The sequence below is a fragment of the Sycon ciliatum genome, chromosome 1, assembly GCF_964019385.1.
Source record: "Sycon ciliatum chromosome 1, ocSycCili1.1, whole genome shotgun sequence".
In the NCBI taxonomy this organism is placed as follows: Eukaryota; Metazoa; Porifera; class Calcarea; order Leucosolenida; family Sycettidae; genus Sycon; species Sycon ciliatum.
The window spans coordinates 96,520,475-96,592,153 of NC_088643.1; the positions used below are offsets into that span (position 1 = coordinate 96,520,475).

At 49.9% G+C, this 71,679-nt stretch overlaps 4 protein-coding genes and 1 long non-coding RNA gene across 5 annotated transcripts; 2 read left to right on the top strand and 3 right to left on the bottom strand.

The window, feature by feature from the left end:
- The first annotated feature begins 1,448 nt into the window (after positions 1-1,448).
- Positions 1,449-7,691, top strand: LOC135809125 (uncharacterized). The gene has a single exon (XM_065322399.1). It carries the CDS (start codon positions 1,449-1,451, stop codon positions 7,689-7,691), a length of 6,243 nt encoding a protein of 2,080 aa, XP_065178471.1.
- Positions 7,692-14,428: 6,737 nt separating this feature from the next.
- LOC135809134 (uncharacterized) lies at positions 14,429-16,055 on the bottom strand. Its single transcript, XM_065322413.1, has 2 exons — positions 15,462-16,055; positions 14,429-15,370 (listed from the first exon to the last, which is right to left on the bottom strand). The coding sequence occupies exons 1-2, from the start codon at positions 16,053-16,055 to the stop codon at positions 14,429-14,431; spliced, it is 1,536 nt and encodes a 511-aa protein (XP_065178485.1).
- A 2,922-nt stretch (positions 16,056-18,977) lies between these two features.
- On the top strand, positions 18,978-20,489 carry LOC135809147 (uncharacterized). Its single transcript, XM_065322435.1, has one exon. The coding sequence runs from the start codon at positions 18,978-18,980 to the stop codon at positions 20,487-20,489; it is 1,512 nt and encodes a 503-aa protein (XP_065178507.1).
- Positions 20,490-24,430: 3,941 nt separating this feature from the next.
- LOC135809157 (uncharacterized) lies at positions 24,431-31,216 on the bottom strand. Its single transcript, XM_065322446.1, has one exon. It carries the CDS (start codon positions 31,214-31,216, stop codon positions 24,431-24,433), a length of 6,786 nt encoding a protein of 2,261 aa, XP_065178518.1.
- Positions 31,217-53,097: 21,881 nt separating this feature from the next.
- Positions 53,098-64,160, bottom strand: LOC135807188 (uncharacterized). Its single transcript, XR_010551505.1, has 4 exons — positions 63,826-64,160; positions 62,189-62,281; positions 56,265-56,336; positions 53,098-54,021 (listed from the first exon to the last, which is right to left on the bottom strand). It is a non-coding gene; the product is annotated as an uncharacterized LOC135807188 (long non-coding RNA).
- Positions 64,161-71,679: the final 7,519 nt, after the last annotated feature.

The window sequence follows — 71,679 nt, forward strand, 5'->3', positions numbered from 1 at the left end:
GGAACACGGTGGGGCACAAGTTATCTCCTTGTTTCCATATATTAATCCATTGTGGGTATTTTGCCAGCTTTTGACATTGTCTAGAAAAACGAAGAAAAAGAGTCATACAAATACCGGTAACCTACGAGGAGATACATGTACATGCTACTAGTATGAATAAAAGAATCTGCGCACTGAGTGTGTGTGTGTGTGTGACTCATACTTCAAACACAAAAGGCAAGGTAGGTAGGTCTCAAGGTTCCAAGAACATTTGCTTGTGACGATCATTGATATGTCTACAGTTAGCAAGAAGACATTTATTATAAAACAAATCTGAAGAGAAGGAAAACACAACTGAAGAGGCAAAACACATGAAGCACGGAAGTATCTCCCAAGCCAAGCAAGCATGCCGTTATGGTGCGAGGTCATACAACTGTGGTACAAATCTAGTACGGGAGTACATGAACTACAGGTCAAATATTTTTTGTTTACTGTAGACGGCAATCCCCTGCTATGGCTGACATCTTACCTTAGGGCGCGTTCAGACTGTCGTGAATAGCCGCCGGAATGCTGCAGCGTAATCCCGGGAATCGCAATCCCACTGCACGTGTATCCCGCTGGAATGGCCAGTACATGTGAAGCTTCGACATTTGAAAAAATTGAGTTGACTCAGTTTGAGTTGGATATCAAAATAAACCAATTCAGTCTGTTGAGATACTGGATCATTGTGCTTTTGCTTGTGCTTGTCGACGGAAAGAATACTATGTCCGGAGTGTTTGGTGCTTGGGTGGCATTCATCCGCTCCGCGATCAGAGTATGTTACGTTTTCTTACTCTTAGTACTCCCTTGTGCCATTGTTCCAGCAGATGCTGCAGGTGTCGCTGACCTGCACAGTTTGTACGAGTACTTGTAGATTTATGCAGTGCGTGTCTACAGCTGTATTTGAATGTGTGCGTAGTGCACAGTTGCAGTTGTCCCCTAGGCCCGCCCTGTGTCTGTGATACGTGATTTGTAGTGCGTGTTGGCTTACACGTGGGAATGCTACGCGCTTTCATGTGACCTGCGTTACTTTCTTCTCGCTGTACTTCCTTTTATGCATGTATCGCTGGCATATGCGACACTGGCCGGCCGGGCCGGAGTGTGTATTGGTTTTGGAAGCATGTGCCTTTTTGTCCTGTGAGAGTTGTTCGCATGCACATGTTGCTGGCCGTGTGGAATGTTTTGGTTCTTGTTGTGTTGGACCTGTGCTCTAGATTCTACAAGTTTGTAGCTGTTGTGATTTTACTATGTTCCATGGGTCTGAATAATTGTGTTCTCCGGAGTGGAGTAAAACTGAACTGTGATTCGATTGTGTGCGGAAACCCGGTGTTGACGAAAGTGTGTTGACCTGGGCGCTGAGGAAAAGTAACATAAACTGGCACCTCCGACGGGATCCTTTTGCCTTTCCGTGGTGGCTGAGAGTCGTCGCCATGAGTGAGGAGCGGCGTATCAGCCACAGATCGACGAAAGGAAAGGAACCCAGGCGATATGGATTTTCTGGAAGTGAGCGCTCGAGTACTCGTGCCAGTCCTGGGAGCACTGAACTCGTAGAATTGGAGAGAGCTCGAGTGGCCAGAAAAAGGGCAGAGGCCGAAGTGCGAGTGGCAGAAGAGATTGCTGCACTGCAGGAACAAGTTCTGCAGAGTAAGTTAGCTGTCCTGCAGAAACGGCAAGCCTTGGAGCAAGCTCGTTCCGAAGAAGAATCTGCGCACGAGTCGGCGGCAGGAGCTAGCCCGTCGCCTCGTAGAGAAATTGCTTCGGACGGGGACGTGGTCTTCCAACGAAGTCGTGACGGCGCAAGTGCGACTCTGCGATCTTGTATGCCACCACGAGCGGAGTCGGACAGTGCAGTTACCGGTAGTAGGTTTACGACTGATCCTCCGTTACCACTCGCGCGCCCCAGTGTTGAAAATGCGAATACACTGGTAGCAGGAACAGCAGCTGCTCAGCTATCGCAGAATGTCCCGGACGTCGTTGACGGTGTGTCTGAAGAGTCAGACCACTATGTGTCATCCAGTAGCGCCTCAAGTAGTGACACTGCTGGTGACTCTACAACTACTGGAACTACAACTAACGCCAGTAGTGGTGAAAGTGATAACAGCCACACTGATAGTAGTACTGTTAGTCACTATGGGCCTGCTTCCAGGCGTGTTGGTACACGTGCTCTGGCCAACGCAGGAGTTGCGTCCAGAGGCGGAGCTGCCTGCACTACCCAGCCAGTACATATGCAGCAGCAGCGGCAGCAGCCGCCGTCACAGCAGCAGCTGCAGCAAGTCCATGTGCTTGGTAGCGCCGTGCGTCCAATGCTGCTGGAAGCAAGTGGACAGGCCCAGCCAAGCCCCGCTGCACCGAGAAGACTGATGACTCCGAAGAAGAAAAAATTGGAAAAACGACAAAAGAACAAGGACAAAGCCGAGCAAGCAGCATCACTGTGCAGTGCCATGACGGAGACACTCTCACTCAACCCTGGAGCAGTGCCGTTCCAACCAGCGAAGCAAACACTGTTGCCTGGACCTCAGCTGGCACTGCCTGGACACCAGATGGCATCGCCTGGATTCATGCCATGGAACTCGCCTTATGCTGTTACCAGTCACCTGAAGGCGTTAGAGCTGCCCAAGTTTGATGGGAAGGTGAAAAGCTACCTGAAGTGGCGGCAGCGTTTCCTTCGGCTGATCGACGACAGTTACGCGATGTCGGAGAACCACAAGCTTGCGCATCTGAGGGAGGCCCTTGCTGATGGTTCTGCAGAGGAGCTGATTGCTGATGTCTTGGATGGACCTGGCGCATATAAAGCAATCATGGCCGAGTTGGAACGCTGGTACGGTGGCCAAGACCGAGAGCTGAACAACCAGGAAAGAGAGCTCATGGAGTGGCCAGTCTTGACCAATGAGCGTGACGTCAGCCAGCTGAAAAAGTTCGCCATTCGGCTCCGCAATACCCTGCTTAACATGGAAGCAGTCCAGGTGCAGCCAGGCAGAGAGTTATACCTGGCGCTAACCCGGAAGATTCCTCGACGGCTCCTGGCACGCTACTTCGATCGTTATGATGATTCCAGCTGTGACATACAGGCATTCTCGCAATTCCTAATAACACACGTCCAGAAGCAGATGCGTGTTGAGGAACGAATTGGCCTGGGAGACCGCCCACCAGTATCACTGCAGCCCAAGGAGCACCAAAACAAGAGTAATCGGCCGTTGCCCAGCAGGCAATATGGAGTCAGGGAGCGCGCGTTTATCTCCAGTCCTGGGACTCCACGATCAAGCGACTCGTCACAGCCTGGGCCGAAACGTAACTCGGTCGCTTCTAGCAGCCGCAGCAACTCCAGAAAAGAGCAAGCTGCCTCAGAGCAAAGACAGCATGCAGACAACAGCCATGCCTGTGGTAAGTGCGAGGGTGCACACCATATTGCAGATTGTGGCGAATTCAAGAGTCTGCCCGTGCAAAAGAGAAATGACACGATCCGGAACCTACGGCTATGCGTCAACTGCCTGGGAGATGGGCACTGGGCACGAGACTGCATGGCAGCGGTGTGCCGAGAGTGTCAAGGCAAGCATCATCATTTACTGCACCGTGAACGACAAGGCAGTTTTACACCATCACCACCAACGCGAAAAGAGGCTAGCCACCATGTGAACAGCGAATCCCAGCCAGCCAATGACGACGAGGCCGGCTTGACCTCATTCATGACGATACCGGTGAAGGTCGCTAATGGAACAGTGACTGCCACAGCCAACGTCCTTCTTGACTCTGGATCAACATGCAGCTTTGTCACAGAGAGGCTTGCACACCGACTACGGCTGCGAGGAGAGCGCAAGCCAGTGCATGTTGGTGTGCTAGGCGGTCAAGTTCTCTCAGGCGAGCGAGAGGTGATGTCTCTGTCCCTTCATCAATATGACAGCCAGGAGATATCAGAAGTTGAGGCATATGTGCTGCCAAAGATCACAAGCGACGTGCACGTTGCTGATTGGAGCCGTCTGCGTCACCAGTGGCCACATCTAGCAGACATTGATTTCCCTGCTGCAAGCAATCAACGCGCCATCGACATCCTAATCGGGCTAAATTCAGCAGCACTGCACAGTGCACAGGAAGAACGGAGTGGCAAGGCAGGTGAGCCCATTGCAAGGCGCACACCCTTGGGATGGGTCTGTTTCGGTTCAGCCATACAAGACAGCTCTGTCCAGCACACCCATCATGCCCTGGAACTAACACAGACAGGTCTCGACTCGCTTGTCCGTAACTTCTGGGACTTGGAAGCGGTCGGCATGCAACCGTCTGCTGAGAGCTACCTGTCACCTGACGAACGCCATGCTGAGGAAATGACTCGACAGCAGCTAGGGTACGCAGATGGTCGATTCGTTGTCGGTATTCCCTGGCAGAATGGAGCGCGTCCTCAGATCACGAGCAACCGAGTGCAGGCCGAGGATCGGCTGCGTTCGCTACTGAGGTCTCTAGAGAGAAGACCAACCGTTCAGATTCGCTATGCAAAGGTGCTGGAGGAGTACCTACAGAAGGCGTACATTCAGGAGCTGACATCTGATCAAGTCCAGCAATGTGGCCGTGAGCAATGGTTTCTGCCGCACTTCGCAGTAGTCCGCGAAGACAAGGCTACAACTAAGGTCCGTGTTGTGTTTGATGCTGCAGCTCGCTTCAACGGCACGTCCATCAATGAACACATGTACGCTGGGCCACGACTGCAGAATGACCTCGTCACAGTACTGATCCGGTTCTGCATGCACCCCGTGGCACTGATTGCTGATGTGTCGGAGATGTTCCTTCAGGTATCACTACAGCCTGAGGATCGCAGATATCACCGATTTCTTTGGAAGACCGGGGACGGAGTCAAGGCCTATGAGTTCACCAGGTTGGCGTTTGGCATCCGTGCATCGCCATATCTAGCAGGCAGAGCTTTGCTGGAGACGGCCGAGCGTTTCGGAGCGAACTACGACCCAGCAGTCAGTGACACAGTTCGCAAGGCATTCTACGTCGACGACATGTTGAAGTCCTTGCCTGACGACCAGAAAGCAATGCGTCTTCGGTCTCAGCTACAAGACCTCCTGAAGAAAGGCGGCTTCCATCTCCGGAAGTGGTTGAGCAACAGTGAAGCAGTGATGGAATCAATTCCACCGGAGCACCGCGCGCCGGCCACGTCTAAGTCCATAACGGCACAAGAGTCGTCTGGACAGCCCTCACAAAAGGCACTGGGCGTAACGTGGATGGTCAGCGAAGATTATTTCACGTTTCACTATCAGGAACCCACATCCGCTGCGTGCACGAAGCGCACCGTCCTCAGTCGCATGGCATCACTGTTTGACCCCAGAGGGCAACTAGCACCATTCACCATCAGGAGCAAGTTGTTGTTCCAGGAACTATGTCTTGCGGGGCTCGGCTGGGACGACCCACTGCCTAAAGAGACGGCGGTAGCTTGGCAAGAATGGTTTGCTGAGATGCCTAAGCTAACACAGCTACGCATTGATCGCTGTTTTCAAGATAGCACAACGTCGATGGGTCTGAGTGTGCACACGTTTACCGACGCATCAGAACGGGCCTACGCCGCTGCGTCATACGTCCGAGCAGAGCGACCAGATGGTACAGCGAAGGTTACCCTGGTGATGGCCAAGGCAAGACCAGCACCGATCAAGCGTCGATCCATTCCGATGCTAGAGCTGCAGGGAGCGGTCCTGGGTGTGCGTCTTGGGACGTACGTTAGCGAAGCTCTTGGTGTGAGAGCAGCCGACAGCCACTACTGGAGCGATTCCATGAATGTCCAGTATTGGATTCGATCACCCAGCCGAAAGTTCAAGCTGGAAGTCGGCAACCGGATATCGGAGATCCAACAGCAGTCTATGGCACGGAACTGGCGTCATGTTCCCGGAGTCAGAAATCCAGCTGATCTCCCCACCCGTGGGATGACAGTCACACAGCTGGCAGAGGAGAGCAGGTGGTGGCATGGACCAACGTTTCTGGCACAGCAACAGAGCGAATGGCCAGATCGCAGGATAGCTGTGCCGAAGGAGCTACCACAAATGCTCAAGACTCCTGAAATCACGATGACGGCAATGATGTCACCACCGTTGCGGCTAAGTCCAAACAACTATTCCTCGTGGAGCCGTCTTGTGCGGGTCACGGCTTGGTGCATGCGTGCCATACACAATCGCCGCAAGAGCCGACTGCCACAGCTAACGCTCAGCGACGCCCGTGTGAAGATTGCAATCAAGAACAGCAAGGAGGTTGCCGTGCCCGAGCTCTCACCAGCTGAGTTTGAAAGAGCGGAGCACTATTGGATCATGCGTGCGCAAGATGAGAGCTATGGTGAAGTGACGAGCACGCTGAGAAAAGGGAAGGAGTTGCCAAGCAGTGCCCCTCTTCTCAAGTTGCAACCGCGCATCGACGAACAGAGTGGATACCCCGTATTAAGAGTTAGTGGGAGACTGCGTACGGCTTACCACTTGGCATCTGAGTTTCGATCTCCAATTATTCTCCCACCTCGACACCGAGTGACAGAGCTGATCATTCGGAGAGAGGATGAGCGATGCCGACACAGCATTGGCACGAATCACCTCCTGTCCAATCTCGCCGATCACTACTGGCTTGTGAAAGGCAAGCAAATGGTGAAGTCACATCGGCACCACTGCGTGGGATGTCAGAAGGTGTGGCGCAAACCAGCCACTCCCAGGATGGGTCCGCTCCCAGACCTCCGCACGCAAGGACCACTTCTGGCATTCGCCCGCACCGCTGTGGACTTCGCCGGACCATTTCTAGTGAAGAGAGGTCGAGGACGTACACAAGAGAAGAGGTATGTAGCAGTGTTCACGTGTCTGCAATCTCGAGCGTGTCACTTGGAGCTGGTTACCTCTCTCGACACGACTGGCTTCAAGATGGCCCTGACGCGATTCTGCAAGCGTCGCGGCACACCCGAGATGTTGCTTACTGATAATGGAAGCAATTTTGTTGCGACAGAGCGAGAGCTGAGGGAGGCAGTCGCCCAGCTTGACCATGCCGACCTCACATCGGAGTATGCAGGCCAAGGGATTGAGTGGAAATTCAATCCGCCTCGTTCTCCTCATTTCGGCGGCGTGTTCGAACGGATCGTGCGCTCCATGAAGCAAGTTCTCCAGACTGTGCTGTACAAGGCTGATTTAACTGAAGAAGAGCTCCAGACAGTATTGGTGCAGGCCGAGGCTCTCATCAACTCGCGGCCATTGACAACGCTTTCGGAGGAAAGTGAAGACCTGGAGCCGCTAACGCCTTTGCATTTCTTGGTTGGCCATTCGAGAGTTGCAACAGCGTTGGAAGCAACCCCGGAGGGGGGTCTGCATCGTCGCTGGCAGTTGCTTCAGGATCTGATGAAGCGCATTTGGAAGAGGTGGCTCCGCGAGATTGTTGCTCGAGCCAATTTGGAGACGAAGTGGCACCGTGATAGTGCATCGGTTACAGTCGGCAAAATCCTGATGATGCTGGACGAATCGCTCCCAAGGACTCAGTGGCCGCTTGGTCGAGTGGTCGCTACGTATCCTGGAAAGGACGGGAAGGTGCGCGTAGTGGACGTGAAGGTCAAAGGGAAGGTGTACAAGCGCAGCGTCCACCGCTTGGTGCCCCTAGATGTGGAACCGTCAGCAGTCAAGGTGACTCTCCCAGCCTCTGCTGAAGTCCGGCTAAGTGATCTCAATGAGTGACATTAACTGGCATGCTCGCCGTTGTTAATGCCGTGTATCAAGTTACGGTTTTGCCCAATAGCGTATAGGCATTAGATTCGCTCAGTTTTCCCACGTTCGCTCATGAGGGAGGGAATGTTACGTTTTCTTACTCTTAGTACTCCCTTGTGCCATTGTTCCAGCAGATGCTGCAGGTGTCGCTGACCTGCACAGTTTGTACGAGTACTTGTAGATTTATGCAGTGCGTGTCTACAGCTGTATTTGAATGTGTGCGTAGTGCACAGTTGCAGTTGTCCCCTAGGCCCTGTGTCTGTGATACGTGATTTGTAGTGCGTGTTGGCTTACACGTGGGAATGCTACGCGCTTTCATGTGACCTGCGTTACTTTCTTCTCGCTGTACTTCCTTTTATGCATGTATCGCTGGCATATGCGACACTGGCCGGCCGGGCCGGAGTGTGTATTGGTTTTGGAAGCATGTGCCTTTTTGTCCTGTGAGAGTTGTTCGCATGCACATGTTGCTGGCCGTGTGGAATGTTTTGGTTCTTGTTGTGTTGGACCTGTGCTCTAGATTCTACAAGTTTGTAGCTGTTGTGATTTTACTATGTTCCATGGGTCTGAATAATTGTGTTCTCCGGAGTGGAGTAAAACTGAACTGTGATTCGATTGTGTGCGGAAACCCGGTGTTGACGAAAGTGTGTTGACCTGGGCGCTGAGGAAAAGTAACAGAGTATGCTTCTCGCTCGCAGTAAGCGTTTTGCCTGCAGAGCGGCCCGCAAAAATCACCACGTACAGCTCCATGAACTCCCTCTCTGAGTCGAACAAAGATTTCGGCATGATGGGAGAAGTTGGCAGTCGAGAAGTCAAAACTCCAAACTCAAAAGCATGCAGTCAGACTGCAAGAGTAGAGGCTAAAATAAACGAAAAGACGGAACTTGTGCTGCAAGGATATCAAAAGCGCTCCGCGTGCCGCCGGAATCTGCATTCCACTGGCCTGCGGAGTGGTGGGAAACCTTTTCCGTGTTTACGCTGGCGGGAACGTCACGTGAGCGATTCACCTTGACAACTTTCACATTCCGCTTGTTTTTTACGCCAGTCTGAACGCGCCCTAACTGGGCGAACGCAGTACGTCACGGTACATGGGACGTCCTCACCCGACACAACAGTACTATCCGGAGTTCCCCAGGGTTCCATCCTCGGCCCCCTTCTTTTTATCTTATACGTCAATGATCTGCCCGCAGCTGCCCCGGGCACATCACTATTCGCAGACGACACAACGCTCCTACGGGCATCTCCTAACATCACTGGCCTGATGAGTAACCTAGCTAACGGGATTCAAAGAGTAATTTCCTCCATCGTCTTGGCGGTTATCGCCCAATCTGTCTAAAACTAAAATCATGCTCTTTCCTTCTCAGCCTGATGTTCCGCCCCTCCTCCATCCTACTTTCCCCCAGCCTATAGACATAGTCTCCAGCCATAAGCATCTTGGCATTTTCATTGACTCTAATCTTTCATGGGACCCCCACATCGATTACATAATTATGTAAACGATCAAGTTCATCTTTAGGAATCCTCTCTTCTCACTGTTACCATCTCCCAATCTCTTGTAAACTCCTCTTTTACTCAGCTTACATACGCCCCATTTTTGATTATGCATATACTGCTTGGGCTGGAATTTCCACAACCCGTGCTGAAAAGCTCGAAATTCAGCACAAAAAAGTTCTAAAAATCCTCCTCCGGAAACCCCGCATGCTCCCATCTTCCACCCTTTATGCCCTTGCTCACACTACCCCTTTGTCTAAGAGACGTAATTCACATCTTGTCACCCTTATCCATTCTCTCAAACTCAATCTGTGTCCACCTCACCTCCACTGTTTCAACTGGTTTTCTTCCCGTAGCACGAGAAACTCCCTTTCCCTTCCGAAACCCAAGTCCTCCTTTCTACTTCACTCTCCCCTTTTCACTGCGTACTCTGCGTGGCTGGCACTTCCCCAAGAAGCTAAGGACCTTTCTTCCCTCCGCCTTTTTAAGAGCCTTGTCGCGCCTTGACTTTGATTTTGCGTTTCTCATTTTGTTGCAATCACTACTTATCCATGCCGGTTCCTTTTTTTCTTCTCCTCCCCTTCTCCCTTCCTTGCCGTGGTTGGCTAACACCCTCTCTCTTTGTATTGGCCGGTGTTCTCATTGTGCTATGATATGCTGCAATTAAAAAATATGGCATGGGGGTCTGTCTACAGAAAAATGGCCACTGAAAAACCCAACCCCAACACACTCACTGGCACACATCTTCCCAAGCGATGTGCCTTCTTTGTCGGGAATGTTAGCCCTGGAAGTAAGGCACAGTCCATTGTCACCTGGTGCGCTGATAGGGGCGTTGATGTATACGCATGCACAATTGCCGAAACCCAATACTTTGGTACCTGCTATGCACGCGTTTCTGTCGCGGAAGAGTTTGAGCAAACGCTGCTTGACAAGGAATTCTGGCCCGACACCATTGCGCACACCGTCCGCAAATGGCGCTATGCCGACTCCGCTAGCAAGTGATGGGTCCTCGGTCACCTAGCCAACAGCTAAATCCTCTTGCCCAACCCTTTGTGCCCCACGCAAGTTCATCACACCCTTCCCCTCATTGCGTTACATATTCTTCTATGTCTAGTGGTCATATTCCACTTGCACCACCATTCCTTCCTGATTCTGGACAACAAACTACTAAAACTCCTAATCACCAGCAGCTCCACGACGCCCCTACCACAAACTAATGTCGGTCTTCACCCCGTTGAGCGCTCATGCTTTCCCGTTTTTCCCGGACCACGCACATTCTATTAACATTGTAACTATCAACTGTCGCTCTGTAACAAACAAACTTCCGGAATTGTACGCAATATGTCAGGCCAACAAGCCCACCATAATATGTTTAACAGAAACCTGGCTAAGCCCGTCACTTTCATTCAGTGTTCCAGGCTACACATGCTTCCGTAAAGACAGATCTACACATAAGAACCTGAGATCAAACCTACGTGGATATGGTGGCGTGGCCATTCTCATACGTGATGGGACATTTCCACATTGCACCCGTCGCCATGACCTTGATTCTCCCCAAAGCGAGGCCTTATGGCTTGAGCTTGGTGCACCGGCAGGTCTCCGGGCCAATCCGCTACTCATTTGCTGTCATTACCGCCCCCCTTCACAATCCCTTCTTGATATCACCTCCTTTTGCGACATACTTACCGACACGCTGTGTTCCTTGGACCTCTCTTTATTTGATGTTTTTCTTACCGGTGACTACAATGCCCACAATTCTGACTGGTGGAGTGGTGACACCACATCGCGTGCTGGTACGGAGCTATCACACGTGTTCTCTAGCTTTATTATTATTATGAAATGACCCAAAGGCAATGTGCCTATCGAGGGGTTCATTTGATTGAAAGAACAGTAGATGTAGATGTATGTACAAAGAGAAGTAGGGATTGATGAGGAGAGAAATGGGGAAAATCAACTGCAAGGTGGCGGAATTCCGTTGATTGCATAAGCATAGTCAGCTGTAAATTTCCTGAGGGCAGCTTTGAACTTATAGAGCGAGGCTTCCGATGTTAGACTGGGGGGTAAACAGTTCCATAGAATAGCAGTTCGGAACATGAAGAGAGACTTAGACAATGATTTAAATTTGGGAAGAATGATTTTATTTGGTCGTCGCTCTCTATTCGTAATCTTGAAATGGAAATCAGCAAGGTAATCACGATGATGGAAAACATATCTGTGAAAAGTAGTGAGACTGATGATTTGACGACGATAGGCTAGTGACTCTAGGGAGCATTTAGAATTTAAGACAGATTTGGAAGAAGTGTAATCAAATGCAATTTTTTTCTTTTTCAGTAGAGCTCTAGCAAACCTTGCCTGTAATTGATCAAGAATGGTCATGGGTTTCTTATTAGATCCAAACGACCACACCGTACAGCTATATTCGATCACAGGTCTTACGAACCCTTTGTACAGTATGATCATTGTCGAAGGCGTAAGTTGCTGGGACATAATTGACAGTAGGTGCACTCGCTTTGGCCTCCAGCAGCTTGTCAATTTCCCCACCCGTGTCGCTCCGAATGGAAGACTGTCCTGTCTGGACTTGCTTGCTACGAACCGCCCCCTCTCTGTACGCTCTGTTGACGATGCTGCCCCGCTTGCTGCATCGGATCATTTGCAAGTCATTACAACGCTAGCCTACAACATTGCCACTGCTGACACCTCTTACAACTGCTCTCAGACTCCTACCCCTCCGCGACATGCCTTCCGCAAGGTTACACCCTCCACTTGGTCAATCATCAACTCTGCACTTTTTGCCTGTGACTGGCATCTTTTATTCACCTCCACTGCTGCTGATGAAGCTGTGGAGAAGTTCACCACAGTTCTTGATGACGTGCTCTCCTTCTATGTGCCACAATACGGAGCAAGACCCGCTACACCCAAACATGGCAGCCACCACCCTCGTCAGTCCAGCCGTAACCCCAAGATCCCTTGGCTCGACAAAGATCTCCAAGGTGCAATTAAACTCAAATACGACTACTATAGCTTAAGTAAGAAGTACTCCACGTACGCTAATATTTCTTTATACAAAAAACAGCGCAATCTGGTGAAGTCATTGTCACGTTCTAAGTATCGAGCATATTTACGTTCGCTCACTACCACCCTATCTCACCCCTCTTCCAGGCCTAACCTGTATACCTTTGTTCGCACTCAAAGGACAACTAGTACACGTCAAGACATACCACCGTTATTAGCTTCCAATGGTTCGATGGTGACTGACCCCAAGTCTATAGCTAATACTCTCAATACGCAATTCACATCAGCTGGTATTCCAGACGCCCATTCCTCTCCAATACCACCTCTGCAACGTTCTGCGACTGTGTCTTCTGATCTGCGCTCTATACATACCACCACATCATCTGTTCGCAGCTACCTAAAAAGACTAAAAAGCAACAAAAGCCCTGGTCCTGATGCCCTACCAAATGAAGTTCTCAAAGTTCTGGCTCCATCTCTGGCGTACCCACTGTGCCTTATATTCAACCTTTCCTACTCCTCCGGCGTATTTCCTGATCGTTGGAAGATCGCTAAGGTCACGCCCATCTACAAGTGTAAAGGCTCCCGATTACAAGCCTCAAACTATCGTCCAATATCTCTTCTCTGCTCCCTTTCAAAAGTATGTGAAAAGGTATTTTACGACCAGTTGTATTGCCACATTTCACCATGCCTTAGCCCTTCCCAATCTGGCTTTCGGCGCAACGACTCAACCTCTGACCAACTAGCTCGTCTAGTACAAGACATTGCCACCCTTCGTGATGCTCGACACCATATTGCTCTCTGTTTCTTTGACTTGGCAAAGGCCTTTGATACTGTCTGGCATCGTGGCCTCCTTGCCAAGCTACATATTGTCTTTGGTGTGTCTGGCCCTGCTCTGTCCTGGCTGGAGTCCTATCTGAGTAGCCGATCACAGTTTGTTTCTGCCCTCTCCATCAACTCTGATCCTCTACCAGTGTCTTCTGGAGTTCCCCAAGGCTCCATACTTGGACCTCTTTTGTTCGTAGCATACGTTAATGATTTACCCTCTATAGACCCAGGTGTCTCGTTATTTGCTGATGATACAACCCTACTGTCAGCATCCTCGTCCTCAGCGGCTCTTGTACCTCGAGTGTCGGCTCAGATATGCAGTGTCCTACGCTGGATGCAAACATGGCGACTTAGACCCAACCTGACTAAAACCGAAATAATGTTCCTTCCCCCAATCTCATCCATGTCACTTTTACACCATCCTGATTTCCCAGAACCCATAAAGGTTGTTTCCAACCATAAACACCTGGGAATAATGCTTGATGATCGTCTCTCTTGGTCTTTCCATATTGATGCTCTTTGCAGCCGTTCAAGCTCTGCCCTAGGTGTTATACGTCCCCATTGTTCCCATCTTCCTTTCAAATGTAAAATTTGTTTTACAAACTGTACATCCTGCCTCTTTTCATGTACGCTGCTGTTAGCTGGTGTGGCTTGTCCTCGGTTCTCGCTGAGCGTCTCGAAATCCACCATAGAAAACTTCTTCGTATCCTGTTTAGTCTACCCCCTCTCTACTCTTCTGCTTCCCTGTATGTCCTTGCAAATGCTTGCCCACTGTCGACCCACCGTCAAAAATTAATTTGCACTTTTGCTCACAAATTTAAACTAGCTCTACATCCTCCTCATCTTAACGTGTATAACTGGTTCCAAATCACAGATGGCTCCCAGACAAGATGCTCTGTTGCCCTCCCCTTGGCTAAAACGTCCTCCCTTGTACGCTCTCCACTCTTTGTTGCTTACTCTGCTTGGCTTGCGCTGCCCGCTACTACGCGCAATGCCAGTACCCTGGACGCATTTAAATCTGCTCACTAGATTCACCATCACCTGTCCCTCCCATGCTTCTCCGTCTTGACCATTACTTTTCTTCTTTTATTCACCATGGTTGGTTAACACCCATATCGCCCGTACTGGCTGATTTTCTTCTCATGCCATGAGGTGTTGTCTATAATAATAATAATAATATACATCACGCCCCTTCGAGATAATGCTGAGAAAACAAATCCAGTATTATCTATCAAATCAAATCAAAACAAGAAAAGAACAAGTATGGCAAACAACGGCCCATAGCACACGGCGGAACAGACATAGCATGCCACACAAGGATACAGAAAGATACGATATAAGAACAATCCTCAAGAACATGTACACGATGTGTCCAGAACAAATCAAGATGCATAAGACTGTCCACGGGTGGAGGAAATGTTCAAACGAGAGGGTGGTTGGTGCGCTCGTGTGCTGCGACGCAGAGGGGGAGGCGTAGCAGGAGCAACGACAACAGACGGCTGTGGTGAAACACATGGTGCTGGTGACGGCACGGGTGGAGAGAACGGACGAAGAAAACGGCGATTTCTCCAATAAACTCGACCACTAGCCAACTTGACGAAATAGTCACGGTGCTGCCCAATGGCCACAATCACGCCACGGGTTGTCCAACGCTTCGTCTTCGGATCCTGGACGTCCACAGGAGTGCCGATACGGAGAACGGGAAGAGAGCGGTGGGTGGGAGTACTGCCTGAAACAGGTGTCGAGGGTGGTGACTGTTCTTCACGCTCACTAGCGACGGTCGACCACGAGGAATCAAACTGCGTCCACTCAGCAATGACGAAAGACCGAAGTGGATGCCCGAGAAGATGCTCAGCTGGGCTCTTGCCAGACGGACCGGGCGTATTCCGCCACTCCAGTAGACCACGACGAAATGCATCTGTGTCGAGATTGCCATTTGACGAGGTCTTGAGCAGCAAGCGCTTCATAGCTTTCACTGCGGCTTCCGCATGTCCATTACTCTGGGGATAATGTGGGGAAGAGGATACGCGTTGCACTTGCCAACGGCTACAGAAGTCGGCAAACTTCTTTGATGCAAACTGGGGGCCACCGTCGGTGCACAGTACAGCAGGCACACCCAGATCGGCGAACCAACGACGACAAGCGAGGATGATATCGTGTGATGACGTGGTCCTGCCGGTTCGAACAACGCACGGCCAACCAGTCAGACGGTCGACATAAACAAGAAACTCATAGCCTTGGCAAGAGAACAGATCAGCGGACACAAACTCGAACGGCAGAGTAGGATGACGGTCATTCATCGGTGGTTCGGCTGACTGCGACGACTGGAATTCTCGACACGCGGAACAGGCACGGACAAGGGTGTCTTATGTCGGCGGTGAGACCAGGCCAGTACATGAGCTGTCGGGCGCGAGCCTTAGTGCGGACGAGACCTTGATGCGAGGCATGAAGGTTAGCAAGAACGCGTTGACGCATAGCCAAGGGAACTAGAATGCGTTGGCCTTTCATGACGATGCCCTGGTCCACTGACAGGTGCTCACGTCCATTCCAGAAGGGTTGGAGTGGAGCATCCAAATCACGCTGACGAGCGGGAAAACCATGCAGAACGCACTGGACAAGAGACTGATAGACTGGATCAGCTGAGGCGGCTGCTCGAAGTTCAGCAAACTTCAGGTTGGGGTGAGGACCATCATTACGGAGCATGCACACACGGATGCTGCGGCAATGAAGAGCAGGGGCTTCGCCGAGTTCATCATCTGAAGACGGGATGACGACGGGATTGCGAGACAGCGCGTCAGCAAACGCATGATCAGAGCCTTTTCGCCAGGAAGCGTGCACTTGAAACGACTGCAGCTTCAGGCGAAGACGGAGAAGGCGAGGATTCTCGATCTGATCTAGAGAATACGCGTTGATAATCGGGATCAACGGATGGTGATCAGTGATCAGATCAAATAGGGTGCCGGATAAGTACAACTTGCACTTGTGCAAAGCCCAAACGACGGCGAGCATCTCGAGCTCAACAACAGCATAGCGAGATTTGGCATCAGAGAGGTAGCGGGAGCCACACTGGATGATTCGCCACTTATCGTCCTGCTTCTGCCACAGAACGAAGCCGAGACCACGTAGTGCAGAGGCATCAGTCTCCAGACGGAGGTCGTGCCTGCCCATGCTGGTAGAATGCCAGGATAGGAGGAGACAGCAGAGTAGACTTGGTCTTCTCGAACGCAACAGTGTGGTTGGCATCCCAGACAAATTCACGGGTCGTCTTCAACAGACCACGAAGCGGAGTGGTGCAGGCGGCGAGGTGTGGTGAGAACTCGCTACACTGGTTCACCAGGCCAAGAAACGAACGCAAATCAGTGCGGTTCGCAGGAATGTCAAAATCGCGAATAGCCGCTGCCTTGTCATCGTCAACAACCCAGCCGTCTGGACTGACAATGTAGCCGCAGAAATGGATGTGACGTGACGCAAAGGTGAATTTGGACGGGCTCAGAGTAATGCCATGCTGTCGAGCACACAGCAGGATGTCACGAACATGGGTGACATGGGAGGCAAAGTCGTCATCATAGGCCAGGCAATCATCTACAACCTTGGCGAAATTCGGGATTGCATCGAACGCAGCATCAGTGCGGCAGTTGAAAACATCCCCGGCGGAAATCAGGCCTTGAGGGTTGCGTAGGAAACGATACCTGCCGTATGGGGTGGTGAATGTGGTCATTGGACATGCCTGCTCACTCAGTGGGATTTGCCAGTATCCGTGCCTTGCATCAAGCTTGGTGAGGAACTGTGCCGATCCAATACCAGAAACCACATCGAGAGCAGTGCGAACAGGGTGGGCTGGTCTCAGGACTTGGTCATTCAATCATTTGAAATCGACGGTGAGGCGTTTCTCAGTGGTACCTTTCTTGTCGACGAGCACAATCGGGTGACACCATTCACTAGGCTCACTGACAGGCTCGATTATGCCATCGACAACCATTGTGTCCAGTTGTGACTTGACCTGGTCACGAAACGCGTACGGAATCGGGCGTGCGGTATGAACACATGACGGCTTAGCATCTGGCTGAAGTTGGATGTCCATCGGAGGACCTGCCATCGCCTTCAAGCCAGTGTCGGAAAACACGTCCGAGAACTCCTGCAGTAGCTCATCGCGAACACGAGCGATATCAGCAGAGCTAGGATTGACAACAGGCTTTGATACAGCACGGATCTTAGGTGGCGCGGCAGCATTAGCAGCAGGGTACTGTGCAGGCCAATCTGACGGGAGGAGCTGGAGTGCACTCAAGGACGAACGTGATAGAAGAGCATCGTCCAGACCCTTGTACACGTGGATTACGGTGCTGTGTTGTACTTCGCCAACCTGAAGTGAAGCACGAATACTGCCGACGTTCTGCAACTGCTCTCCAGATGCCGCTAGGACGCACTCTGGGTCATGGTCGAGGTTCTCGGGGAACCCGCCAAGCAGTTCGAGATGATGCTCGCCAATGGCATCGACGTCACTGCCAGTATCAGGGACCCAGGGTAGCGTGACTGCCTCATCCTCAGTGGCTAAACGGGTGGACACACGCACAGTAGGCTGCGCAGCAAGACGAGTACGCTGCAACTTCAGTTGGCCCACATGCTTCACGTTCCGGTCCGATTGTGACGACGACCTACACATGGCGAGAAAGTGACCAGTCTTGCCACAGCCATTACATTTCTTGCCGCTGGCAGGGCAACTAGACTTTGTGTGCGGGCTCCGGCCGCAATTGGGGCACTTCTTGTGTGTGTCGCTTCCTGACGAGGGAGCGGATGCAGATGGCAATACAGGTGCAGACATCTTGCTGCCAGGCTGTCCCTGTCGGGATTGTTGCTTACTGCGTTGGTATGCGGACCGCCGCACAGCATTGAGCTGGCTGGTGGACGGGATACTGCTGCTCGTCGTGGTAGCCGCTTCCTCCGCCCGGCAAATTGTGACTGCATCGTTCAGGGTCAAGTCCTTGGCAGACAATAGCTTGTGCCGGGTAGCGTCGTCACTAACTCCAATGACAATCCTGTCACGCAGGGTGTCAGCACGCACACGTGTCAGGCTTGTGCGACAGGTACTACATGTGTGTGCTGAACATTGTGAGCACAAAACAACGTCCGGAAAATCACAGCTAGTGTGTAATTCTTTCAACGAAGTGTAAAAAGAATCGAAAGACTCGCCTTTCGATTGACACCTATCGTAAAATGCGATACGATCCAGGAGTGGGTTGCGCTGCCGTCGCAAATATTCCTTGACTGCAGAAATCCCATCGTCCGCATCGGGATTCGGTGGAGTCACGATAATACCCTCGCGGAGAAATCTGCGTAGCTCCTCATCAAGAGCTTGCCGCAGCGAGGACACTCTGGTCTCACGGCTCTGGGCTGACAGGTGCTGGCACTCATAATAGTCTCGCCACATTTCCTGCCATGCCGTGAAGTCGGCTAATGTCGAGGACGACAGTAAAATCGGTCGCTCCGCAGAGACAGGCTTCGGAGCTGGTGATGTGGTGCTGGGTTGCACGGGTTGTTGTGTTGGTTGTGTCAGTCGTTGTATAGTTTGTTGGAACAGGTCAGCCATTTTACGTTCCCTCTCCTCTGAGGACTTCATTTGTGCCGCCAACATCGCGGTCAGGGCAACAATGTCAGGAGCAGGGTCTGAGTCGGACATCGTGGTCGCAACCTACGCAAATGCTAGTATCACGAACAAACTACAAAAAAATCGGCGAGTGCGCAACACAACGAGGTGCAAACACAAAGCACGAGAAACTAAACACACAGGTGAGTTCTACAAGGAACGAACAGTTCACTGCGCCATGATATGTCTACAGTTAGCAAGAAGACATTTATTATAAAACAAATCTGAAGAGAAGGAAAACACAACTGAAGAGGCAAAACACATGAAGCACGGAAGTATCTCCACTCGCCATGTCAACTATTCCTGGCTATGCAGCACCTATTCGCCAAGACCGAACTGCTTCAGGCGGGGGCGTAGCTGTCTGGGTGAAGTCCAACCTGCATGCTCGGCACCTTGACGCCATTGACTGTAAAGGTTTTGAGGTAGTATGGCTCTTAGTAGATTCATGCTCTCATGGCAAGGTTGTAGTCTGTGCTGTGTATCGTTCCGGTTCAAGTAGCCCATCAGATTGCTCCGTCATCGACTACCTAGACAGCTCATTACCTGCAGCACAGCAACTCGGTGACCATGTAGTCATTGCAGGGGACTTTAATGTCCACAATTCCGCCTGGCTCAAAAGTAGTAAAACAACATTGGCTGGTCTTGCACTGGAGGATCTAGCATCTGCTTATTGCCTCACGCAGCATATCACGGATCCCACTAGAGGTGATGCCATTCTAGACCTTGTCCTTTCAGACTTGCCTGGACATGTGAGCACTTCTATCTGTAAGCCCCTTGGACGCTCTGACCATGCGGTCATCATCGCAGACTTCTTGACAGTTTCTCCCTCAGAGGAGGAGAGCTCTACTAGAACAGTATGGCGCTACAACAAAGCCGATTGGTCGAGACTGAGGGCACACTTCAGATCCGTAGATTGGCTGCAAGTCACTGCTCCCCATACCGACTGCAACAAGGTCTGGGATGTCATCTCAGAGACAATTCTAGTGGGGATGCACCGATTTATCCCGTGCAAGCAATACACTACAACACCCTCTGACCCTCCATGGTGGAACCCAGAGTGTCTGGACGCAGTAGTCCTCAAGGAACAGGCCTGGCGGCGCTGGAGGAGATTTCCATCTTCTGAGCCTCTGAAGCAGACATTTTTACAATCAGTCAACCATGCCTCAACTGTGATGGACACGGCCCGCCTAGCTTGGGAACGGCGTGTCCGGGCTAAGCTCTGTGCGGGTAATCTGCGTGACAAACAGTGGTGGTCGGTGATGAAATCAGTCGCTGGTGTTAAGCGCTCCTCTGATATCCCAACCCTGATTGATGCACATGGGCAGGAATGCGCAACCAACCTGGCAAAGGCAAACTGCTTTGGATCATTCTTTTCCAAGAAATGCAGTCTTGCCTCCGACATATCAGTGGACAGCCTGCCTGCTGCCTCTGGCCACAGTAAAACTCCATCAGTCACAAGGATCCATTTCCGGGCTGACACAGTACGACGACATCTGGCAAGACTCGACTCCTCCAAAGCCACTGGACCGGACAATATCCCAGCTAGGGTACTCAAGGAATGCGCAACTGAGCTTGCGGGGCCCCTAGCACGCCTCTTCTCCCTGTCTTTCAGTACTGGCCACCAACCACAGGCATGGAAGGTTGCCCGAGTAGTTCCAGTATACAAAAAGTCCTCCAAATCCGCTGAAAAGAATTACCGACCAGTCTCGCTGCTTTCTATATGTTCCAAAGTAATGGAGTCCATCATCAACCGCCAGTTAATGAACTTTCTGGAGGGACAAAACGTCCCCGCCGAGGCCTAGGTCCATCCGATCTACTTACGGGACTACACCACAAGTGGTCGGCCACATCTGGCCTTGGTGGATCTGTGGAGGTGCTTGCTGTCGACATCGCCGGGGCTTTTGACAAAGTCTCCCACACAGGTGTACTGCACAAGTTGCGGAACATCGGTGTGAAGGGCCCCCTCCTGGACTGGCTTTGAGACTACTTAACAGGTCGTTCGCTGGAAGTGGTCATCGGCGGCAAGAGCTCCGATCGCTATCCGATCTCTGCAGGAGTACCACAAGGCAGCATCCTTGGACCGTCCCTGTTCCTAGTATATTATTATTATTATAGACAACACCTCATGGCATGAGAAGAAAATCAGCCAGTACGGGCGATATGGGTGTTAACCAACCATGGTGAATAAAAGAAGAAAAGTAATGGTCAAGACGGAGAAGCATGGGAGGGACAGGTGATGGTGAATCTAGTGAGCAGATTTAAATGCGTCCAGGGTACTGGCATTGCGCGTAGTAGCGGGCAGCGCAAGCCAAGCAGAGTAAGCAACAAAGAGTGGAGAGCGTACAAGGGAGGACGTTTTAGCCAAGGGGAGGGCAACAGAGCATCTTGTCTGGGAGCCATCTGTGATTTGGAACCAGTTATACACGTTAAGATGAGGAGGATGTAGAGCTAGTTTAAATTTGTGAGCAAAAGTGCAAATTAATTTTTGACGGTGGGTCGACAGTGGGCAAGCATTTGCAAGGACATACAGGGAAGCAGAAGAGTAGAGAGGGGGTAGACTAAACAGGATACGAAGAAGTTTTCTATGGTGGATTTCGAGACGCTCAGCGAGAACCGAGGACAAGCCACACCAGCTAACAGCAGCGTACATGAAAAGAGGCAGGATGTACAGTTTGTAAAACAAAATTTTACATTTGAAAGGAAGATGGGAACAATGGGGACGTATAACACCTAGGGCAGAGCTTGAACGGCTGCAAAGAGCATCAATATGGAAAGACCAAGAGAGACGATCATCAAGCATTATTCCCAGGTGTTTATGGTTGGAAACAACCTTTATGGGTTCTGGGAAATCAGGATGGTGTAAAAGTGACATGGATGAGATTGGGGGAAGGAACATTATTTCGGTTTTAGTCAGGTTGGGTCTAAGTCGCCATGTTTGCATCCAGCGTAGGACACTGCATATCTGAGCCGACACTCGAGGTACAAGAGCCGCTGAGGACGAGGATGCGGACAGTAGGGTTGTATCATCAGCAAATAACGAGACACCTGGGTCTATAGAGGGTAAATCATTAACGTATGCTACGAACAAAAGAGGTCCAAGTATGGAGCCTTGGGGAACTCCAGAAGACACTGGTAGAGGATCAGAGTTGATGGAGAGGGCAGAAACAAACTGTGATCGGCTACTCAGATAGGACTCCAGCCAGGACAGAGCAGGGCCAGACACACCAAAGACAATATGTAGCTTGGCAAGGAGGCCACGATGCCAGACAGTATCAAAGGCCTTTGCCAAGTCAAAGAAACAGAGAGAAATATGGTGTCGAGCATCACGAAGGGTGGCAATGTCTTGTACTAGACGAGCTAGTTGGTCAGAGGTTGAGTCGTTGCGCCGAAAGCCAGATTGGGAAGGGCTAAGGCATGGTGAAATGTGGCAATACAACTGGTCGTAAAATACCTTTTCACATACTTTTGAAAGGGAGCAGAGAAGAGATATTGGACGATAGTTTGAGGCTTGTAATCGGGAGCCTTTACACTTGTAGATGGGCGTGACCTTAGCGATCTTCCAACGATCAGGAAATACGCCGGAGGAGTAGGAAAGGTTGAATATAAGGCACAGTGGGTACGCCAGAGATGGAGCCAGAACTTTGAGAACTTCATTTGGTAGGGCATCAGGACCAGGGCTTTTGTTGCTTTTTAGTCTTTTTAGGTAGCTGCGAACAGATGATGTGGTGGTATGTATAGAGCGCAGATCAGAAGACACAGTCGCAGAACGTTGCAGAGGTGGTATTGGAGAGGAATGGGCGTCTGGAATACCAGCTGATGTGAATTGCGTATTGAGAGTATTAGCTATAGACTTGGGGTCAGTCACCATCGAACCATTGGAAGCTAATAACGGTGGTATGTCTTGACGTGTACTAGTTGTCCTTTGAGTGCGAACAAAGGTATACAGGTTAGGCCTGGAAGAGGGGTGAGATAGGGTGGTAGTGAGCGAACGTAAATATGCTCGATACTTAGAACGTGACAATGACTTCACCAGATTGCGCTGTTTTTTGTATAAAGAAATATTAGCGTAGGTGGAGTACTTCTTACTTAAGCTATAGTAGTCGTATTTGAGTTTAATTGTACCTTGGAGATCTTTGTCGAGCCAAGGGATCTTGGGGTTACGGCTGGACTGACGAGGGTGGTGGCTGCCATGTTTGGGTGTAGCGGGTCTTGCTCCGTATTGTGGCACATAGAAGGAGAGCACGTCATCAAGAACTGTGGTGAACTTCTCCACAGCTTCATCAGCAGCAGTGGAGGTGAATAAAAGATGCCAGTCACAGGCAAAAAGTGCAGAGTTGATGATTGACCAAGTGGAGGGTGTAACCTTGCGGAAGGCATGTCGCGGAGGGGTAGGAGTCTGAGAGCAGTTGTAAGAGGTGTTAGCAGTGGCAATGTTGTAGGCTAGCGTTGTAATGACTTGCAAATGATCCGATGCAGCAAGCGGGGCAGCATCGTCAACAGAACGTACAGAGAGGGGGCGGTTCGTAGCCAGCAAGTCCAGACAGGACAGTCTTCCATTCGGAGCGACACGGGTGGGGAAATTGACAAGCTGCTGGAGGCCAAAGCTAGAGAACACGTGTGATAGCTCCGTACCAGCACGCGATGTGGTGTCACAACTCCACCAGTCAGAATTGTGGGCATTGTAGTCACCGGTAAGAAAAACATCAAATAAAGAGAGGTCCAAGGAACACAGCGTGTCGGTAAGTGTGTCGCAAAAGGAGGTGATATCAAGAAGGATTGTGAAGGGGGGCGGTAATGACAGCAAATGAGTAGGGGATTGGCCCGGAGACCTGCCGGTGCACCAAGCTCAAGCCATAAGGCCTCGCTTTGGGGAGAATCAAGGTCATGGCGACGGGTGCAATGTGGAAATGTCCCATCACGTATGAGAATGGCCACGCCACCATAGCCACGTAGGTTTGATCTCAGGTTCTGTTCCGTATTCCCCGGAACCAGGTTGCATCAGTACCGTAACTGTAATACCGACTGCGGATACTTTCCGAACCCACGTTCAACAATGGAGACAAACTTTACTGGTTCGAGTTCTCACTCTCAAAACACCAACTCCATCTTGGATTATCTTGGATGCACTCTAACAATGCCCTAGCAAAACCTATCAAGAACCTAGCTAGAACTGACTGTAGAACAAAGAATACACAGCTACATGTATAAGCAAGCGTCGATGTGTATAGGGAGTACAAGCAACACTGTCAATGGTGAATGCGTGACGTAGTCTAATGAGTACGTGTTGGCGGTCAGACACTTGACCTTATCGTATTATGGTATGAGTCATGCACATGTATGGAGCTTGAGGCAGTCATGCATGGCTACAGGTGTAGTGCTCGATGAATGCACGCAAAGTGCAGTCCTGTAATGTGACCTGTTGAAACCTGAACGGTACCAGGCGTCACCACGACTCCGACATACCTCCCTCGCGAACGAATCATAGCCTAATCAATGTATGCGAGTGAGACAAACTAATATTCCGAGTGATGTTCTAACTCCTGGGGAACTGCTATTGGATGTCACACCTAACATCATTGTGTCAAATGCATGCCGTAATGTCACTAGACATATCCGGGAACGAGGATACGTCTTATCTAGCCGGTTGGATGTATTGTTCACTCTGATTGTGGATTGCTTGCTAACACTACAGTCACAGCCTTACTACCTCATCGCCACTGCCGTACCACCATCCACTATTCGCTCAGCTGGTGACATTGTCCACATTGACGTTGGCTGTGGCTGGGCAGTTCTCGGAGTCGAGCTCCACCTCACCCTCTGTTACTTCCAGTGGGATGAGGCGATGAACTGATCGTCGATACTCCTTGCCTTTGATCTTCACGTTGACTGCACGGACGACACCATCTTGCCCTGGGTATGTGGCTGTGACGCGTCCCAGAGGCCATGTCGCGCGCGGAGTACTCTCATCCATGACAAGGAAGACCTCACCCTCCTCGACGTCTTTTGCCTTCCTGTACCACTTGGACCGGACGTTTAGCGCCGGGACCATCTCGCGCAGCCAAACTTGCCTTGTCAGCACTTGTAGAAACAGCCAGCGCCGTCTGGGGTGGACCTTCTCCAGATCCTCTGTCTCCGCCTCGAGGTGTGTGACTGCAGCCGCGCGTCCCATCAGGAAGTGGTTTGGCGTCAACGCTTCTGGATCGTCGCTGTCAGATGATACGGTGGTAAGGGGACGGGAATTCAGCATTGCCTCGGCATGTACCAGCGCTGTTGAGAACTCCTCATCCGTGAGGCCAGCCTGGTGCAGCACATGCCAGAGTGCGCGTTTGACTGCCTTGACCATCGTTTCTACTACACCACCGAAGTGGGGCGTTCTCGGTGGGTTGAAATGCCACTGTACATCTCGCAGCTCGGAGTGGGTGGTTAGGCGGTCTTGATCTATCGTGCAGGTGGCTTCGCGCAGCTGTCGCTCTGCGGCGGTGAAGTTCGACCCGTTGTCTGTCACTATGAACTCCGGGGTTCCACGCCTCTTGCAGAATCGGGTCATCGCCATCAAGAACCCATCTGTGTCGAGCGAGTTGACGGGCTCCAGATGTATTGCTCTGGTCAGCAGGCACGAGAATACGCAGATATACCGCTTCTGCTGCACCTTGCCTCGTCCCTGGCGCGTCAGAAATGGACCGGCAAAGTCGATGGTCACCTTGCTGAAGGCGATAAGTGGTGACGAGGTCCGGTAATCCGGCAACCCTCCCATGATTGGAGTCAAAGCCTTCGCGTAGCCTCGTCGGCACTTGACGCACCTGTGGCGATGCTGTCGCACAACGGACTTCCCGTTTATCAGCCAGTACCGGTTGCTGAGGTTGGCCAGCAGGTGGTTGGGACCCATGGAGTGCTGACATCTCTCGTCTTCGTCATCCACGATCAGGGCTGTGACCCGATGTTTCGGTGGCAGGATGATGGGGTGTCTTGTCGTCAGCGGCAGATGGTGTGCAGTGGTGAGTCTCCCACCGACCGTCAGTACGGTTGTGCCATGTACCTCCTCCAGCTGGGGTCGCAGCTTCAGCAATGGCTCGTTGGGATCGGGTTCCTTGCCGGACTCCAGTCGCTTGATGACCTTGCCATACACCTCCTCCTGGGCCTTCCGTACCCAGAACACGTCGGCCGCCTGGACCTCTGCAGGGGAGAGATCGGGTACTGTCATACCGTTCACTGACTTGGCAGATCCAAACTTGCGTCGTGGAGCGGGTGTTGGTCTGTTGGCGCCAGCCTCCCTCGGTATACGGACGTTACGTACAAAGCGCTGACACCAAGCGGTGACACGGATGAGCCGCGTCCAAGACGAGAAGTTGGAGGGGTCAAGCTGGTACTTCCCTGGAACCGCGCTGAACGACATAGCGGATCGCTTCTTCAGCTCTGCCGGCAGACTACTGGGAACCTCGATCGGCCGCGCCGGGAATGCACTCTCGGGTCCGCGTAGGAACTTCGGGCAATGCCACCAGTCGTCATCGGATGCGAGCTGGGCTGCAGATAGGCCCCGGGTGCCCTTGTCCGCAGGGTTGATTGATGTCGGAACGTGCCTCCACTGACGGGGGTCCGACAGTGCTTCGATCTTGCTGACCCTGTTGCCCACCTCGACTTTGAAACGGCGGCTGTGTGAGCGAAGCCAGTACAGGACATTGAGGCTATCACTCCAGTACGTGATGTCGGACGAGCTGATGCCGAGGGCTTGGGCGACTTGTTCGGCTACCTCGGCGCCGAGTACAGCTGCTCGTAGCTCAAGCATGGGGATCGACTGTCGGTGTAGCGGGGCTGGTTTAGCCTTGGCCATGGCCAGCGTGGACCGAGCCATGCCGTCTGGATAACTCGCCCGTACGTAGACTGCTGTTGCGACTGCTGCGTCGGATGCGTCAACGAACACATGGAGGCTGAGCTCTGCATCGGCCGGATCCCGGTCTGGGTCCTTGAATGACCTGGTGGCTCTCACGGCTTCTAGCTTGGGCAGTTCCTCGAAGAACTTCCTCCAACCCTTAGCCTCAGGCTCTGCGAACTCCTCATCCCATTCCAGCCCGCGGAGGCAGGCGTCCTGGAACATGACCTTTGCTCGGATGGTGTAGGGTGACACTTGCTCTCGTGGGTCAAACAGAGAGGCCATCTTGCTCAGGACAGTGCGCTTGGTGTACTGCGTGATGACGGGCACCTGGTACTTGAACGTGAAATGGTCGCTCTCAGCATCCCAGGCGACTCCTAGCGTCTTCACGCAGGGTAGCGTGGGGTGTTGGTGGTCAGCTACCGAGATCAGCGTGTTCGGCGCCCGGTCGGCTTCTGGCACAGACTTCATGACCTCTGCACTGTTCGACATCCACTTCCGTAGATGGAAACCTCCCTTGGCCAGTGTCTCCTGGACGTCAGTACGTAGGCCCACCGCCGCCTCTGGCGTTGGCGCAGACGCGAGTAGGTCGTCCACATAGAGGTTGTCCATGATGATGGTGTGTGTGGGTGACCCTTCGGCGGCATAGGTGGCCGCGACAGCCTGGACGGCCTTTCCGGCGAGGTATGGCGACGCCTTACACCCGAAGCACACTCGCTGGAATTCGAACACCTTGGCTCTTCCGTCGACCTCCCACAGGAATCGGTGATACCTGCGGTCTCTCTCAGCCAGCTCCACTTGCAGGAACATCTCGCTGATGTCTGCCATCAGAGCCACAGGTTCCTTACAGAACTTGAGTAGGCAACTCACGATGTTGTTCTGTAGTGCTGGGCCGGCGTGCATCTCCTCGTTGATCGAGACGTCGTTCTTCTTGGCCGCCGCGTCAAACACTATCCGCACCTTGGTGGTGGTGCGGTCCTCCTTGATCACGGGAAAGTGGGGCAGGAACCACTGGTCATCCGCATCGTTGTGCACTTCCGTCTCGGGCACCTCGCGGATATACCCCTTCGTCAGGTACTGTTGGATGACACCGGCGTACGCTGCTGCGAGCTCAGGTCGTTTGTACAGGGACCGTTGGAGACTCGCCAGTCGTTGTTGGGCCATCGGTCTGTTCGAGGTCACGTGAGGCTTTCTGTCTTCAGCGACCCACGGGATGCCAATGGTGACACGGTTGTAGTTGAGGCTCATGGTGTCGTCAGTCACCTTCTCGGCTTCACGCTCAGCTCGAGACATGGTCTCTCCCGTGGCTGTAGAGCGGATGGTGTCTAAATTGAACATGCTACGCACCATGGCATTCAGCTCCAGGGTTGGCTCGGTGGGCTCTGCGGTCGCGGCATGTGTGGCGTGGTAGACGGTTGGTTCCGCCGATGTTCCGCTCCCCTCCAGGAGACCGAAACAAATCCATCCGAGTGGTGTCTTTCTTGCGATTGGACCATGGCCAGGCCCACGGCGTTCGGCTAGCGAGGCGTGCAACTGTGGAACGTCAAGGCCCAGTAGGATGTCCACAGTTGGGTTAGCTGGGGTATCCGGATTCATCCCGCGCAGGTGTGGCCAGCTTGCCTTCTGCGCATCCCAGTCCACACGTTGCATGTCGGCGGTTATCTGAGGGAGAACGACCGCCTGCACTGGGGTTGTTGCAGTTGAGTCTTTGTGACAGATCTCTATGGGAGCGATCCTGGACTCGTGCTGCAGACAGCTGCCACCGAGAACAGTCGTGCGCACGGACGTGGTCTCACCGGGTGGGACATTCAGCTTCTCAGCCATGTCGGTGGTGATGAAGCTGCAGGTGGACCCAGAATCCAGCATGATCGTTGCTTGTAGCTCGACGTCTCCACATCTCACTGTCCCCACAGTCGTCATCAGAGCTGGTAGGTTTGCTGGGGTTTCGGCATGCAGGGCGCTCGCTGCAGAAGCCATATTCGCGATGTTGGTGCGAGCGGCGTTTTGTTGGCTACCGCTGCTAGGCCTGTCAGAGTCGTCCCTGTGGAGCAGCGTGTTGTGCTTGCCTTTGCACTTCCTGCAGTGGCTCGAGGTGCAATTTCTGGCGAAGTGGCCGTCCTGTAGACAGTTCACACACAGGCCCAAGAGGCGCACCAGCTCTGATCGCTTCTGGACGGGTAGCTGTTGGAACTCCTTGCACTGCGCCATTGCGTGCTCTTCCATGCACTTCCTGCAGCTCTTCTTCTTCCTTGGGGAGTCAGAGGTGGCGTCGCGGGTAGTGCCCGCTGTTACTGCGGCCAGGGTCGTTGACCTTCTAGGCGGTGGGGTTGGCTGAACGGCGGCCGTCTTGGTGGAGGTTGGTGTCACCAGAGAGGCGGCTTCCGCTCGTTCGGCCAACCACTCAGACAAGACACCAAGGTCTAGTTCATCCGTACTAAGGCCCTTGGCCTTCACATACTCGCCCCACTGCATTCGATGGGGGAGCGACAGCTTGGCCACCAGCTCATCACGGAGCGCAGGGTTGTTCCTGTGGCCATGGCTCTTTAGCAGCTGCATAGTGAGGACGATGTTCCTCACAGATGTGGCCAAGGAGTGCAGGGCGTCCGTGTCCTCTGCTCTGGCTGGCTTCAGCGCCTTGGCCTGCTCGATTAGCTGTTTCACTACCAATTCCGGCCGGCCGAAACGACGCTCCAGTGTCCGGATGGCCTCGTCTACATTGTCTGGCACGGCCAGGAGCAGCTGTACTGCCTCCTGGGCTGGTCCCTTCAGGCAGGTCTGCAGGCGCTGGACGTTCTCTGCGTTTGAGTATGCGCATTGCTCCGTGCTGCTTCGGTACAGCGCGAGGAACGCGGGCCATTCCTCCGGCTTGCCAGAGAAGATTGGCAGCTTGCTGCTGGTGGATGATTGGCGTGCAGCCAGCTGTCTGATGCCAGCGTTACTATTCTCGACCTGGGAGGTCTGCCCTTGACGTAGGGCCTGGGTGATTGCACCTACAAACTCACTGGCCAGGTCTGCCATCTGACGCGCAGGATTGCTGTTAACTGTGCTGCCAGTAATAGTACCGGTAGTAGAGGTACAACCACTCATGTACGCGTCTTCGACCTCACTCGCCTTACTTGCTGCGCCCTTACCACCGGTACACGTCTCCGTAGCTCTGGCACTAGAGTATCCACGCGGCCCTGACTCTGAGTCGGAGTCTGAGACTGTCATGTAGCCGCGTGCACGTGCACTCGTGTCGCGACGGTGCTTTCGTGGTGCGGGTACTGGCATGGATGCGTGTGGGTGACTGGGTGACGTAGTGCTCGGGATACCGCTATGCCTTGTGCTTGCGGTCGACTCGCAGCGCCCACGTCTCTCCTCGTGGACCTGTGCAGGCTGTGGTTGCACTACCGGTAAGCCTTGTACTTCTCTAACAGGCTCAGTGACACTACCAGACTTCGGCGCTCGTCGTTGTCTGGCACGGCTTTCTCGTAGGGCATACTCCGCTGCGAATAGCCGCTGCCTCAGCTCTGTCATCGATCGGGCCAGCTCATCGTTGCGTTCTCGTTCTGCCGCAAGATCCCTGGCTTGCTTGTCGCACGCTAGCTCGACCATTGCCCTACTCGCCTCAGCTTCCTCTAGGTTCGTCTGCAGTGCGTAAGCGTCTCGCTGGCGCCGCTTCTCGACGATCGCGGATTCATCGATCATCGTCTGAAGCTGTAGTAGTTGCTGCTGATACGCAACTTCCTTGGCCCGGAACTCACGTTCTACACTGCGTAGACTACTGCCAGTACTGGATCTCGGCAGTTGCTGACGCTCTACGAATGTCCTATCCCAGGGCTCGGGCCCTATTCCCCGCTGAATGGACTCGCTTAGATAGTCAGCGTAAGTGGCATCGGCTACAACAGCAGTGGTGTGTTCAATCGTTCTTTGAAGTACCTGTGTCTGTGCCTGTGCCTGCGGTTCTGGTTGATGAAACGGAGGTTCATTCAGGTGTTCATGAATCGGATCTTGGACTACGCATGGCGGTGCCTGGTAGTGGTAGCTGTGTGCCGGAGTGAATGCACGGACATGCTGGACATCTGAGTCCCTCTCTACATGTGCGTCTATCACTACGTCTACCGGTGGTGGTGTGCTAGCCTGACAGGCCTCTGCATGGTGTAGACCTACTGCTGATTCTGACGTTCCGTGCGTAGATCTATGGGAAGCCTCTCCTTCTGATGGCTGAGATTCTACACCGACTACCGTGTGTGACTCTGTTGGTGTTGGAACAGCAACTGAACTAGGTGCAACTACATCATCGTCAAAGTCGATAAGCGACGTATCTTGGGCTGCAACCGCCTCATGCAACTCACCCGCTTCCTGGAAGACTTCTTCTCGCATCGCAGGAGAGCTGGAGGTCTCAACGGACCTTTCCCTCAACGTCCCTTCGGCTTCCGACATCGCCTGCTCCGTCAACCGGGCGATTTCCAGCCGCTTTTCCGCCACAGCCTGTTCCGCTTGTAACACGGCTATCCTGGCCCTGAGCCTGTCAGCTGAATTCGCGGTGACGGCTTGGCTCCTACTTTCGGTCATCCTGTCATCTCCACCACTAGCACCAGCGTAGGACTGGGTGTCTGTGTACCCGAGTTTTGGCGCTGCGACGCCTTTCGTCGTGCGCTGACTCCGCCTGAGCTTCTCCATCGTGGACGTGATCCGGCTCGAAGGACCACTATGTTCCGTATTCCCCGGAACCAGGTTGCATCAGTACCGTAACTGTAATACCGACTGCGGATACTTTCCGAACCCACGTTCAACAATGGAGACAAACTTTACTGGTTCGAGTTCTCACTCTCAAAACACCAACTCCATCTTGGATTATCTTGGATGCACTCTAACAATGCCCTAGCAAAACCTATCAAGAACCTAGCTAGAACTGACTGTAGAACAAAGAATACACAGCTACATGTATAAGCAAGCGTCGATGTGTATAGGGAGTACAAGCAACACTGTCAATGGTGAATGCGTGACGTAGTAGCCAGTGCAGGCTAAATTTTATTTTTCAAGGAAACCCTTCGAAAATGGTACCAATCGATTCAGCATGGCATTTTCATTCCTCCTGCAAAGTTTCAGCTGATTTGGAGTCATGACAAGGACGCTATGGCGATTTGAAGATCGAAAAACTTCACTTTTGTTTGTCAAGAAGAAAGACCATGATCGCACACAAATCATACAACCCGTGTGGCACAATGATTTTTGAGCGAAGTTGATCCGCGGACCCCCGTGCTTCGCGCATGCATGCATGCATGCATACTGCATGCACACACGCAGTACAGAGGCTTTTTTGAACGCGGATATGTAGTTCTTCGTCTTCTTCGAAAATAATGTCTTCCAAATGCGTGGTGCTGGTGTTGTTCTCAGCGTCGTCAAGGCAGAATGCAGCTGCATGTGATGCTCCTGTGTGTTCATGCATGTTCTCTTTTCGCGTCTCGACATTGTAGCGTCCAGACTCTGCTCGACTGGAGAAGATTGAGGAGACTATGCTTTGATCCACATGGAAAATCGATGAAATTTGGTAATTATCGTCGGGCGCTAAAAAGCGCTGGGGAGCATGGGGCTAAAACTTCGTAGCAGTCATCCCTACCATGACAGGCATCGACTGGTATATGTTCCATTCTGTTCCCAACCACTACGGGTAGTCTGCGAAGCTTTCTTCTTCGCCGATTCTCGGACAGATCGTACGTCTTCGCACTGTATCTCTCGTCTCCCTCAACGGATCAAAACACGGTTTTCGCCAGGACGAACACAAACCCCCAGATTTCGCGGCGGCAACAACTTCGAGTAGGGAAAAGCTAGCAGCTAACCAGGAATCACCAAAAAACACGTGTAATACTCAGTGTGATTTGCGATAGCTGTCATTGTGCCGTCGCACCATGCATGTACCATGCACGGGAATGGAACACGGATGAGTCGTTTTATTACGACAGCCTGCACTGGCTAGACGTAGTCTAATGAGTACGTGTTGGCGGTCAGACACTTGACCTTATCGTATTATGGTATGAGTCATGCACATGTATGGAGCTTGAGGCAGTCATGCATGGCTACAGGTGTAGTGCTCGATGAATGCACGCAAAGTGCAGTCCTGTAATGTGACCTGTTGAAACCTGAACGGTACCAGGCGTCACCACGACTCCGACAGGTTCTTATGTGTAGATCTGTCTTTACGGAAGCATGTGTAGCCTGGAACACTGAATAAAAGTGACGGGATTAGCCAGGTTTCTGTTAAACATATTATGGTGGGCTTGTTGGCATCACATATTGCGTACAATTCCGGAAGTTTGTTTGTTACAGAGCGACAGTTGATACATGTAGTTACAATGTTAATAGAATGTGCGTGGTCCGGGAAAAAACGGGAAAGCATGAGCGCTCAACGGGGTGAAGACCGACATTAGTTTGTGGTAGGGGGCGTCGTGGAGCTGCTGTTGATTAGGAGTTTTAGTAGTTTGTCGTCCAAAATCAGGAAGGAATGGTGGTGCAAGTGGAATATGACCACTAGATATAGAAGAATATGTAACGCAATGAGGGGAAGGGTGTGATGAACTTGCGTGGGGCACAAAGGGTTGGGCAAGAGGATTTAGCTGTTGGCTAGGTGACCAAGGACCCATCACTTGCTAGCGGAGTCGGCATAGCGCCATTTGCGGACGGTGTGCGCAATGGTGTCGGGCCAGAATTCCTTGTCAAGCAGCGTTTGCTCAAACTCTTCCACGACAGAAACGCGTGCATAGCAGGTACCAAAGTATTGGGTTTCGGCAATTGTGCATGCGTATACATCAACGCCCCTATCAGCGCACCAGGTGACAATGGACTGTGCCTTACTTCCAGGGCTAACATTCCCGACAAAGAAGGCACATCGCTTGGGAAGATGTGTGCCAGTGAGTGTGTTGGGGTTGGGGTTTTCTGTGGCCATTTTTCTGTAGACAGACACAACTTTGGATTTTGTTGCCCGGGCAATGGGATCGCTGTGGGCCGCTGATTTATTGCTCCTTCGCCGCTGTTCTTGCCAGTTGTTCTGATGGGGATCGTCTTCTGTGCTCCCAGCAGCACCCTGAGTACATGTGGGCTGTACTGGACAATACCTTAGCACCTCTGGGAAACTCTGACCATGCCTGTGTCCTAGCTGACTTTCATGTAAGCACAGCAGAGGAACCACCAGTGACCAGAACTGTCTGGCGTTACCAACGCGCAGACTGGGACAGACTCCGCCACTTCTTTAGAACAACAGATTGGCAGTCCACTGTCAGTGATGATCCTGATGCAATGTGTATGCACTTGACCCAGAATATTCTGGAAGGAATGCGCCGATACATACCGTCTAAGCAGTTGTGCATGAAACCATCTAACCCCTCTTGGTGGACACCGGAATGCACTGAGGCTGTAGCACAGAAACAAAGAGCATGGAGGAGACTCTGCGCCGACCGGTCAAGTGCCCAGCTGCAAGCCCGTTACAATGTCGCCAAGCACTCGGCTAACCATTGCCTGGCAACTGCCAAGCAGGCATTCACAGCAAGCCTGGCGCAGAAGTTAGCCTCTGGGTGTATGGCGTCTGGTGAATGGTGGCGAACCATCAAGAAGGCCTCTGGCCACGGAAACAGCCCATCCATACCTACTCTCCGCAGCACCGATGGTACGGAGCACGACACCAACCGCAGCAAAGCAGAGTGCATGGCCGAACACTTCGCCAACAAATGCAGTCTAGGGGCAGACGACCTATCCGCTCCATTTCCTTACGTCCGACCACGTACTGACCGCAACCTCTGCACCGTCCGGTTTCGCGAAACCACAGTCGAGCGAACTCTCCGCCAGCTCAACCCCACCAAGGCCACTGGCCCAGATGGGATACCTGCCCGCGTCTTGAAAGCTTGCTCTGCAGAATTGGCACGGCCGCTTTCAAAACTATTTACATGCTGTCTTCGCTCCGGTATCCAGCCACAACAGTGGAAGGTTGCAAACGTGGTTCCAGTCCACAAGCGCAAGTCTAAATCGTCGCCATCAAACTATCGACCAGTGTCGTTACTGAGCATCCTCTCCAAGGTCATGGAGACCATAGTCAACAGGGCAATGAGCAACTTCATGGAGACGAATCACGTCCTGTCAGAACGGCAATTTGGATTCCGTCGCGGCCACAGTGCAGCAGACCTGCTGACTGCTCTCCACCACCAGTGGGTGCACACCGCCGGAGATAAAGGAGCTTCTCGAGTGCTGGCCATCGACATTGCTGGAGCATTTGACCGGGTGTCTCACACTGGTGTGTTGCACAAGGCTAGAGTGTATGGCATCTTGGGAGACCTGCATCGGTGGCTCCAAGACTACCTCTGCAACCGCACACTTCAAGTCCTCATCTCCGGCCAGACATCAGCCAGACGCCCAGTTAAGGCTGGGGTGCCACAGGGCAGTATCCTGGGCCCCACCTTATTCTTGGTCTACGTCAACGACCTTGAAGACCACCTCCCAATCGGCTCCAACCTTGCCTCATTCGCCGATGACACAACCCTATACGCCGAAATTGCAACGCTCGCTGCTGTTCCTGACAACGCTAGAGTACTCCAGGCTGCTGTCGACCTAGTATCCAGTTGGGGCTCGGATTGGAAAGTGCAGTTCGAGCCAGCCAAATCTCAGGCCCTTACAATTTCCCACCATCGTCGGGACTGGCCAATACCCCCCATTGTCTTCAATGGAACTCCTGTCGAGGAGCAGCCCTCCATCAAGGTACTCGGCGTCACGTTTGACCATCAGCTAAAATTCAGCCAGCATATCCGAACTGTTGTAGTCCGAGCAACGCAGAGACTTGGAGCCTTGCGCAAGGCATTTCACTTGCTGACTATTCCTGCCCGGCTTCGAGCCTACAAAGCCTTTGTCCGGCCGGTTATGGAGTACTGCCCAATCGTCTGGATGGGGGCAGCTTCTTCCCACTTGAATCGGCTGGACTGGGTGCAGAAGCGAGCCATCAAGGCAATACATCCGCAATGCTGGCTTCCTAGCCTCATAATTCGACGCACCATCGCTGCCCTCTGCCTCCTGTATAAAGCCCTTTGCGATAATTCTCCCGCTCTTCTCTCGAGAATGGCTCCACCCCCGACACACCAACCCAGGACCACACGCCTCACCCGCCAGGCTGTACGACTGTCCACCGCGCATCCCCATCAGTTACAGAATGTTCTTCCTGCCAATTCCAGGAACAATGTGAGCCGAGCCTTTCCCCACTCCGTCATCCCAATTTGGAACCAGCTGCCTACCTCTATCATTCCCCACCCATTTCACCCAAAGAACATCCAAAAGTTCAAGACAGCAGCTTATCACCATCTCCTCAGAACGAACTGGCACTGGGCCACTCATAGCATACGCGAGTAAGAGGGTACATTGTCCTAGCCTGCTTGGACATACATGTAATCTCTCCTCACGGACAGTCTCCTCTTGAATTTAAAAGTCTAACAGCGTTCACATCAATACTCAACTTATTCTTTTGCTCACTGAGCAATACAATCTTTCCATTTTCTTTCTTCTGTTTTCTTTTTCAATTTAATCCTCCCTACCCAATATCCCTTTGGTGCGTCCATGGAGCTATGAAGCCGAGACCTCTGGTCGGCGGAGCTTAATGGGCCCCACCACCACACTCCATCATTCACCCCAGTGTCTGGAGATATGTGGATTTTGTAGAAAAAAAAAAAAAAAAAACCACCGGCGCCTGCTGTTGTAAGTGTGCCCCCAGTTGTTGCATTTCTACCAGTGTGTACGGGTATGTTCCTGCGTTCCATGTGGTTGGTGTTAGGTACGGTGGCCCTGCTAGTGCTAGTTGACCTGCTGTGTAGAGTGCGTGCATCTTCTTCTGGCTGTGTGCTATTCGTACTCACTGTACGAGTACAACGGGATTGCATGTCTGGAGTGTCGCAGTGTACGGGCTTGGATGAACCATTGTACTGCTGCTGGTGAAGCTGTTGCACTTCCCCCTTCAGCTCCGAAATTTCCAGCTTCAAGGACAAAATTATGCTATCCCTGTCCTCCCTCATGGAGGCAATCTCCCCCGCCAAGGCCTGGATAGTGTTAGCAAGGCTATCTAGCTTAGAGTCATTAATCCACGACGTACCGGTGTCAGTGACGGGCTTCCCTCCAACGCCGTGCTTCCGCAGTGCCTGCACCAGCTCTGGCCGGGCGAGGCTCGAAGGGGAGTCCAGGGACTTGCGTTCAGCGATGGCGATTAGTTCCTGGTACCCGATCAGGGCAAGATCAAGGTTCTGGTCCAGGGACATTCTTAATTTCAGCAAGGACAAAGGTACATGTAGAAGGGTAAAACTGCTGCGGGGGGCTCCCGGAAAGCTGTTCCGAGGAGCACCAAAAACGTCAACCACCCCCTGCGATTCAAAAAAAATAAATATGTAAATGATGCTGATAGCTGTCTGGCTCCAGGGTCTGAAATGGGAACATTTGCAGACGACACCACGCTGTATGCCTGCGTCAATACACGCGATGATGCCATACACCAAGCTGACAGTCTTCAAGCTTCCGTTAATGCGTTACATGCATGGGGAACAAAGTGGCATGTTAAGTTTGAACCATCCAAGTCGCAGCTCCTACGAATCTCCTGCCATCGACAGCAGCCTTGGCCTGTCCCCGCAATAAACTTTGGAGGGGAGGTCATCCCACAACAGCCACACCTCAAGCTCCTCGGAGTTATGGTTGACTCCAAGCTATCCTTTTCCGCCCATCTCCGGTCAGTTGCTGCCAGGGCAAACTCACGTCTTGGCCTCCTACGTAGAGCTGCTCGTGTTCTGGACTGCCGTGGCATGCTGGCCGTGTATCACGGCTTCGTCCGGCCCCTGCTCGAGTACGCTCCCCTTGTCTGGATGGGAGCTGCTCCCACTAACCTTGAACACCTTAACAGCTCCCACTAACCTTGAACACCTTAACAGAGTGCAGAGGCGTGCCCTCCACATCCTGGGACCCAACATCTTGCTACAGAGCCTAGAGGCCCGACGGACAGTGGCGGCACTGACTTTCGTCTACAAGCTGCTGGGCCAACCAGGTCCTCCTCTGCTGAGATCCATGGTCCCCCTCTCGTCGTCCACCATGCCGCACCTGTAACCCGGAGACAATGCCAACAGTCTGCTTCACACCCCTTCCAACTGGAAAATGTTCTCCCTCCAGGCGCTCCTAACTACCTAAGACGCACCTTTCCATACAACATCATCAACACCTGGAATGCGCTGCCATCCTCCCTCTTCACCAAACCACCATCTCCTAAGGGCCTACCATCCTTCAAAGCGAACGTCCACTACCATCTTCGGCGAAGCCAGTGGCTTTGGGCCACAGACTCCCTCTAACAGTTCAGAACTATTTCCATCCTGAAGCTCCCCCCCCCCAAGCATTGCATGATGTTCACTGCATCTGAACTGCCTTTGAATCTATTTTTCTCTCTTCTTGTTCTCTCTCCACCCCCACCCCCCCCTCTCTCTCTCTCTCTCACTCACTCTCCTCTCTCTCTCTCTCTCTCTCTCTCTCTCTCTCTCTCTCTCTCTCTCTCTCTCTCTCTCTCTCTCTCTCTCTCTCTCTCTCTCTCTCTCTCTCTCTCTCTCTCTCTCTCTCTCTCTCTCTCTCTCTCTCTCTCTCTCTCTCTCTCTCTCTCTCTCTCTCTCTCTCTCTCTCTCTCTCTCTCTCTCTCTCTCTCTCTCTCTCTCTCTGTCTCTCTCTCTCTCTCTCTCTCTCTGTCTCTCTCTCTCTCTCTCTCTCTCTCTCTCTCTCTCTCTCTCTGTCTCTCTCTCTCTCTCTGTCTCTCTCTCTGTCTCTCTCTCTCTCTCTCTCGCTCTCTCTCTCTCTCTCTCTTTCTCTCTCTCTCTTTCTCCACCCCCCCTCTCTCTCTCTTTCTTTCTCCTCATCCATTCTACCTCACCTTCTCTTGTCTTTATCGCACTAAATCACCCTCTTCTTTTAGGCTATGGTGCGCAAGCTCACGTTAACGCCGAGACCATAGGTCGGTGTTGTGGGCTTGCCTCACCAGCACAGGCTTGCTTTGCAGCCCCTACTCTCCCTGCTGTTTTGTCATTGTATACTCTGTTGTCTTCTCCCCTTCTGACGAGTAGGTTGTGTACTTAGTAAAAAAAAATCTCCCAAGCCAAGCAAGCATGCCGTTATGGTGCGAGGTCATACAACTGTGGTACAAATCTAGTACGGGAGTACATGAACTACAGGTCAAATATGGCATGGGGGAATCCATATACATCAATCATCAGTTGGAAAATACGTCACAATAGAGAATACAAAAAAGGGAACATGCTCATAAATGCAGAGAAGGTGAAACATTAAAGTGAAATATTTATAAGCGTGTCCCCTACAGTCCATTCATTGGAAACTGGCACCCTAACTTTTTGGTGTCTCTCTCACATAGTTTTAGATATCGTGAAAACAACAGTACATCCTGCATTCTGTGACCCGTGCAATTACTCCTTGCCACATTTGAGGCCAGAAAAGTCCAAGAACAGGGAAATAGAAATTCAGCCAGGTTTTACAAAATTAGGACAGGTATGCCATGGCAAAATGTATGGAGAAGCAGATCCAAAACCCAGATTTTTGAGATTTAAAGTGGGTTTTTGATCCTCAATTCGGCCCAAATCCGACTTTTAAAAGCCAGCGAGCCAGTTTCCGATGAATGGACTGTTAGGCCGCAACCACACTACGTAAAAATCACAGTACAAATTTTCATGCATATCTCAGTACAAGTCGGTACGCAACCACATTACACTTTTCGGTCTGCATAGTTGACGTTTTCACGCGAACAGCACGTGACGTTGTCGTACCAAAGCGTGTGCCATGCGCTGGAAAAGACCGGGAAATTCAAAAACAATGCTGATGCTGATGCTATGTACGACGACCAGGTACAAAAACAAAGTTGTACACAGGAGATGGAGCGCGAAAACGACGAAAACGACAAACGTGGCTTTCTACAGGGGTGCGCCAGTTGCTGAAAACCTACAAAGCGCATTTTGCATTTCGCACGCGTCGGCATGACGATTTCTACTGTAATGCAGTTTGTACGTGATTTTGTACCTAGTGTGGTTGCAGCCTAAGACGCCCTCGTGAAGTCAGCGCTGAATCCAAACAAGACGAAACTAATCAGCAGTCTCTTGGTATCTGGAAGTGACATCGACAACCGTATCAATGTCGCTAACCGAGCGTTTGGCACTATCCTGGAAAAGACACACTTTAAGTGTGACTTCATTATCTAGAATCATTATGTATACCACACTTATCATTCCGTTTCTATTATACAACCGTGGTCTGTGGACCTTGACAGCAGCACTCGGCAACAGGCTTGACACGTGGCATCGCCGCAAACTACGATCCAATCTTGGCGTAGTGTATCCACAAACAATATGGAATAAAAACTAATACAAGCTGTCAAACCAATGACCTATCACCACTATTACCACTATCACCACAACATGTAGAGAAAGGCGCTTGTTATGGTTCGGCCATGTAATCGGAGAAGGCATTTACTCAACATTCTACAAACCTCTAAGACTACCAATCGACAGCAAAGACATGAAGAAGCCCATGCTAAAAATATCTGCGCTTACTCACTTATCTTTTTGATAAACAAGTAATATCCTATACACCACGCCACCACATTGCGCTCTCTTGGCCGATCCAAATTCTGCACTCACATCACCATCACCACAGCGAGGACAATTCCGGTATATAGATTGATATCGACAATGGCCCTCCAGACAGCTGCTGCTATTGCTGATATTATATCACTAGGCGAATCACAACCTCCTGTTTTAGTCCTACCCACCACCCCAAAATATTCCTGCACCCCTTGTCTATAGCGCACACCTTCTGTCACATCTTCCTTCCACGCATACCAATACTCACTACCTTACTTTTTTTGCACGCACACACACCATTGGACCAATGGACGCCCATCGCCGGAGGCGATGATAGCGATGCTACAACAGAAGCCATAGCAGCTTGTGCTGGGATTGCACCATTCAACTGCTTGCAAGGCTGAAGAATTGACCGCCACTATTTAGCCTGGTCTACACCACACAGCTATGAAGTGGCTTTTTCTGGCCAGTGAATCCCTACTTTTTGGTCTTTTTATTATTATTTTTTTCCGCACACACATCACACCACATACTCCGGCATGCACTGGCCGTTAATAACCACCCAGGAGAATGAAAGAAAAGTCAGGAAGAGTCTGAGAAAGAGAAGAAAGATGTGTGTGACCATAATCGTCGGGAATCGAACCCGCAACCTGTCGATTGGAAATCGCTGCACCATATGGGACACACACGCACACACACACACACACACACACACACACACACACACACACACACACACACACACACACACACACACACACCTCTTGCCAATTATACCCACCACATACACCAACACCTATTGCTGATCCACACCCTACCTAGACTCTCTCCCACATTTATCAACCCGACGCTTCCATTACGCCACTCCACCTTGTACGCACACCAACACCTTCTACCAACCTACACTTCTACCCGAAGGGTGTACTCCTTCCCACCTGTATCGACCCGCACCTAACCTTCACCATTAACTTAGATACATGTATTTCCCACCTTCACCTTCTCACCTCACCTCACCACCATCACTCCCTATTAACCCGCGCCACCACCCAAAGCCCTCCATTATTTATCCACTGACGATGTTGTTCAGAACAACGAAACGTCTGGAGAAGTATCGTGAATATTTCTATCTTTATCAAATATACCACTCTTTGGTCTAGAAAGAATACTTTTTGATATTACAATGAGAGTGGATAATCAACGGCTTGTCCACCAACTCTTTGACTTTGGAATAGATGATGTCGTTGATGAACTATCCTCACAAGACCGGCGGTTCGGCAATTTAAAAAAGAAAGACGCCTCAAAACCACCAGCAGCCCTTCCAATCCTGTCCAACAGTGTCGTGACGGAGCACGAAACCTCGCCGCGGTGGGAGGCCGAGCCGTTCAAGCAACTCCGTAACCTGTGCTTTCGTGAAGCGATATCTGCGAGAACATGTCTCCTCGTCAATTTTTCAATGTCTAATCGATCATCCACATGCTGAGGGAGATTCGCACATGTATCTTCAGTTATGCAATGGATGAGAAGTAGGAGCTCCTCTTCATCCAACATTCCATTCCGGTGCTCAAGAAGGAACAGAGATAAAAGCATTTTGAATTTTTAATGATTGAGTTCTCAAAGGTGAAATTTGAAATTTGAACAAGAAGAAAACACAAAAGGTACGCCGTAAATTGTTTTTCAATCTCCCGCCGGTGACAAATATGTTGCTACGACAACAACGCAACGAAATGTGGACATGCCGAGCGAAACGAACAATTTACGAAACTTCGGTACGTAATCCAGACCTAAGGAAAATAACGAAAATCGTTAGCGAAAGGTCCGTAATATGGCGAATGGATGGAGATGGAGCGAATTGGTTTAGCATGTCAGAGGGTGCTTGCACCCATCGTTAGGGTAGTAGTAGTAGTAGTAGTAGTTTTGATTATTTTACTAGGGGAGTCCCTACAGTCTACTCCCTTTTTACTGGGAACCCTAGGTGAAGTTTAACCACATTAATGAACAGAGCAAGAGTGTGGGCCTGCCGACAGTCAGCTGGAAGAGAGTTCCACCTGCCTGCCGCCAGAAAAGAAATAGAGCGCATGCCATACTGCGTATAAACGAGTGGAAGAACTAAGGCTCTTTGTGCCTTGCCCAGGGTGCATGCCTGGTGACCAGGTGCAGTTGCCCGAAGCTGGTACAAAGACTGAAGAAGAGGACTAGCAAGATGCTGGGCCAAGCAGTGGTACACAAAAACATAGAGCTTGAGGCTAATACGCTGTTCCAAAGAATAGAGGTGATATAAGCGAAGAACTAGTTCAGTGGGCGTGGTACGATCGAGTCCAAACACTCTCTTCATTGCTATGTGACTAACGGTCACAATCCTATTGTACAGAGTTGTGCTTAAACAATGTAGGTAAGCATTACTGGCATAGTCTAGGGTAGACTGAATAATTATCGTTGTCAAGTAGAATGTTCGCTTTGCATCAGTTGTGTAATGTCTACGGCCATGTCGGAAAACAGCAACTTTAGCAAAAACCGAGTTACACAATTGGACCTGTGGCTGGAAGGTGAGATGCTCGTCTATCAATAAACCAAGGTATTTGGCAGTGCTCGTAGGGGTAAGAGCCTTTCCTTTACAGGTCAAGGGCTGTGGCAACTGCGCTGCTGGCAGGCGTGACCGCTGCAGGATTAGAAATTGCGTCTTGTCGGGGTTCATGATGAGCCCCTTCAGATCTAAATGGACCTCCAGGGCAATTGGATCGTCCTGAATATCCTGTAACATAGCAGAAAGGTCCAGTCCGATGATGAAGAAGGCAATGTCATCAGCATAGAGTTGTGACATGCTGTGCGAATATAAATGCAAAAGAGCAGGGGACCGAGGACCGACCCTTGCGGGACGCCCCTGGTACAAGGCGCAGTCTCACCATGCTCGCCATTGACTATTACTTGTTGACTGCGGCATGACAGATAATCTGCAAACCACTGCAATACAGTGCCCCGTAACCCAACATCAGCCAGCTCATGGACTAACTGCTGATGTTGAACGCGGTCAAATGCCTTACTCATGTCTGCAAACACTATTGCGCATCGTTGACCATCGTCCAATGCTCGGTTCCATCTATCAATGCAGAGAGCAAGGGCATCCTCACAGCTGTGGTTGGAGCGATATGCAAACTGTTCCGGTGTAAGGGCAGAAAGCTCATTGTGATCACTAAAGAACTCCACAACCTGTCGATGAACGATTTTCTCCAACACCTTGGAGGCAAGTGGCAACAGTGAAATGGGACGGTAGTTTGTAGCTGACAGTTTGTCTCCGGATTTGAATAGAGGGCACACATGTGCGTGCTTGTACGCTGTAGGAAACACACCCGAGAGGAGAGACTGGTTGATAATTGACGCTAGCGGGGCTGCAATGGACGCCTTACATGACTTAAACATGCATGGAGGAATGCCATCCGAGCCAGCAGACTTGTAGGAGTTAAGATTGGTCAGTATGTCCATAACTGTCTTTGCATTTACTAAGGTGAAATCAGTCAGGGTGCTCGTTGTGGTAGCATCTGTCGAAGCAGGTATCTGCAGTGGTTGTGGCCGGGTTGGGTCATGAACAACTGCTGCAAACGTATCTGTGAGTTCTGGAAGTGGTGCGGCAGGAGTAGACTTTACAATGGCTCGGCCAGATAACTTGTTTAGTAGGGACCAATGTCCACGGGGATCACGCTTCATATTTCTAAATTGATGCTTGAGGTACTCTGACTGCAGGCGCCTGTTGAGGAGTGCCCCTGCCCTTCTCACGGCTCGATACTGTTGCACTAGCTGTTGATCCGAGGGATGTAACCAGACCTTTCTGTAGAAATGTTTGCGCTGCTGCAGAAGGTATCGCAGGTGAGGGGTTAACCAGGGTAACAGCAAACCCTGTCAGAGGGACAGTCAGTGTACGACGTAGAAATACGTAGAACGCAGTGGAGTTGCTACGGAGAGCGAGAATGAGAGAAAGCAAGTAAGTACTTATACTTATAGTATGCAACTAATTTATATCATGGTATTCGACAAACATGCATAACAAGCACTGTATCGTACCTTGTTGTTGTTGTTGTTGTTGTTGTTGTTGTTGTTGCTGTTGTTGTTGTGAGGCTCTCAGGAGAGCTGACCATCCACCATGACGCCCGGGGACCGCGCTTGTTTCACAACTGCAAGGGCTGCATTCCCACAGCAACTTCATGTGTCATCTGTGGCAGGGGCTGGGTCTCTTGGGGTAATCAACAGCGCCTGTGTTTTCTTGTGGTCCAGCATTAGTCCGCGGTCCTCCAACCACTGTGACAGGCCAGTGATGTCTGTGCTTAGTGAGGAGCACACTTGCTGGCAGCTGCACCAGGCGTTGATGGCAATGTCGTCTGCAAATTTCTGGTTTGTGGTCTGCCGGGGCAGGAAGCACTGAAGGTTTCGGATGTACAGTGTGAACAGGAGGGGGCCTAGGACGGATCCTTGTGGCACCCCTCGACTGCATGCGACGTATTCTGAACAATTTCCGCCCACAACTACGCGTTGAAGCCACTCACTCAGGTGACTAGGGAACCAAAGCTGGACAGTACCGCTGACCCCAATGTAGGATAGCTCCTGTGCCAAGATGATGTGTTTGACACAGTCGAAAGCCTTCGACATATCAACGAATATCACACCTGTGAGTTTGCGCTCATGCTTTGCTTTGAGCCAGTGATTGACAGCTATTACTAGCACAAGAGCGTCCTCGGTACTGTGGTTCTTCCTGTACGCGAACTGGGAGTCAGGGAGAATGCTGTGATCGGCCAGAAAGGATGTGAGCTGGGCTTTGACGATCTTCTCGAGGAGACGAGAAACGACTGGTGGTAGAGAAATAGGTCGATACGCAGACAAGGTTCAAGACTGCCACCTTTGAATAGCGGCGACACATAAGCAATTTTAAACTGATGGCGAACACACCCCTGACATAGCGAAGTATTGAAAATCATGCTGAGCGAGGGAGCCAGTATTGGTGCCGAGTTTCTAAGGACAATACCTGGCAAGTCATCACGTACAGCATCAGCATCAGCATCTCTTTTTTTCCGAACTCATTTAGCACATTTAGCACATTTTCTCTTTTCCCAACTCCAATGTTCATTGTATATACTATGTACACAAATAGGAATAGGCGTCAGGCGTTGGGTAATCCTGAAATAATGATTATTATTATTATTATCATGTCCAGTCGCCTTTAACGCGTCAATGGAGTAGAGAAGGGCCATAGCGTCCCCCGTCGAAACAGGCGCAAATTCCGTGAACGCTGGTGCTTCACGTTCGGCTGGTGCGTTGGCGCACAGCGTGGCTGGTCGTCCAGGGTCATGCATAACTTTACCAAAAGTTCGGGACAGGATTTCAACAGGTACTTGTGGGGGGCTTGAACTTTTCGCTCGTCCAGTCACCACGTTTATCGTATTCCAGAGCTTCCGTCCGTCCTTTCCGGCCGACTGCAGGCGAGCTTGGAAATACTGATCCTTTAGCCTCCGATCCAGCTTGCGCGTGGCTACGCGGAGAGTGCGGTGTTGCTCTCGCAGGCGGACATCGTTTGGAGAGCGTGAAAGAAGTCGGTGGGCCTTGTTTCGTTGCCGCACAGCAGATACAAGTTCAGGACACAACCCTGGACAGGTCAGCGCCTCGGCTTTCGAGGAGGTTTTAATTGTATTGTATTGTATTGTATTTATTTAAAAGGATTCTCCAAAAGCAAATGGATGCTTATCACGGAAGTCTCCCACATAAATATCGCAAGAAAAATGGGGAAATGGGGAGAGGAGAGTGGAAGATGAAGCATGGGAAGAAGGGAAACAAGTACCTAAATATCGAGGTATAAAAGCAGGAAAGAAATCGACGAGGGAAGAAATCACCTCTGCAGATAATAGCGGGACATTTAGATGAAAAAAACCAGCAAGGATTAATTTCAAGGAAAAAAATTCTCAAACGGAAAAGTTCGGAATTCCAGTCAGAGAATATCTATGCTGAGAGTAATGAGCCTTTAGAGCAATGCGAAAATTGACAGAGGACTGAACGCAGCGGATGTGTTCTGGAAGTTTGTTCCATTCCACAGATAAACTGAAGAGAGGGGATTTAAGGAAATGGGCGCCAGAACGAGGTAAAACTATAGAGGACGGGTGACGACAACTAAGGGATACATTGAATTTGAAACGAATTAGCAAAGACGGAAACTGGTAAAAGACATGATGAAAATACAGCAAGGACAGAATCTGACGACGCCACTTCAGGGATGACCAGTCACAAGTACGATTAAGAATCTGCTTCGGGGTTTCCCACTCAGGAGGGTGCCGGGTCTTACAAAGCAGATATGAACGAGCAGCAACGGCTTGCAGTCGGTCTAACGTAAGCGAATCTGAATGGGATACGGCGAATGACCAGACAGGGACTGCGTATTCTAACAGTGGTCGTACGTAACACTTGTAGAGCAAATTCACGGTTGAAGCAGAAAGGAAATGGGCCATATGGCGCAACAGAAAAACACGACTGCGAAACTTATGGGTGATAGATTTTATATGGTCAGAAAAATTTAGTGAAGGAGTGATAGTCACGCCGAGATGACAGTGGCTATCACCTTTCTGAATAGGCACACCGTTCATTGTCAAGGGGGATGACGGGCCGGGGGCTAATGCATATTTTTGAAAGGGTAGGTGGACGCATTTACTGGTGTTAAACGTCATGGCAGTAGCTGATGACCATTGACAACACTTATCAATGTCAGTCTGGAGCAATGCATGATGGATAGGAAGTGAGGTGTTTGCTGGAGAAACAAGAATTAAATTAGAGTCATCAGCAAAAAGGGATAGGGTACTAGAAGCAGGGGCATCAGGAAAGGAGTTGATGCACAGGTTAAAAAGAAGCGGGCCGAGATGGGAACCTTGGGGTACGCCAGCGGTGATGGGCAAAGGGTCAGAAAGAGTTTGGCCAATGCGAACGCAAATACTACGATCACTGATGAAGTCCTTCACCCAAGAACAGGCAGAAAGAGAACACCAACCTGAAACAGATTGAATAACTAAATGATGACTAACTCTGTCAAAGGCCTTAGAAAAATCAAGGAACAGCTGGTCACAAGAAGACTTAGAGTCAAATGCACGCGAAACAATTGAGGTAAGCTGTACCAATTGGTCAACTGTTGACCTCTTTCGACAAAAGCCAAACTGGCTGGAACTGATAATTTTATGGCTCTCAACAAACGAGTAAAACTGACGGCTAATCATAGACTCATACAATTTGGCAACTGCATTTAACAGCGATATAGGACGGTAATTGACTGGGTGAGAAGGATTACCTTTTCCCTTGAACACAGGTACAACAACGGCAGATTTCCACTCCCTGGGCTGAGTACTGGACAGCAAGCAGCGGTTGAAAAGGGCGGAAAGAGACTGTGACGTGACCTCAGCTGTTTCACGGAGGATGCGATTGTTCAGCAGTCCAGCGGTTTTACGTTGAATGGGAAGTCTGGATAGCGTGTCAAATACGGACTGTACAGAGAATGGTTGTATGGAGAACTTCACAGTGGACGTGGGTGTTAAAATACCAGCTGAGTGCAGGTCAGGTGTTAGCAGTGGCGCCTGGCTGTAGCTCGCAAACACTTTGGCTAGGAGATTCGTCTTTTCCGTATTACTCGTGGCTGGGTAGGCTTGGTTGTCATGGTAGAGGTCAGGGATAACCGGAGACGGGCGATTCACATTACAAAGGATCTTTGCTTTGCGCCACCATGTACGGGTTCCATGATGCTGAGCCATGTCTCTCGCCATCCTCTCGTGATAATGGCGTTTCGCCTTCCGGAGCAAGGAAGTAAGACAGTTACGTGAGAGTCTATACGCTATCCAACTATCTGTAGATCCGAGACGTTTGGCCTTGGCGAAGAGGCGATCCCGAAGCCGCCTCTGACGATGGTGAACAGCAGAGTACCAAGGCTTGTTCGATGGAAATGTGCTTCTCCGGACAACGGGAACAAACAACGATACAGAGTCTTCCAGCGCTGTGCGCCACAATGACCAGGCCTCATCAACTGTTTGCGCATTTTGGACGGCATCTAGCAAGGGTAGTTGCCACACGTGGTTGTTAAATGCTTGCCAGTCCGTGTGGGCAAAGTCGAGCCAGGTGTTTTGTGCAGAAGATATTTGGGCTGTGGAGCCTGCTGATCGGTTGTGGACGACATCGAAAACTACAGGACAGTGATCAGATACCGGTGGGAGGATGGTGAGATGGGAGACTGCTATTGGAGCATTAGTGATAACTAGGTCGAGTAGTGATGAACTCTTACCACTTGCGGAGTAGCGGGTAGGCTGTTGATCCACAAGTTGCGATAAGCCCAGATCATCCAGGGTGTCATACATGCATGTACCAGCAGGTGTATCAGGATCGGATGCTAGCCATTTCGAGAGGCGAGCGTTAAAGTCGCCAATGACAAATATGGAAGCTTGAGGACAAGATATTGATTGAATGCAGGTCCGGAGTGCGCTGCAGAACTGATCAGGTGGCTGCCAAGGAGGACGGTAACAACAGAACACAAACGTGGAGTTGGGGCGATGCTCTAGTTCTATGCACACAATTTCAATGGTTGGATCAGCAGGCTGAAGATCTGGACGATGTTTGGTAGCATGGGAAATGGAAGGGTGGAGGAGGAATGCCACTCCACCTCCACGTCGCACGGTATTGTTGTGACGGTCATGCCGGATAATTTTGTATTCAGCTGATGGTGTTAATATTGAACTTGTGATATCAGGAGTCAACCAGGTTTCAGTTATGCCCAAGATATCTAGTTGAGATGTGCAGAATAAGTTTTTAATCTCATCAGCCCGCTTCAGCCAGCTGCATGCGTTAACTGTGCAGATCCTGATACTCGACGGAGACTTCATATCAGGAATACAAGGTGAAAAGTTGAAAGTCAAAGGGGGCGGTTGGAATGGTGGAGCAAGAGGGTTCAGTGCGCTCACTTGCGATTGTCGGCCGGGAGAGAACGGGGCTGCATTTGGGTTAAGAGTAAAAGCGTGTGGTGATGTGGGAAAAAAGATGGGTGCGTGTGGATTCAACATCACAGTTTATGATTTCTTGGGGAGGGGTGGGTTCTTGAACTTCCATTCTCGTGCTGTTACATGCTCGGGCCAGAACTCGTTTTCCAGAACATTTCTTTCGTCATGCTCAGCAACTGTCAGATGTGCGTACAACGTGCCGTACACTGTTCTGGAGGGGATCAGTCTACAGCCAGTAACTTCCACATTCTTCTTTCTACAGTACGCAACAAGATCATCAGCACTGCAGTTGATATTGATGCCCCCAACGAATACAACTCTGCGTGCTATTTTCTTACCTCCACGCAGATCTGCGGGCTTCCTTTGGCGGTTGGCGGCTTCACGTACGATCGACCAGTCGTACTTGGTACTGACAGGCTTGTCAGTAGTACGACTGGCGTTGCTTGTTCGTGGTGCAGAGAGGGTACGACTAGCGTACGTCTCGCCCGGAGCTGCGGATTCAAGCCCTGTTGGTGCAGATGCGGGTACTGGTACACCCGTGGCGGGAATGTTTGTAGCTGCTCGGTACGAGTACTCATCCTGGAGGCTGTCGAGGGCGCGATTAGAGACATCGATGGGCTGGTGGTGTTGTGTCAGGGCGCGAAGCTCCTCCCTGAGTTCTGCAATGGCGGCATCTTTTCCTTTCTCCTTTTCTAGAGAGATTTTTCGTAGGTCGGAAACTTCTGCTACCAGGTTTCGGACCGTCTCCATCAGGTCAACCATTATCTTCGTTAGCGCAGTAGCATCAGTACTGGTACATTCACATCCTCCTGCCTGCTTTGTGACCCTGTGTGTGTCGATCTGATCGTCCAGTGGTTGCAACGTTCCCCTCAGGGCGCCTACCAATTGCACTCGGCTCAGGCCGGCCCATTTGACGTTATTGGCCTTTGCCAGTGACTCCAAGCCTTCACTATCCAAAATTCCGAAGTCAATGGACGCCATGCTCCCGGTTGGGGGAGCAAGACGTCAGACGTAAAAAACTCGCAACCACACTCGTCAACGACTACAGAAAATTTTTTTTTTAATGGGGCGTTACGATCTAGATCAGTAAATACCCTTGAGTACCATTCGGCGCCAGGGGCGTAGGAACAGGTCCGGCAGGTCTGGCGGCCGCCGGACCAATGTGACGCCAAAAAAAAAGGAAAAAAGGAAGAGGAAGCTCGTTTTCAACCATGCGGAGGGTCAAGTCCTACTTACGCAGTACAACTCTCGAGGAAAGGCTCAATCACCTGATGTTCCAGATTATTCACAAGAACCTGCTGGACGGCTGGTGCTAGACTTTCCCAAAATCGGCCTGTTTTTCGCCTATTCGGCTCGCTTATCATTGCATCAACATCATTCGACTCACTGAAGATCTCAAGATTGCAGTCCTGCAAGTCTTAAAGTGCTCGCAGTTTTTCCTCCACACTCGCCTCTTTCGAGATTCAACTCTTCGGACTGCCGGGTGACGACAATAATGTTGGCCACAAATGCGTAGTGATCGCTGACGTCACACTGGAGGACCTTGTACGTTCCAAATAGAGACTGAGGGGCGAGGAGAAGATCTATTAGGGTGGAACTCAATTCCGTTACTCTTGTCGGTGTCTGGATGTGGTTTTCCAGATCAAACCGCTGAAGCATGGTGTGCATACGACTGCCTCCCGCGCACATGTCTTGAAGTCACCTATGGCGACCACGCCGTTGCTACTTCGCAAGCTTAGATTGTTCAGACTGACTTCTAGGTCTTGCCATACTGCAGCAGAAGTGGAAGGTGGAAGGTAGAACGTAGCGAGGGTGATGGGTTCACCGGATTCTCTGTCTTCAAGGTGTGGATCAGATTTTCGATTGTTTCACTCTCGAGTTCAGCGTGTCTGGAAACAGCCAGGGTATCTCGACTGTATACAGCCATAACCAGGCAGGCACAGTGGGTTGGTCAAAGACCATGATTGAGATACGAGAGGTACCTGGTGTTCAAGTCCTGCCTGGGAGCGGTTTTTCCAGCCGCGCTGCTACCCACAGTCAACTGGGAACTTGTGGCCAGGCACAAGGGGTGCATGGATGCAGCTAATGGGGTTGCTCGGCACTTGTGCCAGCGGTTGTGTAGGCGCTGCATCTGCCGCTAGGGTTTATTGGGTGTTAGCGGCCGTCGTGAGTTCCCTTCGGGAACGGACACGATAATTTACTTACCGTATTTTCCGGGGTATAAGCCGCACCGGGGTATAAGCCGCACCCCCCTTTTTGAGGCAAAATATTGACTAAAAGTTGGTATTCGGAGTATAAGCCGCACCCACAACCAAGATTTTCACACTCATTGACAAATGGCCTTTCTACAAATTTATTATGGTTAGGGAGCTAAATACCATGTAAGATCAGATTATGAAGTGTTAGTGGACCACAGGTTGCTGCAGAGATGTTGGTGTATTGCTGTGTTGACTACAGTAGTACAGATCACTCCATGTCATCTGCACTATCTTCAGTCTCGCTGCCACTGATGTTGATCAGCAACACAGGCCTGAAGCTGAGTCGAATGACATGTCACATGACGTCAGCATGCATACTGATGTATGCTAAGCATTCATTCGCGCAAGCATATTCGGTGTATAAGCCGCAGGGGCAATTTTGGTCCGATTTTTATCGAAAAAAGTGCGGCTTATACCCCGGAAAATACGGTATACAGCTATACCGCCACCAGGTCTGTTTTTTGTTTTTTGTTTTTTTACTGAATACCACAGTACCATCAGATGCTGCACAGCGGGGGCGGTGGCATATTGGATGGAAGTGGGGGCGGGGCAAAAGTAACTCCTCCGACCAAAGGTCTCGGAATCATCGTTACTCCTGTGCGCCGATACATAGGAGAAAAGAAACATGTGCATCCAAGAGGGGAGCACCGGCTTTGCAAACGATAATGGGGAGAATTTGAGATTGGGATAGGACAAAACAATAGTAAAAGCAGTGCACCGTAGGAAGATGGAGTGAACTGATAATCGGATTTTAAGGCTGAGCGAAGGGGATCAAAGAGGGGTAGAAGGGAGCTGGAGTGCGGTCAGTATAATTAGGCTGGTGTGTTGGCAGAGATCATAGCCTGTCTGTGGCCCACTCCCACTTGCTGCGCCGCAAGTGGTCGTTGACGTTTTTCTTGAACGTGTGCATGCCTCTGCGAGAAGGGGGAGACTGCAGAAGGGTAGGTGGGAGCTGATTCCACGTTGCGATGAGGGAGCGGGGCTGTGCCCGCGATCGCGCCTAAAGAGTCTATAATGAGGTATATGAATGGATGAGTCAGAAAACGTACTATCAAGCCAAGTTTCAGCAATGCCGAAAATGTCTACACTGTGGTTGTTCATAAAGTTTTTGATTTCTCCTATCGTCTTTCTAAGGCAGCATCTACCCTCCTTCTTCCTCCCATTGTTCAATGTTTACATGTAACACTCCATTGTTTTGACTTACACCTGTTTCGATTTGCAACATCCTTGCTGTTTTAAAGTAAAGCTGAGCAGATTACGTTTAACATACTGCTTTCGGCACACAATCTCTCTTTGCGTAAAAAATGCTACAGCTTGATTGGTGGATTCACTATTGCCAAGATCCGGCAACGGAATTACTTGCAATGCCTGGATACATCGTGTTCAATTCAATCATTTGTGCTCTTCCTTTTTTTGTCTGAAGCGCTGCCAACACCTCGCTTTCCAAACTGTTTTCTGGGATTGCACTTGTGAACAATGACTGCATACACCATCTCCTGCTTACATCATGTGTGTGCTAAAATCAGGTGTCTGCCAAATTTCTCTTTTACCGGTAAGTGTTTAAACTCTACCAGGTACATGTAGTCGTCAAAGTTCTGTACATGTGCCATTATTTGACGACTCCCTAATCTCAACAACAAGACTCCCTGGCAACAGCATTGTAGTGTATTGTGTTGTATTGATTTATTTGAATTCGCAGCATGAATCAATGGTTTGCTGGTCTTGACTCCACGCATGCATAGTATGGACAATTACAAACAAGTACAAAAGAGCATGCATGTATCAAAAACAACATGCAAAACGGATAAATTTCAAAATGGACAACCTGCAGTCTTGCACCATCGTGTAGCTAAAGTGAGCATTGAGGGTTGAGGCGTATACCTACTGCCCACGTCGCAGATGCAATGTACTTTTAAACAACATTATGTGATACAAGCATCAATGGATTAAAATGCAGTGCAACATACACTGGAGAAGAAATCAGGAAAATGCATGTGTAAAATATAGTTTTTCAAACCCAAACTGGAATACACTTTACATCAAAACTTTATAAAATAAAATAAATGATTATCCTATGAACGCATGAACGTATCAATGTACCAATCAATGTATCAATAGGTACAGTGAACTGCATATCAATTTGAAGAGACGTGAACTACCATTGATGAAGTACATGCGATATTTTAGCAACTTATCTTATCACTTTATACCATAATATGACAAACACAATGAGACCAACTGAAACAACAAAAGATTTACGGAGTACTCTTACATTTGTGACTATTATGAGATACTGGGAAAAAAGGGATATAAAGAAAAAGAGAACAAAAGTGCAGGAATTGCGATTGTAACTAAGACCTAGTTTCTTGCCTGGTATGTTATGTATATCAGTGTGATGGCTGCAAAGATCTCCGTCATTAACAATGCTGTTACGAGAGTGGAATAAATGATCGCCTTGTTCACCCGGGACATACATGTAGTTATTGTAGAATCAGTACCATTCTCACTGCGGGCCGATGGCGTGGAGTTGATGGATGTACTTGTATCTGTGATGCAACTACTACGATCTATGGTGACTGCGGATGAAGAGGTTACGGAAGCTGGAGAAGAATGTGTACAAGTTGGCAAGATTCAAACAAGTTTAAACAACGAGTGTTATACAATGGCCATAATTGTTTAAACTGTCACCAAACACATCAATATCCTAGGACATGCATCGGTTTGATGTAGTAAGCACTATTGGCACATCCATCGCACAACAACTGAATTCAATATAAACATCATAGAAGTAAGAATGGCTGATGGCAACTCCTTCATGCAAGAGAGCATAGTTACTTTTCATGATGCATTGTCATTACAGAAGTAGAACAACACCTCCAAGTTTCAAGCTGAGTCACCATCAGGTGGCTTGCATGATGATTGATTACTGTGAAGCTTGGAGTCGGAGAGAACGACTTCGACTTCTGTGCTGGAGAAGTCTACTTCTGTGTACTAATCACTATTATTCCCGTAGCTATGCAAAATACGTTACTTTAGCAGCGGCGGATCCAGAGTTCACCTGAGGGGAGGGCGCGGGTAATATTCATGACAGGGGAACCTACATGTATGCAGTACCTGTATTTAGTACACATTACGACATAGCGGCTATTTTACGTCATAGGCTTAGCGACGTCTGGCGCTAGCCAGGGTCCACGTAGCTTTAATTTGGTAATTAGAATAAGTTCTATCTCTCACTCTACGGCACTGGTGTGACTTAAGTAGTCACCTGCCTGCCGCCACCAGGCGCAGGGCTTGCCTACCGTCACTGTAACCTGACTGTCAACTCTCCTTCTCTCCCTCATTCTCACCTCCTTGTAAAACTGACACCATCTGCACCATGTCTCAAGTACATGAAATGTCACACTAATGTCGCGCTTTTCTACCTTTGCGCGCTTTGCTTTGCTATCTGGCTGGGTATAATATTGGACCCAGATGATGTGCAGGTTATCAGTTGTGTTGAGTTCGAAAAGGACGATTACTCTCCAAGACATTTTGGAAAACGGGAACTGGTAGATGGGACGACATTTCTTAGAGACAAAGAGACAGAGACCAAGACGAACGAAACGACTACATTATGGAAGAGAGAGAGAGAGATCAAGTGAGGGCAGCAAGATAAAGGGCCTGGGTAGCTATGGCAAATATGGGCGCGCAAGTAGCCACCCAGGCCAACGGAACAAAAGGTGACAAAAGGTGAGTACGAGGGCGCATGCAGGTCAGCTTTGAAAAGGTTGTACAACGTACGGGAGGAGGTACGTAACAGTTGTCTGAAGATTGCCTTAGCTTTGCTATGTGCAGGATGAACCCAGCGTTAAAGCAATCAACTAGCCGGTTGTCTCTGTTCTCTTCTGCCTTTGTGGCAATGCTCCATCGTTGTGGTGTTGAGTACTCTAGGCAATCTGGGAACTCTCGTTATTGTGTACTCCATGTGTCATAAATGTACTCTGCGCGTTGTATCTGTACTCCGAGGGGCATGTCTCTGTTATAATAAGTACACTTAGCAAAAAAACGCTAACGCTATTTTCGATGCTATCTACCCCAGACCAGGGAAATGATGATAAAGTTCTGCGTTGAAACCTTATTTGGTCGAAAATAGCGTGAGGCTTGACGATATCTGCTTTATCAGCATTTTTACTGGATGCGTGAGTTTTGACAGGACCCTGGGATAATTTTTGTACTGCCGCGGAAGTTCAAATATTGAGCCACGCGTGTGTGGAGGAAAGGCCTCTTCCTCTTTCACTTTGCTTTCACTTTGCTTGTTGTCGCGTCAAGCTAGACTAGCTGTCTGTCATCATGAGTGACCTCGTTTTTTCGCCAGGTTCCCCAGCGGAACAGCCTGCTGTTGCTCAGCACCACTCGCCAGCCAGCTCATCTTCTTCTGCCTCCAGCACCGGAGAGGTAACAACGCCAACGCGGGAGGTCTCCAGAACTCGCTTCTCGGAAAAAAATTGAAAAATTTCGAATCGTGCCAGGCTGGCAAGGACTGTTGCCATATCCACCATGGCAACGGTTCACGTTGAAGTAGCGTCAGATTGCTAAGGCATAAATTCTATTTGACGCAAAATTCAACGTTCACTTTATCCGTTATCGTCTCAATGCTAAGGGTACCTTACCATATTATTATACCTCGCGTCCTCCGTCAATACACCATGTTTGTTGTGTGCAAATTTCATCCTCTCTGTTTTTTTTCACGTCTATATTGGGCATGTAGACCTCTCTCACATCCACTGCTAATGGCATGTGTGAAGATTCAGACAGAAAGACACATCATCCAAACATGAACACACTCAATACTTGCCATTGTTACCTGGCATGTCTGGCATCAAAGGTACCGTGGTAGTCGGTACCTTTATATTGAGCATGTCGAAAATGGATTCACCTGTACAAAGGGCAGTCCAGCACATTACAATCCGTCATGTGATTAGGTGAGTATTACCTATACACAGTTCTGGTACTGTATTTCTCCGTAAATAAGTTCTCCCCAATGACTTAGTACCCCTTATAAAAAAATACACTTTCCACTGCCGAGGTTATCACCCCGAAAGACAGTTCCCCCCGAAAGATAGTAAGTTCGTACCCGTCCTACATGTACAGAAACCGTACAGTACATACATCATATGCACGGTCAGTAGAGTTGCGAAAGATAGTACCACCAGGGAATATAGGCCAATATGGAGGGGGGGGGGGGCGATAGCCAGCCATGGGCTGTAAGCAAAACAATGCAAACAAATTACAAATTGCAGGAGGCAATAACTTACACGGGCCGAGGAAAAGAGAAACAAAATCTGAATGAAGAATTAGCAGTTATTAGAACTCAAGCCTCATGTTGACCTTGAAATCATTTAGCGTACAAGACGATTTTACTGATAGAGGCAGGGCCAGCCAGAGAGAATAGGCAGTGAAAAACGGAGATCTGGTATAAGCTGATGTTCCGGCTTTAGGCAAAGTGCAGGAATTGCGTGTAGGACGAGTGGGAAGAAACCAGTTATATTTACGCAAGTGTGGCGGGGCTTTGTCAAGACGAATGGAATGAACGAACAATGCACAGTTTTCGATCCGTTTGACTTGAGATGGAGAAGGTGTGAACATAATTATCATGCAGCTCGACAGAAGGAAAGTATGATGGTTTGCGGAAAAGGACTTTCAGCATCCTCTTACTGTGGACTTCCAGGGTACTCATTAACGATTTACTTAGTAGGGATGACCAGGCGGTTGAGCAATAGAGAAAAAAGGGGAGAATATAGCAATGATAAAAAGGCGAATTCAAGCGGTAGGTGGGAGCAGTGAGAGACGAAGTAGCCAACAGCTTTACTGACTTTGCTACAGATATAGTCGACATGTCTAATATACGATAAGTCTGAGTCAATGACCAAACCAAGATGCTTGTGTTGCTTTACCACTGTGAGGTCTGTGATGGATCCGGGAAGAGTGAATGCAGGGGTTGGCTCTGGTGCGTGTTTTTGGCCGTGATGCCAAGACCTCAGGTCGGCAGAGCCATCAATGCCCCAGCATCACTGCTGCGTCTTGGTGCAGCCCCTACACCGTTGTTGTCACGTTTGTCATAGTACTATAGTCTCAGTTTTATGAAGAATTTGGTAGCTATCATATTGGAGAAGAATCATGATTTGCAGTATTCAGTAGTCATGGGCCAGTTAAGGTAGCAACCTGGTCGTAAATTTCATAATTATGGCATTCAATTGACCGTAACTTTGGTGTCTCTCAATGGATTTGAGTGAATGTTTCACCACACACTCCTGCCACTATGCTGGCCCTCTGGACATGATTTAAAAATTCTTGCGCCTCACTGACAGGCTTTCCAGGCCGGAAAAACTCAAAATTGCGGCATAGTACCACGGTGTGCGAGCCACCTAGGAGCCAAAAAAAGCATTTACATTTTTTTCACATGCTCTTGCCCATTCTGTCCGTACGCGGGATCCCAACCTAACAAAAGTCCAGAAGCAGCCATGGGTGGTGGGATAGGGCCCCTCAATTTGGCCCTGGAGTGTAAAGTAACGATTTTCATCAGTACTTTCGTATCTCATAACTAACTAACATTACTTGCATCGTCCAAGTCATGAAATACTGACTCAAAGGCATGCATTACGCATGCATACCAGTGAACTAGCGGTACAACAATGATTTTTTTTAAAAATGCCAATACTAAAAAAACCCAAAAACGATCAAGTACAAGATGTCTACAGTGGGCTTGAAGAGCCCAAAGAATGGAGCTTGTGCGCTTGCAGACATACTGCACATGGGATGACCACGACAGTTTAGAGTCAATAATAACGCCAGTCGCTTATGCTCTTCAAAAATACGAATAGCAACACTTGAAGAAGGAAAACAAAGTGGCAGGGAAGGGGGAGAAGGGGAAATATACATAGCTGCCGTTTTATCAACGTTTGGCTGCAATTTCCAATCATGCATCCAGGTTATAACCTTGCCAATGCTATCTTGCATGGCTTCGTGCAGTTGTATAGGGCAAGCATTGGAGCAAAGCAGAGCTGTGTCGTCAGCGAAAAGGCTGACACCAGGGGCAATATCGGGGAGGTCATTAATATACAGGAGAAATAGCAGTGGCCCGAGGATTGAACCCTGGGGGACTCCAGAAGTAACGGGTAAAGGCTCCGATAACACAGTTGAGAGGCGTACAAGCTGATGTCGGTTAGAGAGATACGATGAGACCCAGCCGATAGCCTTGCCATCAATGCAATATACTGTTCGCAGCTTAGCTAAGAGACCCCTGTGCCAAACAGTGTCGAAGGCCTTTGCGAGATCGAAGAAAACTAAACCAACATGGTTATGGGCGTTCCGGGCGGTGTGGATGTCTTGCACGAGGCGGGTAACCTGGTACCTGGTGGAGTCACCCCGACAAAAGCCCGACTGCGCTGGCGAAAGTGAAATGCGAACATGATCATAAATGATGTCATATACAACACGTTCGCACACTTTTGATAAAGTAGAGAGCAATGAGATAGGGCGATAGTTGCTGGGGGTGGTGCGTGGTCCTCTATTTTTGTAGGTGGCCACGACTACCGCAGTTTTCCACATGGCTGGGAATTTCCCTTCGCGAAATGACAGATTCAAGATAATTGACACAGGATAGGCAACAGACGGAGCAAGAGCTCTCCAAACTTCGTTGGTAATTCCGTCTTGACCAGGGGACTTGCCAGTTTTCAGATTACGGAGATATTTCCTCACTTGGGCTGTACCAGTCGACAATGATAGGAGGGACGCAGGTATTGAGGGTGAAGGGGTGAGTGGTGGTATAGGCCACGTAGGGTCGTCAGGAAGTCCAAACGACGTAAACTGCGTGTTCAATATGTCTGCTATGTCTGCGGGATCTGTTGCTACCGGGCCGTCTGAAGCTGTCATTGATCGGATCGGCTCCCCACCACAGTTCTTACGGAGATGGCGGAGAAATTGATGGAGACTAGGGCGATCATGGGAAGACAGGGTGGCATGAACCGACTGTACATCCTGACGATGGAGGGTACGTGACAAACAGTTCACTTTGTTTCGCTTGCGCTTAAAGGCAATGAAGTTTTCACTGGTTGGATACTTCCTATAAATGCTATACAAATCTCGCTTCAGTTTCACAGCCCACTTGAGGTCCGGAGTGATCCAGGGTCGGGATGCATCCCGCATAGTAGGACGAGGCCTAATGTAGTCTCCTGTCCGCGAAAAAACTTTGTAAGGCAACAGATGACGATGGAATGCTGACTGTAGTAAAGCATCAAACAGGACAATGGCATCATCAACATCAGAATGCCGATGAAGTAATGACCAGTCCAACCTGGATAAGTCTTCATTCACAACCTGCCAGACACGGGTAGGCACTTGTTTATACCTGTACTGAGCCTGGGGATGGAGGGATGATTTAGCAGTCGCTTGTGGTGTCGAGCACGATGCATAGTTGAGCGTACAAACAACCTGCAGATGATCAGATGTGCCAAGAGGAGCTGCGTGGTCGACTGAGAGGACATGTCGGGGTTTGTTGGTTACCAACAAGTCAAGACACGAGTTGGCACCTGCTGATGAAGTGTATGTTGGGAAACTCACTAGTTGTTGGAGCCCAAGCATTGAAGAAACTGTCTGTAGGTTGGTACCGGCTGTAGAGGTGGAGTCAGAAGAGCACCAATCATTATGTTTGGCATTAAAATCCCCCGTCAGGAAGAAGTCACACTCGTCATAGCAAGAGGACTGTATAGCATCGACCAGCATATCCGAGAAGAAGGACAATTGTTCCGCCGATTGGGAAGGGGGTCGATACATACAACATACAAGAATAGGGTTAGGGGTGCATTGAGACTTAACTTCCACCCAGGCAGATTCACAGCCCTGACGCTGTAGGTCGGGTCTGTGCAGAATATGTTGAAAAGCATCAGTCCGGACAAGCACAGCGACACCACCATATCCTCTAGTGAAAGAGTGTGCATTTCTGTTCTCGTGTGCTGGTCTGTCTCTTCTGAAACAGGAATAGCCCAGTACATGCACGGAAATAGATGGGCACAGCCAGGTCTCTGTGAGGCAACCGATACTTGGCTTAGTGCTCTCCAGAACAATCGAAAGTTCAGCTAATTTATTGACGAGAGACCGACAATTCATGGTTATCAGCTTTAGGTCGGATTCTGATCTGGGGTAGAATGGGGTAGCATGCAAGTTGAGGGAAGACATAGACAACATGATTATGATGGGGAACTATCACCACCACGTTCAGTCACGTTGGTACCGTCGACAAAGCGCCACTTACGGACGGTGTGGCTAATTGTTGCTGGCCAAAATCCTGTACTGAGTATTTTGCATTCATCCGTCGCTAGGACAGTCAGTCGTGCATATGCTGTGCCAAAGGTCCGGGATTCGCTAATACTGCAATTGAGCACCTCAACCTCACGGTCCTTGCACCAGTCAGTGCTTGCGTTAGCGCTACACTCCATGTGGACATTGCCCACGTAGAACACAGATTTCGCGACTTTTTCTACGCCTGTGAGGATGTTGGGGTTAGCTGGGGCCACAGGCTTCATGTACCGGGACGTGACCCGACGCCGTACAACTTCGGCCCAGCCATCCGAACTGCTTCCCGTATATTCACCTGTACTAGTTGTAGCCAATGTTGATCTGGTTGGTGCAGCCGGTGGTGTTTCAGTGCGTGATGAGGTCTGGTGTACATGTGTCGATGTTTGGGAAGTGCGGGTACGGTTGGTAGAGTGTGCGTTGGGGGGAGTCCGAGTGACGGTTTCCCTCACCCCAGCCCCTCTAGTACTAGTACCTGAACTACTCGTTCGTTCGAAATTTTCGAACGAATTACTCGAACTAATCGTTTCACCCCTACAATCATAAGCAACAAACATCGCATTCCGCATTGTACGCTTTGCGCAACCTGTGTCCAGTCTTTCTAAATTCTGTTAAATCTTCCACACTGTTAAGTGTTAGGAAACTAGAGGCCATATTCCCCGTACTGCTCATTTTCTCTCCGAAACTCAACACTCGCAAGCCAGATATAAAAGAAAGAAAAAATCATCAGTCACACCACCGTGACTCGAACCAGGGACCTTGCTATTCACGAGCAATGCGCTAACCAACTGAGCTACAGTATGACTCTTATCCACAGTGATGGTAAATCTATCCTTCTTCGATTAATCAATATCTGGCTTGCAACATACTGGCAACTCACACCAATCAAGAGGGCCCTCGGCCATTCGCTTGATATCATGGGGAGCGCATCAAGCTATGTCCACAGCGAGCAAATACAAAGTTGGTTAGCGCATTGCTCGCGAAGAGCAAGGTCCCTGGTTCGAGTGCCGGTGGTGTGACTGATGATTTTTCTTTCTTTCATATCTGGCTTGCAAGTGTTGAGTTTCGGAGAGAAAAAGAGCAGTACGGGGCATGTGGCCGCTAATTTTGTAACAAAGTGAAATTCTCCGTCAAGGTCAAATTTGAAATCTTCCGGACTGTTCCGCCAGTGTTAACATCATGGCCACCTCGCGGTGACTACTCCCCAGTTTGCCTATTTTTCACGTCAGTCAGGACACACCAGGATCAAGCAATCAAGGTATACCAGTCAGGCACAAGTTTTCATATCCTTCGAAATTTTGAAAAATGGTTCAGTGAAATGAAATGAGTTGTGAATTTGCAGTGCGCAGGGAATGAGCATGTGTGCTCACCAATTCTCTTCGAAATTTGTCAGTCAAACAGAATGAGAATGTGTTAGGATGGGACCATATCACTTACATCTGTGTGCGGATGTCCTGATATAACCAGGTCTACACATACACCGGTCTTCATTACGTGCTGCTACCAAGTTGTTGCTGTCGTTGCAGTAGACTGTGATAATAAACACAGAAGCACATTAAACTGCAACAATGAACAGAGAGGCACATTAAACTGCAACAATGAACAGAGAAGCATATTACACTGCAGGAAAAACTGCTGTCTGGGTTGACAACATTACACACGAAATTCCGGTGGACCAAAAAAGTGATAAAATATCTCTACTCACGAGTTTCATGCTGAAAAGCAATCATCAGGAGACTGGGGCTATAGTCTGGGTTGTGTGGTCTTATTCACTATAGGTGTTGTCCCATGGCAGGTATGCAATGCTAGTGTGTCAGCGCGAAGGCAGTATAAGCGATCAGTATAGTGTTATGCGGGTGGCATGGGAGTATTATGAAGGCAGTGTAAGTGATCAGTGCAGTACTATGCGGGTGGCGTGGGGATATTATGACACCGGCCATGGCGCTACCGGGCCGCGGGGCAAAGGAGAATACAGGCAAGATGCTACTCATGCCATTTTGGCTTGGTGAGAGTTGGCACCAACTCGGGGTGCTACTGACTCGGGGAGGGCGCTAAGTTATAGAATTGCAGAGGTAGAACTTTGACTCGTGTCGGAACTTTGACACCAGCTCTGTGCGCTTGTTGAGGGACGTTTCCTTGTCTGCATTGCTGATGTATAGCTTCTCTGTTAGGCACAGGTCGCACCGCTTGGTGGTGTTGGTGTAGGGACGCGCCCTGCATCGGATCGACCAGTCGACTATTGTCATTACATGTCTCCCCTCGTCAGTACGACATCAACTACTAGACAAACCTCATAAGTAGACAACAGTCAAAAATCCCCTGACGCCTGAAAAATCCCCTGACTCCTGAAGTGTGTACATTCACGACAGGATAGTAGATAATACTGGTTATAAGACAAGAATTTGAAACTAGCGGGGTTATTTACTAACGACGGTAGACCTGTATATGTACTAAGATGAGCCATACCAAGGCAAGCATGTTGGCTTTAGCCTACTCTAGATTACCTGATCTCTTGTCAAAATAATACAAGCATACATGTACTTCGAAGTACAATTTCATGCCTTTGTACTATAAAAGGCCATGTCCATGATAAGGCCCATCACTGCCCCAGCCAGATAAGCCCACGCTTCTATCGACGAATTCTACAGTCAGTGATGTTGTTGCAAAGCAGACCACGATATCTGTTTGAGGACACACACACAGAATCAATAGTATTGTCTTTGGGGTTGGTGAAATAGTCTTTTGGCATCCCTGAAACGAACATCGTTCATTTGAGGGCAAGTGGTTTCAGCTAAAATCTCAAGTCGACTGACAATGTTCATACATATTAATTAACATGCTATTTTCGTCGTCCAGCATAGCAAGCTGCGCTCATTTCAGAGGGTGGGGAGGGGATCCGAGTACAAAATGAACCATGTTCGTTTCAAGGACGACTAAAAACTATTACTCTGATCAATGTGATAGAAAACAACTGCTGAGATTGCTCAGTCCACTGTGTGTGGAAATCCTGAGCAGAATTTGTCACACACATACATAGAGTACGTCACTTGATGCTAGCAGAGCGGGGCACTTACGAGACACGCAGATTGTTGGTCGTGCCATGGTGCAGGAGTCTTGACCTACTGTGTTGGTTGATGGTTGGTAGGTAGTGCAATGAGACCCATTAGTGACGTTGGTATATACCGGTATGTAGCTGATGTTGTTGTCATGCAAGACTTGCGATGTGTTCAGCAGTTGTGAGGCACAGCTGAGTTGCTGCCCGTCTGTAGACAATGGCCGACCACCATATTGTTGATAGCACGTCTGGTTTGCATGATCTGCTGAGAATGAGATGCTATGGTATGTATACATGTGTGAGTCACACACTATAGAAGCTGCTTGTGTATCTACAGCCAAAAACAAGAGTAGAACGGATATACAATCATGTCGTCTCAGACAGTGCCATACTTTACGCAGAGTTATGGTTTCTGCCAAGAGCTGTGTATAACACTTGTTCATACCTGAGACACTTTATAAAACTCGCTTTACCTACTTAAGTACAGAACTGGGGAAGCCAAGCAAAAACGAACTGTCGCAAACCGAAAGTCATTATCCTCCAGCCGAGTCTAACACGTGCCGTGACCTTTTTTTGGTGGACTGTTCTTTCATAACTCATAACTTACTGGTCCTTTCTCTTTACTTACAATATTGGCTTAACATTCGAGTCTTGGCTAAATTTTCATAGTGTCTTTCAATTTCAGAGTGACTTTCACTATGTTTGGCCATTCTACGATATCTACCTTCACTGATGAGAGTTTTGTAATCAAAACAGCTGAATGAAGGAATTCAGTACCAACAGATGTGTCGCTTTGCTGGTGGTGTGCTGTGGCAACGTCGTGTCGAGGTCGGCTGGCGAGTGCAGTTATGCTGTGGTGGTTGATGAAAATTACTTCCCCTTTACACAATTAACCCTTTCTATGTGAGCCATATTCCCCAGCAAGTTATCTGCGATTTTAGAGCAATTGTACACTTGAACTAGTTTTGCATACACTGCCGCAACCAGCTCAATCCCGATTTCACTTCACCTTGGTGGATTTTCATGATCCATGGCTCGTTTGAAAGATCAGGATCAAATGAAGCTATCCGTAACGTTTTCAGCACAATAAGCATGTCAGGGTTACTTCCATGTCCTCTCCAAGCTGCCCTACGATGCGTCAGATTCCCACAACTTCATCTCACCCTTTCATTCACCTCTTTTCTCAAACTCAATGGATTTTCACCATTCAAAGTGCATTGGAAAGTAGAGATGCAAGCTCTCATTTCCCCACCCATCGCACATATACTGGGACCATGGGAGATCAAAAGGCACCTGAAGAGCCTCCCGGTTACTTGTTGATCGCCAGGGAACACATTTTCTTGGTTCGTCTTGTTGCGGCTCGTTCAAACTTTGCCCTATTGCAAAAAAACTTGGCATTCGGCCCCTTAGTATGCCTTACTAATCTGTAGAAAGGTCATGTCCACCCGCCGCTGGAACATGCCACCTCAGCCTGGTCCTACATGTATATCCTTACCAAAGCTGAACTGGAGTGTTGAGATACTTTTATCTTGAAAGGTAGCAGGGATGTTTTTGATGAGTAAGAAAGTAACGTTAAATAGGTATGAAACAAAGTCACAATCAAATGCCCTCTGCGACCTTGAGTCCTTACATTTTTGTAGACAAATCCCCTCTTTAGTTACATTACATTGAACCTTTTCCATGTGTCTGTCTGTCTTTGAGTCCCAGAAGACCGAACAAACTGAATGTTAACCCTTTCAGGGTCACAGTGCATTTACTACGTCTGGGCACTGAGATTCAGTGCATCAGTACAATTGTGGAGATAGCAACAAACAAATTGTCACAACATTTTTGTTTCTCAACGGATTTTCACAACTTATGGCTTACTGGAAAGCTCCTTTCCTGCTCGTCATCTTCCACGTCCTTTCAGAGCATACAGCACCTCGAGGACGCCCCTAGCCTCTCCAACAGTGTAACTACCGTGCGCCAGTTTGGCATCAAGACCACGCTCAACTATTTCCTTCGGTTTGGGGCTCATACTAAACGTAGAACTACGATTACACTTCGGAGCTTCGGCTTCAAATGTGACAGTGTGTTTGGCCTCAAATCGCTCTAGTTTTCCACAAATTTCCAGCGGTTTAAAGATAAAAATGAAAATGCACGCCTTTATTGCACCTAGCACCTCTTGCTTTCTTAGGCCTTTTCTTTCGCTTCTTTGCTGATAGGTTACCTTTTTCCTTTGTCTAGTATCCTCGAGACTTCAGTCTTCTACTGTCGCTATGGCAGTGTCTATTGTCTAATGATGACTCCAAAGCTGAAGCTTGCAGTCCAGGCCTAGGACTAGTAAGAGTTCCTACCGGATCGTCGAGCTGTCCGTGTAGGTAAGTGCTGAAGTAACTAGTTTGTGCCGATATGGAAATTTCGGCCTTTTCGGCGGCCAATGCTGATGTGACGCTGCGATGGTTCCGTGGGTTCGCAAGCGCCGACGAGTGCCTTGTTTCATGCCCCGAGTCACGGTTTCCCTGTTTTGGTCAGGGCGGCCTTCACGAGTTCAGCAGGCTCTGTCGAGTGCCTTGCCAACCTCTGCACCTAGCGCGTAACAACATCAACAGACGGCTTCCGACGAGTGCCTTTCCAACCTCTGTACCTACAAATAACTGGCATCCAACCCCATCGATGGACGACGCGGACATGGCGGATATGCGGCGGCTTCTGTCCGGCTTCTGTCACGCCAGTGGGCAGGCCCTGTCGCGTGCCTTGCCACACTCAAACCATCCGTCCACTGTCGATGGACGAAGGTCTCACCCGTGGGCAGGCCCTGTCGCGTGCCTTGCCACACTCAAACCATCCGTGCACTGTCGATGGGCGAAGGTCTCACCCATGGGCAGGCCCTGTCGAGTGCCTTGCCAGACTCTAGCCACTTTAACCATCCATCCACTACGGATGGACGATGGTCGACCAGTGGGCAGGCCCTGTCGCGTGCCTTGCTACACTCTAACCATCCGTCCACTGTCGATGGACGATGGTCTCTACAGTGGGCAGGCCCTGTCGCGTGCCTTGCCGCACTCTAACCACTCTATCCATCCATCAACTATCCATGGACGATGGGCTTGTGGGATTGCAAGCACCAGCGAGTGCTTTGTTTCTTGCTCCAAGTTGTGCCTTCCTTGTGTGGTCAGGCCAATTTCACGAAAAGCAGGCCCGGCCGAGTGCCTTGCCAATGTCTGTGCCTAACTCGCATCCACCCATGTTGGTGGACTGTGCGGTCATTTTAGATATGGTGGCTTCCGTCACGCTAGTGGGCAGGCCCTGTCGAGGGCCTTGCCACACTCTAACCATTAGTCCATTGGTGATGAACGATGGTCTCCTGGGTTGGTAAGCACAGGCGAGTGCTTTGTTTCATGCCCAGAGCCACGCCCATAACGTAATGCCGTTCCGCCATACTCATAGTGTTGTTTCGCAAATACAGTTCTACCTGTGTTCGCTTGCCCTTGTACCAAGCAGAATCCCGTATTGACCGGGAAATGTTTCTGCACCAAAGGGCTGTGGATCAAATGTGCATCCCTGTGTCAAGCGGAAGAACATTCTGGGTGTGTATATATTCCACGTTATGTACGATGAAATGCTACCCACAGTAGTACAACACAGATATTATGGATACTTGGACCGGCCGTTGTACGGAAAGGGCCACGCTGATATGCACATATTATATGGGCAATGCATTGATCCCAGTTATGGATGCGGCAGTAACCGTGCAAGGCATTGACTGACCAGACCAAGAAGGGGGGTGGTCCCTCGCGGTCCCCGAGGTGGGCACTAACTTGAGTAGTGGAAGGCAGTATACCACAAGTCATAACGTACATGAAGGCAAGTGTACATGACATGGCACTCTTGGCACTACGCTCAGCAGATAGCCGTGGAGCGCCCGCGTCCGTACTTGCTCCAGCTACCGAAGGTCAGACTGAGGTATGGCAACAGTGAAGTGTTATGTGCTTCACCACTTCGAGGTTGCTATCACAAAAGGTGCTTGAGCAATAGGAGTGACAGTACATTGTTGGCACTGCACAAATGGCAACCATTTTATGCTTATTTTTCATTGCTCACAGAGGTGCATCAGCCACCTCTGACACCGTGATCATGCTTCGAGAACCGTGTATCTACATACAGTTAATTAACCGGACGCCCATGGCGCAGCGGAAACTGTTCTGATATGGATCCATTTATATTATAGCTAGCAACCATAGCTAGCCACCAGATCAGTCTCGTACTGTTTAGTACTGATATGGCAGATACTCCGGCACTGCATGCACGTGTGGCTTGTGCCAGACCCACCGTGTACCAGGCTTTCATTACCAACAAGGGTTTGGCAGACGAGCTGAAGCAGCACCCATGCCCTGCCGTGCCAATCCCGTGATGGTGCAGCCAATGGTGCACACTACCAGCCTGCTCAGCTGTCGGTGACCTTTCACTGTTTGCCTTACTTGGTATGCTTACCAGGACATTTGCGTAAATGTACAAGTATAAACTAGATACAGAACAGATATACGAAGTATACACAACGCGTACAAGGAGGTCTTAGAGTTTGTTGCAACTCTGAGTTCCTTACTCAATCAAATATAGTGCTTCACATCGTGTTGAGCCCTCTACCCTGGCGAAAAGACACCTCTTTGTACACAAATGTACAGTTATAATATAACTGTACATATATTATATTATTGTACAACATGCGTAAATCATAGTCGCAATACAATTTCGTAACACTGCTTTCCTAGCGCAGAAGGAAATCAGTGAATACGTGATGTCTTCGTGTTTGCACCGTGGAGGAAGAACTTGATGACCTACATGTACATTATTCACCCTTGTCTTGCCGTAGACGTCCTGTGCACTCCCAAGGTCCATAACAATGTTGTGCAGTAGCTGAGGCAGACATACACATACCTGAGATCTACGGATATAAACTATGTCCAGTTCAAATGACCATCCAAGCAGCCATTGGCTTCGCATCCTGCGTCATCTCTACCATCGCTGAGCACCCGAATATGACGATTATGTCACCACAGGTCCCTTCAAGCTGGAGACTCAGTACGGCCACTTATGATGTTGCCAGCCTCATGGAGCCAATGTGCTATTTAACCATGAAGGACAGAAAGGTGATAGCCACTGTCATCTCGGCGTGACTATCACTCCTTCACTAAATTTTTCTGACCATATAAAATCTATCACCCATAAGTTTCGCAGTCGTGTTTTTCTGTTGCGCCATATGGCCCATTTACTTTCTGCTTCAACCGTGAATTTGCTCTACAAGTGTTACGTACGACCACTGTTAGAATACGCAGTCCCTGTCTGGTCATTCGCCGTATCCCATTCAGATTCGCTTACGTTAGACCGACTGCAAGCTGCTGCTCGTTCATATCTGCTTTGTAAGACCCGGCACCCTCCTGAGTGGGAAACCCCGAAGCAGATTCTTAATCGTACTTGTGACTGGTCATCCCTGAAGTGGCGTCGTCAGATTCTGTCCTTGCTGTATTTTCATCATGTCTTTTACCAGTTTCCGTCTTTGCTAATTCGTTTCAAATTCAATGTATCCCTTAGTTGTCGTCACCCGTCCTCTATAGTATTAGGGAGGTTTAGTCCCACGTAATCCGTGGGTACTTTACGTGGGTGTACCACGTGATACTCAGTGACCCACGTACAGACGTTTTCTGATTCACGACATACCGTGTATGGAGGCTCACCCACGTTCCGCCAGAACGTGGGTGAAAATCAGAATGGAGCGCATTGTGCGAGCTGTGAGGGTGCTCAGCTGAAGAAGTTTCCGAAGCACGAAATCAAAATATTGGATGAGCTTCTTAGGCCGGGGTAGCTTCGTCTTTGACCAGGTTTTGGCCTTTAGCTTCTTGCTTTTGTTTGTTCCGTGTGACTAAACACAACATTGCAACGTGGGTGCCCTTCATCCACTTTACGTGGATCACCCACGTACGCGTTTCCGTTACGTGGGAACTAAACCTCCCTATTACCTCGTTCTGGCGCCCATTTCCTTAAATCCCCTCTCTTCAGTTTATCTGTGGAATGGAACAAACTTCCAGAACACATCCGCTGCGTTCAGTCCTCTGTCAATTTTCGCATTGCTCTAAAGGCTCATTACTCTCAGCATAGATATTCTCTGACTGGAATTCCGAACTTTTCCGTTTGAGAATTTTTTTTTCCTTGAAATTTATCCTTGCTGGGTTTTTTTCATCTAAATGTCCCGCTATTATCTGCAGAGGTGATTTCTTCCCTCATCGATTTCTTTCCTGCTTTTATACCTCGATATTTAGGTACTTGTTTCCCTTCTTCCCATGCTTCATCTTCCACTCTCCTCTCCCCATTTCCCCATTTTTCTTGGGATATTTATGTGGGAGACTTCCGTGATAAGCATCCATTTGCTTTCGGAGAATCCTTTTAAATAAATACAATACAATACAATACAATACATGTGTCACTCGACCGGCATCCATCCGGTCATCCGGAAGTGGCTGGCGGTACACATGTCTATCGTTCGGCATGTGTTCTACAATTCCACACATGCACCAAGTGTCTGCATCGATCGTCTGCATTCTCCAGACATGGGCTGTGAAGGTGGTAATGTGCATTGACCACCGCCTCATTATTGTGTGCAGTCTGGTTGCGGCACACCATAGTGCAAGCAACGATCCGCCTCCTTGAGCATCTCGGGCTCCAAGTGAACCTACACAAGTCCGGCTTGTAGCTGGTGCAGTTCCTGGAATGTATGAGGCTCACCATCTCTTCCATCACCAAGCCACTTGAGGCGCCTGCACGCGAAGCGCCCGGACGTGGGGAAGGCGTTACCGCTAGCACAGCTTCACAGTCGATCATTACAGATTATAGTGGTTCAAGGATAGAGCTCCACAGCCTGGGCTGTGCAACCTCGATATATGGACTGACGATTCAATTGGCACGTCTCCATTACTGGGTCCGTCACTTTTCAGTCGGGGATGGCCAGCCAATCACTTCACAGGTCGAGAGCCCGTCAGTTCAGGACCCATGCACAGCAGCCAACCATAGCCACATGACTCTGCAGGAGTTAAACTCCATTCATCTACTGCTTGTGGTCTGCAAGCCCAAGTGCATCGCATAACGGGAGTACATTTGCATGTCGAGATCGATAATGTGATGGCTGTTGCTTACGTATCCAAGGAAGGAAACATTGGCTAACTATGTGTCTGTTGGCGCTACCAAGAGTACATAACTATTACTATTGGCGCGACCGCGCTGGCTCAACCTAGTCGCCGTCAATGTTCGGGACATCGCCCACGACCCGGACGACCGTCACTGTCTGCAGACAGCGGCAACTGCTTGTTGGACAGGCAGGTCCTTACACAGTTACATCATTGGTACAGCCCACTTGACCTATTTGTGGCCAGCCATAACCGCTAACTGGATCCGTATGTGAGTTAGCGCTCAGATCCTGAGGCCGAGGGCCAGGCTTCCTTGGTCCTTCCGGCAGACCAGAGCAGTGGGAGAATGCACTTCTGCACCCTCCAATCTGCCTCATCAATTGATGCCTGATGATTAGCGCCATTCACCATGTATAGCGAGTGCTCCTGGTGGCTCCGGTCTGGAGTTCATCGCAGTCGGACCAACTACTTAGCCCCCCCAGTGCGATGTAGGGAGGCAGTATAGACCAATTACCAATGCATCTTTCTCCTCTCTAGTCGCCACTCCAGCTCAGTGTCCCGGGCCTCTTGGAGTATTGGTCAGTCTGATGTAGCGACCACCCATTTGATGCCCGATGTCTATTACAGCTGGCCTGCCAGCACATGGAGTGACGGTTGTCAATGTTCTGGAGGTTCTGCAGGCTTGGGGACCCAATCACAATTGCCTCGGCCACGTC

Excerpts from the sequence above, each read along its gene's own strand:
- LOC135809125 (XM_065322399.1), top strand. The coding sequence starts at position 1,449 with ATGAGTGAGGAGCGGCGTATCAGCCACAGATCGACGAAAGGAAAGGAA.
- LOC135809134 (XM_065322413.1), bottom strand. The coding sequence starts at position 16,055 with ATGCTCGCCGTCGTTTGGGCTTTGCACAAGTGCAAGTTGTACTTATCC. Across the intron at positions 15,371-15,461 it reads AAGGTCTCGTCCGCACTAAG|TCGTCGCAGTCAGCCGAACC; the intron begins GCTCGCGCCCGA and ends CGAGAATTCCAG.
- LOC135809147 (XM_065322435.1), top strand. The coding sequence starts at position 18,978 with ATGTCAACTATTCCTGGCTATGCAGCACCTATTCGCCAAGACCGAACT.
- LOC135809157 (XM_065322446.1), bottom strand. The coding sequence starts at position 31,216 with ATGGAGAAGCTCAGGCGGAGTCAGCGCACGACGAAAGGCGTCGCAGCG.